Source organism: Heterocephalus glaber, unplaced genomic scaffold (assembly GCF_053883595.1).
Source record: "Heterocephalus glaber isolate CG9 unplaced genomic scaffold, H.glaber_assembly_v1.0 deba00000281, whole genome shotgun sequence".
NCBI classification, from domain to species: Eukaryota; Metazoa; Chordata; class Mammalia; order Rodentia; family Bathyergidae; genus Heterocephalus; species Heterocephalus glaber.
In genome coordinates, this window is record NW_028258139.1 from 31,815,826 (window position 1) to 31,887,914 (window position 72,089).

The 72,089-nt window shown below is 36.8% G+C and overlaps 1 protein-coding gene across 1 annotated transcript; it reads left to right on the forward strand.

The window, feature by feature from the left end:
• Positions 1–27,892: 27,892 nt before the first annotated feature.
• Positions 27,893–41,762, forward strand: LOC147830267 (solute carrier family 22 member 22-like). The gene is made up of 7 exons (XM_087185269.1): positions 27,893–28,016; positions 31,752–31,940; positions 31,989–32,077; positions 36,449–36,524; positions 38,826–38,976; positions 39,772–39,894; positions 41,738–41,762. The coding sequence occupies exons 1-7, from the start codon at positions 27,893–27,895 to the stop codon at positions 41,760–41,762; spliced, it is 777 nt and encodes a 258-aa protein (XP_087041395.1).
• The last annotated feature ends 30,327 nt before the right edge of the window (positions 41,763–72,089 follow it).

The following is a 72,089-nucleotide window of genomic DNA, read 5'->3' on the forward strand; positions in this document are numbered from 1 at the left end:
TTAATCTCTATTATAATATGAGTATTAGCTATAGTACCAACCAATTATGTGTTCCCAGATTCTAGTCTGGTCCTTAGACTTGATATTGTTGTCAATATTAAGCATGACCAACTCTTTCTGTAAGCACATGTTTTCAGTATATCATGCATACACTCCTTGTGGGGAGTTGGTACAAATACACAAAACATCTTAGTTCTTTTTCCATCCCTTTGCCCACCCTTCCCTCACTCTCCCTATCTCTGATCCCTTTCCCACTTGAGAAAAAAATCTATCTCATTTCTTATTATATCTTTCATTTTGCTCTTTATTAATAATTTAGGTTTCTCTTATGAATGAAACCATGTGATATCTAAGTTGTGTGTCTGATTTATTTCATTTATATTATGGACTCAAGGTGCACACATTTTCCTACAAATAACTGAAGCTTATTCTTATGTTAGAGTAGTACTCTATTGTTTTCTGTTGTGTGTAGATGCCACATTTCCTTTACTGATCCATCTGCTGATGGACGTACAAGCTGGTTTCAACATTTAGCTCTTATGAATTGTGCTGCTGTAAACATGGGTGCTCTTTCTTTCTCATAAAATCATCCAGTCTATTCACTGGTTTTATTTAAGTTTCTGTCAATTACTATTTTTCATCATTTAATCTATTTAGCCTTTTCCAGTGGGACTTAGTATGCAATTATCAGTCATTCAAATATTTTTCCCAGGCTATCTCCATATCTCCTCCATAGCTGCATGTTGCTATACCCTACATCCTTTTTGAGAGGCAAGTTTCATTTTCTGAACAAGGGCTCCTCTAACCCAAACACATATTTAGTGAGAATCATGCACATGCAGAGTCCAGGTATGAAGAGAACACAAGGCAAATGATAGGTAGATTTCGTTCCAGGAAATGAGAAGTATTTGAAGATTGAAATCAACCATGCAGACTAGTAATAAAAGTGAAGTGTGAGCTAATCCATAAAGAATCAGATTCCCAAGTGGGAGGCAGGTGCCAAAACAGGTAGGGATGCAAAATGTTCAAGAAATTGTAACAGATATGATTGACCAGAAAAGCTTACAAAATGCATTCATGAGAGATAAAATGAAGAATCTGTTTTTTATGGGAACCGAACACCCATTTTCTTCTTAATTTGTAGTGGGCATAACCAGAAAATTCTGGTAATTGGAAACACTGTTCAGAACATTATGTATCCACTATTCTTAACATAGTGATTTCAGAAGATTTATTTGTGGGCAGATTTTAAGAAATTTTATGATAGGAGGAAAAATTGTGATTGGTCAGGCAAGTACTCAGAAAGTTTCTAGAAAGATTAGAGAGAAAAGAGTAGCTAACAAAAGGATACAGGCCAATAATAAGCAGATTTAAAATAAAGATATTATGATTAGAGATTACGATTATGATTAGTATTAATTATAATAAGTATGACAATAATTCAATTGGTATATATAGAGAGAGCCACTGAAAGAGAGATAAAACAGGTAGTGGCATTAAAAGTTGGATGGTACTGACTTTGGTGGATCAGATATAGAGAAGTTATCTAATTTGGGTTCCAATACACTAAAAAAAATGCTTATCCATAATACATTTCATGGGTATTAACATGATGAAGAAAATGGATAAATTGCAGGACTGTAGACAAATTAGTTGCCCATTGTGGTGAGTGTGACATGAATGCAAAAGGACTACTAGGATTTCCTACAAGCAATAGTGAGAAACTTGCATTCAGTTTTCATATATGACATTTTATCACTCTTCGTGTAAATGGAGATAGTGAATTTCAAGTATTTATAACTTTCTATTTTCTTTATGGGAATTAATCACAATAATGTTTGTGAAGCATTTAGGTTGGATATGGTAGTTAGTTTGACAGTCATCACTATTTTTATTAACAATGAAGATGACAGGGTAAGTATATGCTGAGGGCTTAGGAAGGGACCACAGCTGGGAGAATGGTTTGTGTGCTGGTGTCCGTGCATTCTGCCTCTCAATAGACAAACACAGCAAAGCGTTGTCTCACTAAAGAATAAAGTTCTAAAATAGGCTTGTACATTTACGGTTTCATTTTGTCCTTTTTTGCTAAAATTCCTTCATGAGCCATATTTTTGAAACCAATATATATTATTTTTCAGAAAGTACTAACCAAACTTCCCTTCTCCCCTCAGTTTGCTGATGTTTGGGATGAGAACTATAAAATAGCCTGAATTTTATATCTTGTTTTAAAATATAAAATGTATTAGAAAAGTAGAATCTATGCTTCTAAACAAGATGCTCAAAAGGCTTTGAGTGGACTGAAATATCACATGACAATATCCACACCTTTATATGCCTTTTTGTCTTAAAAATTATCACTACAATTATTTTGAAACACAATGTTTTAAAGATTTGTGATTAATGACATGACCATAATCACTGAAAAATCTCAGTTTAATGATGATTTCCAGTGTGACTACTTGAGGAATGACACTGGTGTAGGATTTCAAGAAAAAAGAAACCAAGAGCATGATGAGAGCCCTTCCGAAACATTGCCATGTGCTCTTGCTGTCGGTTTGGATGGAGCCACCTCTGCTGGGGCCCGGCCACATTGTCCCTGCTGCATTTTGGGATTCCTGTCATCTGTCTGCCTGAGTGCTGTTCAGAACAATGGCATTACACTTTGTGAATCAGCCTTGACCTGTACATGTGTTCATATGTTCTATAACATTTTTACAATCATCTTCCTTAAATGATGTTGAATATGTTAATTTTTCTTTTCCTTTCTTTTTCTTTAGTTTTAGATGTGACCTCACCAAAATAGCAATCTGCAGTAATTCCAGTACACTCACACTGAGTGCTAGACAGATATTCCTTGGAGGAATAGCTTATGTTTCCTTGACTGGCTCATGGTCCAATTGGCCATTGTTTGGCCTTCTTCCTTAATCATTCCCTTGTCTGGTGTATGAAATTTATTATATATGAAGCCATTTTTCCTAAATAATTGTGACAGATGAAGTTTTAGTTATCATTACTGAGGTGCACTTTGCCATTTTTTCCCTGCATTCAGAGACTTTTGAATTAAATACTTGGAACTTTTATTCTTTCCAGTTTAGTACTGAAATTTAAATGTCATCTATAAAGCCTTGTAATTGCTTAATCATATTTAATCTTTCCTAAGTATCTGTCACATATATTTTTATATGACAGAAACTGAGAGGAATATCTGGTTATTTGTATTTATATCTAAATTTAAGTGATTGATTTTATGAGAATTACTGAACCTTCAAAACTTTTAATACAATGTCTTAATTGTGGATGTCTTAGAGCCAGAAAACTATGCAAGTAGTATTTCACAGAGGTATGCATGAAGAGATCTGTTATTACCTAAAACATCAAGTGTAATTATTGGTTTGGTGGTCTCTGAGGAAATACTAAATGATCATCCCTTTGATGGATCAAAATCACTCACTGGTGTAAACTTACAGAGCACTCTTACTTTCTACCACTGCATAAAGAACTCATAACATTAAACTAGAAAACCCAACAGTTTACGTTTCCTCAGTTTCCCAGTGGAAAGTCTCAAAGTTTCAGCCTCAAACTTTGATTTCCTAGATACATAGTGAGGAAACTTTATCTACAATAAAGATAAGGACATAGACTCAGCTTCAAACTTTGGAATACATATTGTAATTTATCCATTCAGTGCCAATGCAAATATCCCAATTATTCCTTAAGATAAATGTATTTGCAGACAGTTGATAGGAATAAGTATGTTATTAGTACTATCAAATTATAAATCTGTTTCCCCAAACATTTATTTCATTCTTGTTCTGTTTAGAATATTGCTATTAAATTATTACTTTTCTTTTCTGTCCCATGTTTTCACTTTTTAAGTCTTGTGGCTGATCTTAGAAGACTGTTGTAACCTCATCTTTGGAAAGTAGCTTGGTTTCACCTAATTCAAACTATAAAGAGACTTACTCTATCGGAACTCTCTAAAGAAGAAGCTGGCATCCCACATGGTCCCTTCGGAAAACACGACCGTATTGGATCAGGGGAGAACTGTTGCCAGATCTGGCGACTACCGCAGTAGTCCCACCATTCCACTCAGTTTCAGCTTTGTGTTCCATTGGTTATTTCGTGGACCAGATAGAATTAGAAGCAAAGAGCTCTCAGATTCCACTCCCAAACCTGCTTTTAAGTAACTTTGTAAATTGGGTAAGTTGCAGTAGATCTCAGGGCTGCACCTGGGTCATTTCTAACCTAGTAATGTTAGTTCAGGTCTTCTTCCTCAAGAGGACACTGGGAATATTAGTGCACATGTAAGAGATATATAAACTGTGCTGCAGCACAAATCAGATTTGAGTTTTTAAATGTTTCTTCCGGACATGTTATGGCCACTCATCTGTTTATCTTTTGCTTTTTTCTTTTTGCACTTTATTAAATTCTTTTATTGGTACATTGTAGGTATACAATAAAATCACATTTCTCATTGGGAATTGTACCTTTACATCATGCATCTTGGTTCTTATTTTTTTCCCCATTCCTAGCCCTCCCTTCACCCCCTCCACCCTTCCCTATTTACAAAGACTTTATTTCCATTCTTTCCATTTCTCATCATTTTTCCTTTCCCTTCTTTCCTTTCCCCTGCACCTCCCACTAACCCTACCCCTTTGGACCTTTTTTTCCTATTTTACATTTTCGATTATTCATTGTAATCATTGGTACATTTTAGGTATACAATATAATCACATTCATCATTGGAAATTTGCACCTTTACATAATCTCTCTTGGTTCTTATTTTTCACCCTTGCCCAGCCCTCCCTTCAACCCCTCCAGTCCTCCCTATTTACAAAGATTTTGTTCCTATTTTTCCATTTTCTCATATTAGTCCCATTTCCTTCTATCCTTTCCCCTAGCCCTCCCACTTCCTTCCCCTTTGCCCCTTTTCTTCCTGTTTCACATTACCTATTATACATTTAGTCCTTATTTACACTTTCAGTTTCTCACACCAGAGAAACTATTGGTATTTACACATGTGTGTCCTATTTATTTCACTTAAGAGTATTGCCTCAATGTGCATCCACTTAGCTATAAATGTCTCTAATTTCCCATTTTTTATGGCTGAGTAGTACTCCATTTTATTAAAAAACCACATTTTCTTTATCCAATCTCCAGTTGATGGGCATTTGGGCTGTTTCCAAGTTTTAGCTATCATAAACTGTGCTACTATGAACATGGGTGCACATATATCACTGTGGTATGATTCTTTTAATTCTTTGGGGAAGATCTCCAGCAGTGGAATAGCGGGGTCAAATGGGACCTGTAGTCCTAGTTGTTTGAGGTATCTCCATACTGATTTCCACAGTGCTTGCACCAGTCTACACTCCCACCAGCAGTGGAGCAGGGTTCCTCTTTCCCCATAGCCCTGCCAGCATTTGTTATTGGTTGATTTCATGATAGCAGCCATTCTTTCTGGAGTGAAGTGGAATCTCAGCATTGTTTTCATTTGCATCTCTTGAATGACCAGTGATGTTGAACATTTTTTCATGTATTTATTTGCCATTTCTACTTCTTTGTGTGAGAAATGTCTGTTCATTTCAGATGGCCATTTTCAGATTGGGTCTTTAAATTTGGGAGGTCTGATCTTTTAAAGTTCTTTATAGATTCTAGACAGTAGACCTTTGTCTGAGGAAGAGCAGGTGAAAATTTTTTCCCACATTGTGGGTTGTCTTTTCACACTGCTGGTGGTTTCTCTTGCTGTGCAGAAGTCCTTTTAATAAGAAGAGATCCCACTTGTTGATTGTTTGTGCTAGTTCATGGGCAACTGAGGTTTTGTTCATAAAATCTTTTCCTACACCGATGTCTTCAAGGGTTCTACCTAACCTCTGTTCCAACTGGTTCAGAGTTTCTATTTTAATATTTAGATCTTTAATCCATTTTGATTTTAGTTTAGTGCATGCTGAGAGATATAGGTCTAGTTTTAATCTTTGGCAAGTTGAAGCCCAATTTTTCCAGCACCACTTATTAAAGAGGCTATCTTTCCTCCAGTGAGGGTGTTTGGCTCCTTTGTTGAAGATGAGATGGCTGAGTGTGTCTGGCGTTGTTTCTGCATCTTCTAAACTGTTCCACTGGTCCTCAGGTCTGTTTCTTTGCCAGTACCATGCAGTTTTTATCACAGTAACTTTGTAGTATAGTTGCAGGTTGGGGATTGTGATACCCCTTGCCATGTCTCTGTTACCTAGAATTGCTTTTGGTATTCTGGGTCTGTTCTTGTTCCAAATGAATTTTTGGATTGTTTTCTCAAGGTCCATGTAGTATGCTGCTGGGATCTCAATTGGAATTGCATTAAATCTATACAGCAGTTTTGGAAGTATGGCCATTTTCACTATATTAATTCTTCCTACCCAGGAGCAGGGGATGTCTGTCCATTTTCTGATATCATCTTCAATCTCTCTTTTCAGAGTGCTATAGTTTTCAGAGAAGATGTCTTTGATTTCTTTCGTTAGGTTGATTCCTAAGTATTTCAGTTTTTTGGATGCTATTGTGAAAGGAATTATTTGCCTTATTTCTCTCTCAGTGAGTCTGTCATTTGTGTAGAGGAAAGCTATTGATTTTTGTGTGTTGACCTTGTAACCAGCTACTTGACTGAATTTGGTTATTAAGTCTAGAAGACTTTTGGTGGAGTTCTTGGGGACTTCTATATAGGATATCATGTCATCTGTAAATAATGACAATTTGACTTCTTCATTTCCTATCTTTATTCCTTTTATTTCTTTCTCTTGTCTAATTGCCGTGGCTAATGTTTCCAGAACTATATTGAACAAGACTGGTGATAGTGGCCATCCTTGTCTTGTTCTTGATTTTAGTGTGAAGGATTTCAGTTTTTGACCATTTAGTATGATATTGGCTGTTGGTTTTTCATAGATGGCTTCTATCAGTTTGAGGTAGAGACCATCTATTCCAATTTTTTGTAGGGTTTTTATCATAAATGCATGTTGGATTTTGTCAAATGCTTTTTCTGCATCTATGGAGATAATCATATGGTTTTTGTCCTTGGCTCTATTGATATAGTGTATTACATTGATTGATTTTCATATATTGAACCATCCCTGCATCCCTGGGATGAATCCCACTTGATCAGGGTGTATGATCTTCTTGATGATCTTCTGCATTCTGTTTGCCATTATCTTATTAAGGATTTTTGCATCTATGTTCATTAGTGAGATTGACCTGTAGTTTTCGTTTTCAGTTGCATTTTTCTCTGCTTTGGGGATCAAGGTGATGCTTGCTTCCAGGAATGAATTTGGGAGTATTGCTTCCCTTTCAATTTCATTGACGAGTTTCAACAGTAGTGGCAGCAATTCAGCAGTGAAGCCATCAGGCCCGGGCTTTTCTTAGTTGATAAGTTTTTAATTACATTTTCCATTTCATTGGTTGATATTGGGTTGTTCAGAATTTTTAGGTCTTCTTTGTTCAACTTTGGTAATTCATATGTATCTAGGAATCTATCCATTTCTTCTGTGTTGTCCATCTTATTGGCGTATAGGTTCTGGAAGTAGGTATTGATGATCCTCTGGATTTCTGCTGGGTCCATTGTAATTTCACCCTTTTCATTTCTAATTGCATGGATTTGGGCCTTTTCTTTCCTTTTTCTGACAAGGTTGGCTAAGGGCTTGTCAATTTTGTTGATTCTTTCAAAGAACCAACTCTTGGCTTCATTGCTTTTTTTGTATCATTCTCTTAGTCTCCATTGAATTGATTTCTCCTCTGATCTTTATAATTTCCTCCCTTGTATGAGCTTTGGGGTTGTCCTGCTCTTCTTTATCTAGAAGCTTGAGGTTCAGCATCAGGGTGTTTAATTGGGATCGTTCTGTTTTCCTAATATGCGTATTCACTGCTATGAATTTCCCTTGTAAGACAGCTTTCATTGTGTCCCATAGATTCTGATATGTTGTATTGTCATTGTCATTTAATTGAAGGAACTGTCTGATTTCTTCTTTAATTTCCTCTGTGACCCATTGGTTATTCAGAAGTGTGCTGTTCAATTTCCAAGTGTTTATGAAATTTTTTGAGTTTCTTTTGCTATGGATCTCCAATTTCATCGCACTATGATCTGATAATGTACAGGGGATAACTTGAATTCCTTTGCACTTACTTAAACATGTTCTATGTGTGAGTATGTGGTCTATTTTAGAGGATGACCCATGTGCAGCTGAGAAGAATGTGTATTCTGATTTTGTGGGGTGGAAGACTCTGTAAACATCTGTTAAGTTCATTTGTTCAAGAGTTCTATTGCGTTGTAGTATTTCATTACTTATTTTTAGTCTAGTTGATCTATCTATTTGTGTCAGTGGGTTGCTGAGGTCCCCCACTACTATTGTATTAGTGCATATATGAGTTTTCATGTCCGTTAGTATTTATTTTACATAGTTGGGTGCACTAGTGTTTGGTGCATAGATATTTATGATTGTCATCTCTTCCTCTTGGATTCTTCCCTTTACAAGGATGTAGTGTCCTTCTTCATCTCTCTTAATCAGTGTTAGTTTGAAATCTACTTGATCTGCAAAGAGTATAGCTACTCCTGCTTTTTTTTGGGTTCCTGTCACATGGAGTATTGTTTTCCACCCTTTAACTTTCAGTCTATGAGTTTCTTTTTGAATTAAGTGTGTTTCTTGTATGGAGCATATTGTTGGATTTTGCTTCTTGACCCATTCTGCCAGTCTATTTCTTTTGATTGGTGAATTGAGACCATTAACATTGATGGTTATAACTGAAACATATTGACTTGTCATTGCCATGACTTTTTCTTTTTGTTGGGTTCTCCCACTTTACATTTAATTTCTTGTTGTGCCAGATGGGTTCATTCTGCTTTGCTTCCTGGGGTTGTGATCCTCAATGTCTGTTCCTAGGATATTGTGTAAAATTCTTTGGAGTGCTGGTTTGGTATTCATGAAGTTCCTAAGGTGCTCTTTGTCATGAAAGTATCTTATTTCTCCATCAATTTTGAAAGATAGTTTTACATGGTACATCAATCTGGGTTGGAGGCTGTTTTCTTTTAGGGCTTGGAATATGTCCCTCCAAACTCTTCTTGCCCTGATGGTTTGTGTTGAGAAGTCAGCTGTGATTCTGATGGGCTTTCCTTTGTATGTGATTTGTTTCTTTTCTCTGACTGCTTGGAGAACTTTGTTCTTTTGTTGAGTTTCTGGAATCTTAACAATTATATGCCTATGTCTAGATTTTTTTTGATCAAGGCTATTTGGAGTCCTATATGCCTCACTTATCTGTATGTCAAGCTCTTTTCCCCTGCTTGGGAAGTTTTCTGCCATTATTTCTGTGAAGAGATTTTTTATGTCATCTGCACTCTCTCTTGTTTCTTCATTGAGCCCAATCAGTCTTATGTTATTCTTCTTTGCATCATCTAGCAGCTCCTGCATTGATTTCTCATGTTCCCTGATAATTTTGAAGCAATTTTTCTTTTCCTGGTCACTAATGGCAATCTTATCTTCTATACCTGAAATTCTGTCCTCGCATTGGCTCATTCTGCTGTGTAGACTTTCAGTGGAGTTTTTCATGTCCTGGAAATCTATTTGCATCTGTTTTATGGATTCCATTTGTTTCCTATGTTGGGATTCCATCATGTCCCTGAGCTCCTCTCTAGATTTATTAATTATGTCTTGCACTAGGGGTACAATTTCTCCTGTTATCTGAGCAATTATTTCTGATTTCATTTTTTCCAGATCCCCTTTTGTTGCCAGTTCAGTGGGTCCAGGTGGTTGAGTATCAGAATGTTCCATCTCATTTCCCTTTGGGCTTGCTGTAGGTGATCTGGAAGTCTGGTTTTGAGACTTATTTATGTGTTTTCTCATTTCAACTTGGGGGGGGTGCTGTTGGCACCTGCACGGATTACCTCCTCTGAGCTAGGAGAGGTGTGACTGGGGCCAGGTGCAGCAGTAGGGATGGTGGCCCCAAAGCTCTTTCCTGTGGGCTGGGAGCAGTGGGAGGGATGGAACCCAGGATTCCCCTTCCTCTGGTCCAGGAGCAGTGAGACAGTGGCTCAGAAGCCCCTACCTCTGGGCCAGGAGCAGTGGGACTCAGTACCATGGTCTGCTGGTCCGGTGTCCTCTGCATCTTTGTAGTGTGGAACCAGGTGGCTGTATAGAGGAGTGGGGTCGGGGGGGGGGGTCCAGTGGATTGTTGCCGGCCTGCGGGCTGATTGGCCATGTTCCCTGCTACTTGGGACCTCGGTAGGGCCTGCACAGACCTGCCTGTCTGCAGCTGGGTTCGTCTCTCTTGTGACAAAAGATGGGGAGTTAACAGAAAAATTTTACTTCTATAGTCTTTTAGTTAAAGCTGCAGACATTCTTGAGTAAAATCCCAGTCTCCTGTCTTCCTAAGAGCTTGGAAAGTATTACTAGCATGTGTTACTGCCATGAATTTAAATGAGACACAGAGACAATATAGATTTAATGTGGGAAGGAAATCTCTAAGACATTAATACAACAAGGTGATGTTTTATTTGGAACCACTTTTGGAACCAGATGCCTATAACCCAATATGGACAAATGACTTGAGCAGGTCTTTCACAAAAGAATGAATGAAGATGATCTATATGCACATAAAATATTGTTTAGCATCATTAGTTTTTGGGACAGAACACACTGAAACTAAAATAATATTATTGAGGACCCCTAGAATGATTTAAACAATATCAATTAATGGTAAGAATGTGAAATAGTTGCAGCAGTCACATACAGCTTCTAGAAGTTTAAAGTAGTATAAATGTGTTGGAAAAAATTTTGGCATTTTCTTAAATAGATTTCTATATACAGCTACCAGTTCCAATCTCAATTTACCTGTTAGAAAAAAAATATACATTTAATGAAAAGATTTTTGGAAATATGTTTGTAACACTTTTATTTATAATAGTCAAAATCTGTAACTATCCAGGAATGATGAGTAGATAGATAAACCATGACGTAATTAAAACATGGAAATCTACTTAGAAATAAAAAGCTAAAAAGAAACTACACATAGCTCACAACAAGATGGAGAATGCCAACACGCTGTGTTGAGTGGAGGAATCTGAACCCAAAAGAATACACACTGAATGGTTTCATTCATATAAGTCCTACAATAACAAAAGTGAGTTGGAGGGTTTGAAGCTACATCAGAGGCTGACTGGGGGGAGAGAGCCATGGATTGATAGCAGCAACACAAGACACATCATTGAGGTGGCAGCATTGGTCACCATTTCACATGTACATTTTAAATCTTATTAGGATGACACACATTTAGCAGAACTTAACATAAATTCACTTAATTAATTAGTTTATTGATTTATATTTGGTGCCAAGGATTGGACACAGGGACTTACACATACTAGGTAAGAGCTCTATTGGTAAGGTAAAACCCTATACCTATTTCTTGTATAGTGTTCTATATGTGTAAAGTTGATCTTAATCCTTGAAATGTTACTTCTAGCAGACATTAGAATTTGTACTATTCATATAATTTCTTTGTACTTTAATTTTCTCTTCCCACATGTATACATAATAATCACAAATCTCAAAGTGTTTTTATTCAAGTAAAATGTGTAACATGATAAGGCTAGTACTGAGCATAGGACAAAATCTATAAAAATGTAATTATTATCAGATTTAATAATCAATGTGCTACACTCCTACTCTGTGTTCATAATAAAGTCTATATGGATTACACTTCCTTGGGAAGGCTGGGGGACTCACAACTCATTGAACTATATTAGGGTGATTCTGATACTGTTTTAGAAGATTTCATTTCTGAATTCCTGAGAGTTTGGAATAGAAGCCACGTTAAAGTTATCTAAATTGCTACTGTAAATAGCTAAAAAATTTTTTCATGTAATTTGATTATAACTGAAGGCCTACACTTTCTAAGAAATAAAAATGCTCTCTGAACATACTGTAATAGTACATACGTGCATAGTACATACATAGTGTAATAGGTACAAGAATTTTTGCACTGTGCCTCACATTATCTAGGACTGTTCTCTTAGAGAGTTTAAGTTGAATATTAAAAGCTTCCACAATTATCATGCATCAAAAATATCCTCCAAATTCACTGGTATTTCCAAAGCAAATGGCATGAAGGATTAAGCAGTTCCTATGTTTAGTGAAAATATAGTCATCTTCTCAAAGGTTTGAGAAAATTAGGCACTCATATTAGATTTTTAAACATATTTTTGTTAGTATTTATTAATTTTACAAAATATTGAGTTTCAATATGATATTTATACATGTCTACAATATGTTTAGATTGTATCAATCCCTTCACCCTCCTAACATCACACTTCTCCTTCCTATTTTATGATAATCATCTTTATATTTCTTGTCATTTTTAAAAGATTCTAATAGTATTAAGGAAAACATGTTATACATGTCTATCTAAGTCTGTTTTTTTTCACTTAATGTAATAATATCCAGTTCCATCCTTTTTTCCTGCAAATGACATTTTATTCTTCTTTACAGCTGAATAATACTCAATTGTGTATATTTACAATATTTTCTTTATTTGTTCATCTGTTGATGAGCACCTAAATTGGTTTCTTATCATGGATGTTGTGAATTTTGCTCTAATATCCAAAAACATTTGCAGATATCCTTATAGTCTGCTGACTTTCTATCATGCTTGCATACATACCAAGGAGTGGTGTAGCTGGGTCATATGGTAATTCTATTTTTAATCTTTTTGAGGATCCTCCATTCTGATTTTCATAGTAGCTATATTATGAAGGCTTCTTTCTTTTGTGCATCCTCACTAACATTTATTGCTTTTGTATTCTTGTGATAGCTATTCTGGCTGGGGTGAATTCAATTCTCCATGTAGTTTTTTTTTTTTCTCCATGTAGTTTTGATTTACATTTCTCTGTGAAATGTATCAAACATTTTTCATATAAATATATTGGCTATTTGGACTTCTTTTGAGAGTGATTTTTCTATTTATTTCCCATTAATTCTGGATATTAATTTTCTGTCAAATGAAAAGCTGGCAAATTTTCTCTCCCACTCTATAAGCAGTTCTTTCACAGCAGTAGTTGTTTACATGCTATTATTTCCTGTGTGCCAGGGTTTTCTTGAGGAAGTCCTTTCCCTTATTATTTTAGTTATTTTTCTATCTCTGGATGCAGTGAAAACCCACAACTCAAAGAAGAGATATTTATTTCACCTCACATTTCAGTCCTGTTGGCTGGCTTCCAGGCAGAAAGAGCTTGCTGGAGGGGCCTGTGTGGAGGGCAGCCACTCGCCCCATGGCAGTTAGAAAGCAGAGAGCAAAGGGAGAGGCCTAAGATTCACATTCCCAGTGACACAGCTTCAGCCAGGCTCCAACTCCTACCAGCACGTTCAGGTGCTCGACTCAACAATGGCGGGATCTGCTGATGAGCACAGCACCCCACGATCCCATCACTTCCCACACATCAGGCTTTTGGGGGCACATTTTAGATCTAAATTATAACATTCCTTTTCTGACCATGAAAATGCTCATGTCTATCTTGTGCAAAATGCATTTAGTTCATTGCTAAGGGTAACAAAAAAATTTAACAGTGCTAGCATTTCTGAAAGGTCCAAGTCCAAAGTTTCCGCTGAGACTCAATGCAACCATTTAGCTTTGAGTCCCCATAAAATTCAAAGAGAAAATCAAATACTTCCAATGTAAAACAGCACGGTGAACATTCCCATTCCAAAAAGGACAAAGAGGGGTATAGAAAGCAAAGAGACCATAGTAACACTGGAGAACAGCAGAGAAAACATTAAATCCTATAGTTCTGTGTCACTCACTTGAAGCAAGTTGTCATGAAATGTGAACTTCAGAGGACTTGGGCAGCCCTGCCCCTATTACTTGGCTGGTTGCAAGCCTCATAGCCTCTCTCTTGGGCTGGCTCCATTCACTGTCTATGACTTTTCTCTACAGACACTTTGCATTCCTCGTGTCTCCTACATTCTGGGGTCTCCACTGCACTTTCAGCTTCAAACAGTGCCTTCTCAAAGACATACTTCCTGGCTTCCAAGGCCTTCTTCTGAAATCTTGGTGGAAGCCTCCATAACCCCATAACTTTTGCTTTCTGCATGCCTGAAAAAACAGCACCATGTAGATGACACTAAGTTCTGCTGCCAGCAGGGGCAATATTTAGGCCCCCTTAGATCATGGTTGCAACTCCCGTTGAGTACCTGGATGGCTGAACTCTGAGAAAAGCTTTCCTAGACAGCCCTGAATAAACTGGTCTTCCTGGGGGCTCTTCTCCAGGCAGATGTTTACACTTTTGCACCTTTAAGTCTGTGATGGATGAGTCTGCTGATTCCTGAATGCCTTGAAGCCATGTTTCCTATTGTGTTGATGCAAAATATATAGGTTTTTTTAAAAATGCCAATCTTTCAGCAACTATACTCTGTGTTGCCCAATTTTGCAGGCATTTCCTTTCTGATGAAGCTGAAGAGTTTTCACATGAGTTTTTGCTCCTGATTTTTACTGTAGATCTGGCTAAAATCTTCCTGTAATACCAATGACACAGCCTGATTGTTAGGCTGCTTTGAAATTTTCTCTGTCAGAGTGATTAGTCTACTGACCTTCATCTCAGTCTCTTTCAAAGTCTCAGGATATGGGCATAAACTCTGCCAGGGTGTGACAAACTGTCCTCTATCCTAACTACCACTGGATTCCTTGTTTCCAGCTAAAACTTCCTGAGCATAGATTTTACTGTCTCCATTCCTACCAGCATTCTGGTATTCAGAGCTCTGACCAGTTTTGCATATCAATCACTGCTCTCCACATTCTAGGGTTGCTCTAGCCCACTTCTCAAACTTCCAAAATGCCCCCCCTCCAACTAGTTCCAAAAGCTTCTAAACTACCTGATTGTGTATTGTCACAGCAATGGCCCTGCTGCCCGTACTAAAATCTGTCTTACCTGCTCTCCCACTGGACATGATACCAGACATCCACTACTTAAAGGTGAAGTTTATTTTGGTTCAAGTTTTCTGTTTTATAGTTTTGCCAGAATTTTTTTCATTACATCATGTCATCCATTTATTTCCTTATTACTTTTCCTTCTAGAAAGTGTGTTCACTGATAACTAAGCTTTATCTGTATTGTGCATTTTTGTAAATACAGTAACTATGAGAATGATGGACAGATGCCAAATAAATATTGTTGAAAGTTGCAAATTTAAAACAGAAAACAACGTTTTGAAATGCTATCATAATTTCATAACTAGAGAGGATAAGCAAATTATTTTGTATCACATACTTAATGAATATTATAGCAAGAATTTTAACAAAATCCTGTCACTCTAAACATGATACATTGTGTATTGTGAAATAGTGCTCTCTGATGTGAATAATTGGTCTTTGTTGAAATGTTTTACCAAGTTCTCTTATTCCATATAATTCTGCTATCAAACTTTTACTTAGCTTTCTATAATTTATTTCTCTACAAATCTTAAATATATATACATAAAATATATATACTTTCAAAAATCATCTATACTTTATTTTTTAGATTATATACATCTTTGCTTCACTTCTCCAGTAAAATTTGAAATGTATGAGCTAGCATGCTCTACATGGTTGATATGGTTCTTATAATTTTATCCAAAGGTTTTGGGATAAACATTGAACACAAACTTTAGGAAATGCAGGGAAAAGGTTATCTTGGGCATTATATGATTGGCAATGATCTTTATTTTCTTGGAACTTTCAGAAAACTGAGTTCTTTCAGTATAGATTGCAAAATTTTCAAAGTAAAAGTAATGTGAAACATATTTATTGAAAAACAATAAAGAAAAAAATATCACCCAAAGCTCTAATATTTATTTACCTAGGTTGCTTCAGGATAATTTAAAATCCTTCTATACATTATTTCACAATTCTACTCATAAATAGGATAACTACACATTCTTGTTAAAATATTTTAATACAGTATTAAATGGGTATGGTTCTTTACACATTATAAATGATTTTCAACTTTTTGTTACTCAAGTAATGTGCAAGGACTATGCAACAGTTGTGAAATTATTAATTGCTATGGTTTATGTTCTGCATCTGCCAAGAGCCTTTGAGCTTGAGCCATGGGTGGGCTTCTGGAGGGTGACTGGACTATGGGTATACCACAGCAGACTTGCTGTTGGGAGGCGGGGCTGGCTTTTGGGAGGAAGGTCCTGGGGGCACGACCTGCAAGGGCCTATCTTCCTCCCCAGCTCCCTCGTTTGCTCTCTGCTTCTTGGCCACCAGGACCTGGGCAGGTTTCTTCCACTCAGGCCCTTCTGCCCTGTCATTTCTATATTTGAGCCACCTGAACATAGTCTAAACTTCTAAATATGATGCAAAATCAACATCTCTTCTCCTCCTTCAAATAGCGCGTCAGGTTTTTTATCCTAGCAATGAGGACAGTAGCTAAGACATTAATAGTATCCCAACTTTACAGGGAGGAATACAAGACTAAATGAGATTAAATAGAAAGTATAAATTAAATGTTATACAATAAAAGTATCTTCCAACAACTAATTTCTCAAAAGTATTCACTTTCCCTGTCCTCACATTGTTTCTTTTGTATATCTTCATTCTATCACTGTGTGTTCTATTCTTTCATATACACGTGAGTTTGTGAGGAGAATTGGCCACAGCTTTCTACTTGTTCTCTGACACAACATTTAAACTCTAGGACTGTTTTTATGAATTAGGAATATTTCCATGTCTTAACTCACTGTTTCCACTTTATTCTATTTATTTTCTTATAAATATTCAGAAAATATTCTATTATACTGGGAAGAGGAAGAAAACCGAAACTTTTTATGATGGAACCAACACCAGCTATGATGTGAAAGCAGCAGAATAAACATCATGGAGATTGCTTAAAGTTTAAGGGTTTGAAATACGATGTACCTTGAATAAGCTAATCATGTGTTGCATTGAAACTTACATTATTTTTGGAATAATGACTTTCAACCATTATCTTCTAATCACAGTTAAGCAGTCATCAGTCTACTGTCAAAATGGATTACCAGATTATTTCTTTCAGTAATGAGAATTATTTCATGGCCACAGGAACTCAACACTTCCATGTTTTTGATTACCATGCATATGCTTTGATTTTGGCATGATGCTTTAATTTTTATTGATTTTTCTTTGGTAATGAAGAAATTCTCAGACATTACTATGCTTTTCCTTTCCTATAGTATCTTTTCTTTCATTTGATTGGTCTATTTTCATTTTTTAAATGCTTTATCTTCTCACTGGTTATAATTAGCCACAGTCAGATGTTTATGGAAATAGCCAATTCTAGCTGTATTAGTCATTTGCCTGTCACCAGGACAAAATACTCAACACCTACAACTTAATACAGGAGAGGTTTATTCTAACCCATGATTTTAGTGGGTTCAGTCCATGGGTAGTTGGCTACAAGGTAGAAAGGGCTTGGTGGAAAGGTGCTCAACTAATGACAACAAGGAAGCAGGGAGATGGAAGGACAGTGGTGATGACAAGAATATTTCCATCCAGGGAACACCTCCAGGGACCCACTAACTTCATCTAGGCCCCACCTCCTAGTAGCAATTTTAGCTATGAACCTATCAAGGTATTAATCCATGGATGAATATAGCACTCCCACAATTAAATCATCTCCCCAAAACTCCATTTTTAAATCCATGAGACCTTTGGTGGACATTTTCTATCTAAGCCATAACATTCTGATCTTGGTCCCAAAAAGTGTGTGTTCATCTTATTATGGGAAATGTAGTCAGTCCATCTGTAAGTGTCACCAAAGCCTTGATAGTGGTAGGAGTCTTCTCTGAGACTCTAGGAAACTCTGACCTGTGAGACCTTGTGAAATTTTAAAAAGTAAATGAAATATTATAAAGTAAATATTTCTAACTTACAATGGTACAGGGTAAACACGTCCATTTCAATGGGGAGAAACACTTCCCTCAAGAGCCCCGAATGAGCACGGTGCCCTGGACTCTCTTATGAAAACAAAAGCTTTCAAGGGAGTTTACCCTTTTATGTTCTCTTATTTTATTCATTTTTATTGGAACATTTTAGATATACAATATGACGACATTCATCATTGGGAGTCTGTACGTTTACACCGTATATCTTGGGCCGTGGTGGGTGTGGTTTGGCCTTTTCCTGTAGTGCCCTCAAAGCATCTGTCTTATTGTCCATATGCAAAGTATTTGACATCTTTTTTTTTTTTTTGGACCAGGGATCAAACTTAGGACCTTGCGCTTGTGAGGCAGGCTATGGAACCACTGAGCTAAATCCCTGGCCCTGACATCTTTTAAATGTTAATCTTTTCAGCCACCAGATAGATAATCTGGCCCCAGTTTTACACAGGCTTCCTTTCTGGGTAACTTGCAAAAGATTCATGTGTTGGGCTCTGCTTTTTGCCATAGATCTGTGTATAAGCAGCCAGCAGCACCAATGCCATAACCTAAATGTTGCCTTACCTTAAACTTTCCTCCTCCAGATCAATTAGTCTGCCTTCTCTAAATCCTCAGGGAAAGTAATAAGAAATAGGCAAAATGAAGACTATTATTTTTTGCTCGAATATAATATGCATGGTATCAATTAGGTTTCCAATAGTGTCCTCTTTTTCATCTGAGTCCTCCCGAGCCTGGCCTTTACAAGCTGTGTTCATATCAATATTCTGACCTTCTGAACTCCAACAAGAATTGGCCATCAAGCTCTGCTTACAGAAGTCTCCTCTAGCCCACATCTTCAAACTCCCCCAAATTTCTCTTACAGAAATGCTCCAAAGGATATTAAGCCACAGTCAGGTATAATAAAAAAATGCCAATTTTCTGTAGTAGTTAGTTTTTATCTTTGGGACAAAATACCCAACCCTCACACTTAAAGACAGAAAGGTTTATTTGGACTCAGGCTTTTACTGGGTGCCTGACTGGTTAGCCAGGAGGGAGAGACAGCCAGGTAGAGGTACATAGTAGAGAAAAGCATCTCAATCCAGGAAGCAGAGAAAAAGAAGCCTGGAGCCAGGAGTAAGAATATATTTATACCCTTCCACATGACACTTTTAGGGCCACTTCCTTTAACCAGATCCCACCTCCTAACAATGAATTCATCAATTTATCCATCCACTGATGAGTCTAGCACCCCATGTTTCAATAACCAAAATCCCTACCTGTGAACAGCTGAGACATTTTTATTCTATAAAAAATAACGAAAATTCATAACACAATATTAAGAGAATAACAATAGTTAATAGATTATGTGCTGTTATCTTCAAAGTAGTTACTCAAAATACAAGACATAAACCAAATACATTCTCACACAAAAGTAACAAACAGATAATAACACAAAATTTTCTTTTCAACAATCTAGATAAACTAGTATTATAAATAAAACATGTTAGCATATAAATTAAAAATATTTTTGAAATAATAAAATACATAATTTGGGGAAGTATTTAACTTCTCCCTACTTTGCATTTTTTCCTCTTCTATTTTGTTCTTCATTTGTATATTTATATATATTTTGTTTTTCATATAAGAAAAACCATGCAATAATTAAGTGTCTAACTTGTTTCATTTAATATTATGTTCTCAAATTGCATCCATTTACCTATGAATGCCTCATATTTATCTTTCTTTATGGCAGTGTAGTACTCCACTGTATATAAATACTACATTTTCCTTATGTCTTCATCTGTTGGTGGACAAGATCGAGCTATTGTAAATTGTGCTGCTATAAACATATAATTGTGTATGTATGTATCCTTGTATTATGAGGATTTTAAATCTTTGGGAAAGATACCTAGAAGGGGAATAGCTATGTAAAATGGAGTTTCTATTTTTAGTTTTTTGAAGACTCTCCACATTGATTTCCATAGTGTTTGTATTAGTTTATATTCCCATCAACAATGTAGAAGAGTTCATTATATCCCACATTCTCACCAGAATTTGTTATTATTACATTTTTTGATGATAGTCACTTTTCCTGGGGTAAGATGATATCTCAGTGTAGTTTTAATTTGCATTTCTCTAATGGCCAGTGATGAGCATTTTTTCAAGTATTTATTTGCCATCTGTACTTTCTCTGAGAAGTGCCTATGCATTTTGGTTGCCCTTTCTTTGATTGAGTCTTTTATTTTGAAGTCTAATTTTTTTGAGTTCTTTATTTTTTTTGGTATTAGTCCTCTGTCCATGGAATAGCTGGCAATTTTTTTCTTCATTTTGTAGATTGTCTCTTCACTCTGTTGGTTGTTTCCTTTGCTGTGAGGAAGCTTTTTAATTTGCTGCCATCCCATTTGTTGGTGCTTGGTTTTCACTGTGCCATTGGAGTTCTGTTCAGAAAGTCCTTAACTACGCTTATGTCTTTAAGAGTTGAACCTATTTTACTTCCAGTAGATTGTTTCTGTTTTAGCATTTAGCCTTTTGATAGATTTTGATTTTAGTTTATGACATGATGAGATATATGTGTCTGGATTCAGTCTTCAGAATGTGGATAGCCAATTTTCCTTGCACCACTTATTAAAGAAGCAATCTTTTCCCCAATGTATGTTTTTGGCACATTACATACTTGCATGAAAATGTTATAATGAAATACATTATTTTGTAAAATTAATATGCATTAAAGAAAAAATTTAAAGCCCTTTAAATACCTATTTATAAAAGCAGAACTGGACAATTTTAGGTGTAATAGGTGAGGTAGTTTTATTATTTTAGGTGTAATAGATGAGGTAGTTTTTATTATTTCCCTATAGATGTTATGTACTGCATTTTTGTTTTCAGTAATTGTGAACCAAATTACCCATGTTAGCCATCATTTGGGAGAACACAAAACACTTGTACATATATGCATACAATGGACACATTTAGCAGCTTTGAGGCAAAAATGATCTTTTAAGTAATTATTAGAGAAAAGTGAAGACAACATAATTTTTTTGAGGTAAGTAAACTTCAAAATTACATTTATTTTGAGTACATGACATAAATGAATAACATCACTTGAAACATTTACAAAGCAAAAGGAGAAAAGAATGGGAGCTCAGTGTCTAAATAGTACTTATGTCCTAAAATGAAGTACTCTCTACAACAACAACGACTAGAAATAACTACACCTTTACAAGAATTAACTTAAAGTATTTGTTAAAGCCTGGGTCTGGATGTGCCCCCAAAGCCTCATTTTTGGTCAGAAGTGCTGAATCTGGAATGTGTGATGCTGGGATTAAGGGCGTGTGATGACTAAACCACTGCATCTGAGGGACTGGTTGGGCACCGCCCTCTTCCCTGCAGTCTGGATGGGATAAAAGAGGCACGAAGACAAGGTGGAGCTAGCTCCCTTGTTGCCTTTGCTACCTTGTGCGCACCATGTTGCTTCTCCCTGGGATGAGAATGTCTGCCATCCTCTCTGTCTTGGAGCCAACTGAGTATGGACTGAAACTTCTATAAACTTTAAGCCAAATAAGCCCCTTCCCCGTCTACTTTGGGTGTCCGGTATTTTGTCTCAGCAATGAGAGAAAAGTAACTAACACAGTATTTCAATTCTGTACTGTAATTATATAGTTTAAACACTGTGGTTTTAGAATTTTAAGCATGAAGTTTAGATTACACTTTCATAGATAAGAATTTTTCTGTAGTAAGTAAAAATAAAAGTTCTCTCTGAAGAAAAGAACAGTAACATTATTAAGTCAATTAATCTCATCAATTAAAATGTGCTTAAAGAAAGACAACCAAATAATTAAGAAAATTGTAGGAATATTTAAAATATACAGAATAGTAAGAATATTTATCACAGCTTATGCATTACCTGACCTAGAAATATTCAAACGTTGTTAGTACCAAATGTTGAGAAACATGGAGGATTTTGTATACATTGTCAAAATATGATTTGTAAATAATGAACAGATAAAGTTGAAGAAAACTAAAAAGATGAAAAATAGACTAGAGAAAGATCAAAGCACAGCTTCAAATCTTAATATTAAATAACTATAATTACATATGTGATGGACAGATATAATAATAAATGCAATTAAATCAATGTATGAAAAATTTCTGTTTTCCAACCAAGAGATGGAAAAAGATGGAATAGGATAAAATATGAGAAGAAAGATATATAGAAAGGATTAATATCTATGATGCATTGCACTGTAGTCACAAAATTAATGGGAAAGAAAGAAGACTAGACTAGATAAAGGCTAATTTTTGTTTTGAGAATAGATTACAGGTACCAGAAAATGAGGAACAGCACTTTACCCTCAGCTTGTTTGCAGTTAACTTTTTAGGCCACACGCTGGGTGAGGTCGTGCAGTGTGGCAGTTCCATACCTGGCTAATTCCACCTAACATCGTGGCTCCAGCTCCATCCAGGTCACAAGCACGTGATGAGACGCCATGCGTTTAATGGCAGAGCAGCATTCCCTGGTGTCAGTTTTCTGTTCCACAGCGTCCAGTGACTCCAACTCTCCGAAGAAAATCTAAAGTCCCTATCTCTACAAAGCAATTACTGACTTGAACCCTGCTGCTTTAACATTTCCCTCCTGTTCCCTCACAGCATCCCCACTGGCCTTCTGAGCATTCTTTGATCATGCTACTTCCGGGATTCTTTTCCTCTGTCTTCTTCCTTTTTGAAATAAGTCATAAAATAGAACATAAGCTTTCTAAATTCACACAGATACTGATCAGGAGCTAAATCCTTGCTTTCTGACTTCAGAACTTAAAATCTTAAGCAGGGTGCTATTTATATCATGTATTTTATAATCAAATACATAATTGTATTCTTTCAGGTTTTTGCTAAATGTCACCTCATTAAGCATGACATCATTTGCTAGACTATGCCACGACTTCCTGATCTGCCTCTCACAGACACACGTTTGTTGACTTACATCTACTTTCACCTCTTAGAATCTAGCGCTCAGTGAAGATATACTTTATTTATTTGCAAATAGTTTCAACGTTAGAAAAGTGCTAGAGAAATCATGAATATAGAATCAATATTGATGAGTATTGAATTAATATATCCAGATTAGCTACATGAGAATTTGTTATTGTCTTAATTTCCCAGCAATAATATATTAATAAAGAGTACAATCTTTTTTTCCCCAGTACCGGGGATTTGAACTCAGGACCTTGCGATTGCACTGCAGGTGCTGTTGTGCCACTGAGCTAAATTCCTGGCCCAGCAAAGAGTATAATCTGAATTTCCAGAAAAGTATATTGAGAATTTCATAGTACAAGAAATTTGTCCTAAGTTTTAAGTCATTACTGATTGTATGAAGAGATTATATAAAAGATATAATTCTTTGTGAGTTAAAATGCCACACCTGTAGCCACTCTAAACCATTCTTTTAAAAAATAAATAGAATTTCTCTCCTTGGCTTGTGCTAACATAAGTTCTAAGTTTACATTGATAATGTCTAGGAATTTCTGGAAATTAAAGGTAATGTATGTTTAATGAAAACATATAAAAATGCAGTATCTCTAATTTTCAGAAAATTTTCTGTAACAGTTTAGTTTTTACTAAGCATAAGCTTTTGATTTTATTTAGCTGCACTGTGGCTTCTGCCTTTACTACATATAGCTGTTTCATTCCGAAGGCCTCCAATGCCAAGAAAGAGGGAGTGGAGAAGAAGAGAAAGAAGAGGAAGAGGAGAAGAAACAGAGGCATATTTACTATTAGGGACACAGGGAAAACCCAATAACAATGATGTGCTCGATAATCTTTAACAATTCTTTTATACAGAAACACTTTCCATTTCATCCTGAATCTTCACATGTCCTATTCAAATAGCAATTGTGATGTGATATCTTCTCTTAAATTTTGTTAATATTTCAAAATATTTCCATTGAATTTCCTATTTTTGTTGATACATATGGAGTGTTACTAAGTGAAATAGTTTCACAAGATTAATTAACAAATGACTTTTTCCCTATTACTAAAAGGATCCTCTACTATGTTAACCAAAGAAAGGTCTTTAATATTCAGTGATTATTTTTGTCTGATGGCACATTTTACAGTATGCTTTTTGGTATGTTGCATCCAGGGAATGCCTACCTCACCTATGGCATTATTACTTTCTTAAAGTAGAATTAGTCACATTTCTACTCCCAGCATATTATGGCACACAACTCCAGGACTGTTGTGGGTGTAAGGTTGAGTCTCTTTCAGGTACCATCACACCACTGACATCATTTCATTTGAAACACTCATCCAGTGATATACAGAACAGACATGGACTAATGGTGGAACAACAAGTGAGAAAATCCTGCCTTTTCTTAATTTTTACTCCGTTTGTTTCTCTGTCAAGACTTGTAAAATACTATCAAATTGCTCTGTGCTGTTGAAGAGAAAAGCGAAACCTTATTTTAAATATGGCCTGGTTTATTAACCTTCCATTCATATTGTACTTTGAAAGCTTCTTATAAACACAACTTATATTCTATGGTATTTATTAGAGTATCTGTTTTTAGATATGAATCATTAATTCATGGTTTATAATTCCCATTACATAAGGTTCAATGATAACCTTTTGTCCCTTAGTATCATGCAATGCATATCTCATGATGAAATTTTTCAACTGGAGAAAGCAAGCCAAACAAGAAGATTCTTCAACTAAAAACTTTCAGAAATGATGTAGTTAAAAAAATTAAGTACACTGCCAGAAGATAGCAGTTCTGCACATAATTTTCCTAATTCTTATTTTTTATATATTTGTGTGTGTATATATGTTTTTGCATGCATATATGATGTATGTAGTTTGGTCAGAATAATGTGTGCTATTCTAGTCAGTTTTCATGATGAACCAAGTGTAATAGTTTGTAAATTATTTTCTAAAGAGGAAAATTGTTTGCCAGAAGTGAAGACTGTCATTTACTACATTTGCTTTAATGATTTAAGGATGGTGTGCTACCAGCATTATTTTTAGTTTTGTGATGTTTTTCAGGGTTGGAAAATAAACTTCATGATACAACTACTATGTTTTTCTCTTGTCTCGATAGAATTTGAAAAATCATCATGCTTATACTATTATTTCATAAAATAATCAAAATTTTCTTTTCAACATGTCCACTATTTTATTCTTTGGGAGGTGCTTTTAAAATATTTTCTAATAGCCAACTCTCTTTTCATATATATGTATACCTCTGTGTGTGTGTGTGTGTGTGTGTGTATACAGAATAATAAAAAATAAATAGAAGGCATAAAAATCTACAAATTATGAAAAAGTAAATGTAAAAAATAAAAATTATCAAAATTTTGAGAATAAGCTTCACATTTTTGGACTGTATTTCTGGAAGAGAATCCAAGGTATGGACTTCTAGGAAGATAGCAGAGCAGTAAGCAGCAACAAATCTCTCCAAGATTCAGAGTTCAGACCCTGGAAAGTAACAACATGGGGGAGAAAAGAAGAGGGGAGGTGAATCCCAGGGCCCAGGAATGATCTGAAGAGAAAATTGGAGCCCACAGAGAAAGAGAAAAGACAGACCACAATGCAGAAAAAAGAAAGGGCAAGCTGCAGTTGCTCCCCACTCCTGGCTCATAGTGTGAGAGAAGTGATCACATGTATGGAGACATAGTTGGAGCAGGCGACTCCGAGGCCTCCGGGGAGAAGTACACCAGTGGAAGGGAGCAGTGGATGTTACACACTACAATAGCTGGTGAGGGGCTGCAGCCCAAGAGACTTCCAGGTCCCCTGGAGAAGGTGCCTAGCTAGATGCCATTTTAGGGAGGCCAACGAAACACAGGACATGGAGCAGCCACGGTTGGCTTCATCTCTGGGACCCAGTGTTGGAATCTCACAGTGCCTGGGTGAGGGACAGCCACAGGACACGTCCTGGGTCTGGGAGTCATGGTCTGGCCAGCAGAAGGTGCCCAGAGTGTTGTAGGCTGAGTGACTCAGGCCCCAGCCCATGACCAGAGGCCTGGGTCAGCCTGACCTTCTGTGGAGTTGGAGGCACCAGGATCAGCGCTGTGCTCTAATACCACTGTGGGCTTGCTGGGATTGCCCAGCATGGATCTCAGATTGGACTTCAGCACTACCGCAAAACTGTAGACCCCAGAAGATAACCATGGGCTTGAAATCACAGAGAAACAATTTCCCCTTTCTTTCATGTTTCTTTTGCTTTGCTTTTGTTTTTCTTTTCTGTTACTCTTGTTCATTTGCTTTTTTGTTTGTTTGTTTTTTTATATTGCTTTTAGTTTTTTGTTTTGTTTTGGTCTTGTTTTTGTTTTTCCCTGCTTGCTTTCCCTCCTGTCTTCTTTACCAGTTTCCTGACGCTTGGGCAATCTTCCTTTGTCCTTCAACCTTGTTTCTAATCTCTTTTGCTTTATTTCCATATTTTTTCCCTCTTTTCTCTTTTAAAATTTCTCCACTGAGGGCAAAATCACTCAATTGAATGGACATTCAATGTACATAATTTTCTGATTTGTTTTACGTCTTGTTATGTAGCTATAAATCTGGTACCTGTGGTTAAGGTGACAAATCAACAGTTCTCACAGTGTGTAATTTTCTGGACTGTGCTTGGTGTCATTGTTATTACTGAGTGTGTTACTTTAACCAAGATGAAATAGTTGTTGTGCTCAGTTGTTCTTCCGTGTATGCTCTGGGGAGCATAATACCATAATCCAGTATTAAAGAAAGGGGTGCTAGGCCGAACAGCAACTCTTATCTCAATAAATTGAAGAGGTGAGATCTTGGGATAGACTCAAAAGCCAAAATCCAGCTTTACCTAGAAGACATCTCTGAAGAGTTGTCTTTTCTTAAAGAGGTCTCCATGCTAGTCCTAAAGATATCTACCATAAGCAATTTAAAAGCTCCAACATGGAAAACAAATAAAAAATAGAAAATGAGAAAACGCAGAAGCAAGATGCAACCCCAGACCTCCAGTTTGCCCAAGTCAAATCCAATGAGCATTTAGGTGGAAGAATTCAAAAGCCATTGAGCTGAACTTTCTGAAATGGTAACAGTCAAAGTAACAAAGCAGATGAATGAGTCTCCAGAAAAACTTAATCAGAAATAATTACACAGATAACTAAAGAGATGATGACCATAATAAAGGACATGGTTAGTGAATCTAGAGAAGACACAGATAAAAAAAATTAGAGAAGCTTAGGGAATTGATAGAAACCATAAATGCTTCATCCCAGGGTGGTTGAACATATTCAAAATCAATAAATGTAATACATAACATAAACAGAAGCAAAGACAAAAATCACATGATCACCTCAGCAGATAGAGAAAAACCCTTTGACAAAATCCAAAATCTAATCATGACAAAAACCCTGAAGAAAATATATATAGAAGGATCTTATCTCAATCTGATAAAAGCCATTTATGACAAACCTACCACCCACATCATATTAAATGGAGAAAACCGAAAAGCTCCCTCTCTAAAATCAGGAATAAGACAAGGATGTTCAATATCTCCACTCTTGTTCAATTCAGTACTTGAAATATTAGTCAGAGCATCAGGAAAGAGGAAGAAATAAAAGGGATATGTAAAGAAAAGGAAGTCAAATTATCATTATTCATAAATAAATGATCTTCTACATAGGAGACCAAAAAAATTCCACTAAAAGACTCCTACACTTAACCATTAAATTCAGCAATGTAGCAGGATACAAAATTACCACACACACAAGAATCATTGGCATTCTTGTATCCCAAAAATGAACTCACCAAGTGAGAAATTAGGAAAATAATACCATTGACAATAGGATCAAGAAAAATTGGGAATATTTGCCCTCTGCTTGTCTCACCATGTTATTTGGGAAGTATGCAACTCACTTTTTAACTTTCATGGAGGCTCATAGCTATGAGCTGCCTTGTGACTCAGAAGAGACTTTGGACTTTGCCTCTTGAGCAGTGTGAAACCTTTGACAATTCTTGGTATTGGTCTGAATGCATACCACACTGTGAGCAGAGCAGGGATGGAGCATTATAGTTTGGATCTGAAATATCCCACAAAGGCTTGGTCCACAGCTGGTGGTGTGCTGGAAGCTGATGGAAACTTGGTGCTGGATTTTGTTGCAGAGAGCCCCCCATGGAGTCTCGGTACTAGGAAGTGTATCTTGTCCTTGGTGCCCACTTCCCAGCTTGAAGCTCCCAGCTCCCAGCAAGTGAGCAGCTCTGCTCTGCCAACTCCCTCTGCCACAACACTGTACCTCCTCAGGCTTAAAAGCAATGCACACAGCAGCTTCCAGAGACTGTGACCTCTGAAATTGTGACCCAGAACAAACCTTTAGGTTGCTCTGCTCACGGTATTAGTAACCATGATGGAAAGCTGACTAACATTTCATAACTTTTGCCTTATGACTTTGCAGTTTCTTTTTCCAAGGATGCAGAGATTATATCTATGCTCTTTGATTTTAATTTTGCCATCTGATCAATAGAGTAATAGCGCATGTGCACACACCAAGCCAGGGAACATTTTTTCCAAATTTCTGCTGCTCCTCCTCCTACTCATCCCCATGGCCATGAGTTTATATATAAGCTAACCAGATGGAGAGTGGTATCTAATTTACATGTGTGATAACTTGTGTCTAGATGTTCCCTCAGTAGCCTCATTCAATCATAGGTGGGCCTTTGTCAGAGGTGGCGAGATCTAGGGTGTGTGATGCTGGGATTAAGGGCATCTGATTACTAAATTAGTCCACTGATTGGTTTGGCACTACCATAATCCCAGTAGCCTAGATAGAATATAACAGTCAGCAGAAAGACCCTATTAAGGTTCCTTGTTTGCTTACTTTTGCTACCTTCTGCCTGCCATGAACTGTTTCTCCTCTGTGATGCCCCTCTGCCATGCCACTCTGCCTTAGAGCCTGCTGATTATGGATTTAAACCTCTACAAACTATGAGCCAAATAAATCTTTCTTTACTTTGGGTGTTGGATATTTTGACTCAGCAATGAGAAAAGTAACTAAGACAACACTCAATGTTCACTTATTGAATTTGTTGAATTTTGAACAACTTTAATATCAAAAGATTATTAATTTATTGGGTACATTATGTCCTAGTATAATTTAATAATTAAAATATATCATGATTGAGTTGGAATTTAATGCTGCTTTTTCCTTTTCTAAATTTTAATTGTCTTGTACAAACATTCTCTAAAAGTTTTACTTTTAGTAGGGCATGATGACCAAGCACTCTTGGAGGCTGGGGCAGGAGGATGTAAAGTTGGAGCCCAGCCCGGGCAACGTAGTTACTTAGTGAGACCCTTGATAAAAGTCTGGGGAGGTATCTGATTATGAAGTCCCTTGTTTTCATCTCCAGTACTGAAAAACAAGTTTTTCTGGTAAAAATTATATAGTTTGAGCTAGAGCTGCAGAATGTAGAGGGAAATTCATACTGTGAGCTCTGTGTCCATAGAAAAGCAAAGAACAGAGTGGGGGAGAACTTGGCAGCCTGTGTGCAGCTGTGGTCACCTGCCGAAAGCCATGTGGATCCCTCCTTTGTCAGTTCCCACAGTGGTGCCTGAACATCATAATATTTCTGTCTTATGGCATACATCATCATCAAAAAGATAAACACAAATAGCTCAGTGCAGTGAAACTACGTTTTCGATGGAGTCATTTCAATTATTTGAACTTTCAGTGGGTGGAGTTGGGGGTCAGAAGTAAAGCATTAACTTCATTGTTTTTATACTGCATGTTATTTCTTCAGGCCAGACAAATCTGTCTTGTGTATGCTTCAGAGTATATTAAATAGAAGTCTTATGAAGGTAGGTTTCAATTCTATTTTTCGTTGTAATAACATAGGTACTAACAGTTATTATAAGAATATTGAATTGATTCCTCAATGAAAACTTTGATTTTTGACATAGAGACAAAAAATGAGAAAATTAAATGTTGCTTTTATGCCCCTTTCATTGTAGGGAATGAGGAACAGATAACAGAGATACAAGATTTTAATAAGTCCTGTTGATATTTTATTATAGAGTACATGATCACATGTGTGAGTTTCTTATTGAACCTCAATAGCTTTTTTGTACTTCCATATTTTAAAAATTTTAAAATTGTAACTTGACACATGGTTTTTACATATATTTGTTGTAATATTCAAACTAATGTTTAGCTTTTGAATATTATGTGGGATAATTCAATCAATTTAATTAACATACCAGCTATCTCAAATACTTAGAAGTTTCAGCAACGCAGTATTCTGCACAATCTCAAATGATACAGTGAAGTGTAATAAATAAATAAATTCATCTGTTAGATGCCATGAGCCCATTTCGAAACTGTGTCATTTGCACTGCTGCATGATTTTTTTCTGGCCCTTCTTCCTAGCCATCTTTATTACAGGCAAGGGGAAGGACTGTTAGGCATTTTCTCAGCTGAATAGCTTCAGACCTCATGGTTGTTTCTGAGAATTCTTCTACCTTTTACCGTATGTGACAAGGCTGTTATAGCTCTCTAAAGATTACTCCCTTCAACTAGTGAATTAATTCCACCCTTATAATGTTTAGGAAACACTTTTTCTTTTAGACACTGTATAAGTGTGTTATTTATTTGTATTTGTGTAATTTCTATCACACATATACATATATATATATATGTATCATTTATGGACATAGATAGCTTTAAGAAGGCAAGACTTAGCATTCCTCATCAAAATTATTTCCTGAGGATGGATGCTTAGTAGTTTCTATGTCTTGACTCTTGTGAATAATCTTGCAATGAACTTGGGAGTACAAGTATCTCTTCAACTTGCTGATTTCATTTTCTTTAGACTTACAGTCAGAAGTGGAATTGCTGGGTTGTGTGGGAGTTTGATTTTTATTTCCTTTTTGAAGAATCTCCATATTTTTTCACAGTAGCTATTCTGTTTTGCATTCCATCTAACAGTGGAGGGACTCCTCTTTCTCCACATATTCATCAACAGATGTTATCACTTAATGTTTTCACACTAGCCATGCTACAAGGTGTAAAGTGATATACTATTGCAGTTTTGACGTGAACTTGTCTGATGATTAGTGATGCTGAACACTTTTAATGTACATGGTTTTGTAAGTGGTTGAAGAATGTAGAATATTATTCACCAATAGAAAAGAAGGATATCCTGCCATTGTAATGACCCATAAGAGCTGAAGTATGTTGTTCTACATGAAATAAAAGAGCACAAAAAGATGAATGTTGTCTGATGTAACTGATATGTTGCCAAGTGCTGGGATCAGATGAGATGGGAAGATGTAGGTCACAGGGAATAAATTTAATTATAAAAAAAATAAGCTTGGGGAATGTAAGGCTCATCATAAATAGTGATGTGTGTGTTAACTTAGTTTGATCATGGTAATTATATACAATCATAAATAATTATCACCTTGAATAATACAATCTTTCTCCTTTAATACTATTTTAAAAATTGGTTTCCTGAGAGCCTGCTAGAAGATTTTACACTGTCGTAAAGTGTAATTTCTGTATATGCAATGAAATTTCCTTCTCAGGGACAATTCTTCCCCCAAGTCTCTCTTATCATGGAAGATAACATGTTACCCTAAGTGTAGTGAAAATAATCCAACTGGTTCACAGAGCTTTATTAAGAAGTAAAAGAAAGTAAATTTGCTGCTCAAAATTAATACCCAAATACTTCAAATGTCTAGCTTTCTCGTGGAGGAACATATTATCTTAATCCATTAACTCACGAAGTTGTAACCTGTAATTGCAGTTCTGGAAAATGCGTTGCTCTGCAGCTGGCTGCTTCAGACCTCAGCCATGGCCTTTGAGGATGTTCTCCAGTGGGCTGGAGGTGGACGGTATTAGACTTTGACTATTTCTCTTCGTGTAGTCGTAAATGTCCTGGGCTCCTGTCAGGATTTAATAGAAAACTTCATGGCAGGCATCCCCGATCGCCACTGCTGCGTCCACTTCCTGGACAGTCCCAGCCCTGAAGCCAACAGGACCACAAATCTGACCGCCGAAGCGCTGCTCAGGGTCTGCACCCCAATGGCTCTAAACCGGAAGCCCGAACAATGCCGTAGTTTCCGCCAGACCCCGAGGCAGTTTTTAGAGTCCAGTGTGTAAGCCGTTGGTAGTGCTGAGCTGGAGACAGAGCCATGTCTGGATGGGTGGACGCATGACCAAAGTGTTTCCACTTCTACCATCATTACTGAGGTAACGTGCTTGGGGTAGGTGACAGGGAGCTAAGGGTGTGTGGTCTATGGCATTGAGGTGCAACAGTTTGCAGCTTCACAAAATATCCAGGACTAAGGAGAGGAAAGTAAAAGATTGCACCTTTATTTGTGTGTGTGTGTGTGTGTGTGTGTGTGTGCATGTGTGTACACATACGTACATGTATGTATATTTTCCAAATAGATGTGTCTGTAAAGTTAGGAAATATGGCTTCATATTTTCAACTTTGGCTCTACAGATCTCCAGAGTCATAGTTTGTATATTTAAAAAGAGAATAAAAGCCACATTTTTATAAAACTTCTAATTGAATGTGGAGGTATTCAAGTGTTATGAGTAAGAGTGAGTTCTCAGGTCCAAAGTGATCTGGGTGAAAATTTTAAATCTGCCACTCAAACTTCAGCATTGTTCTGTTTTAGTTTATGAATTAGTAAGGTGGGATTATTCTACATCTTGGTTTTTAGGGCGATTCCAGGCTATTGTTATATCATGGGACAATTATTAAGACTTCAATTTTATGCTTAATATGATAATAACTGATACAGAGTTGTAAGGATGGAATGAACAATATGCATAAAATATTAAAAAACTGTCACATAGAAGTCATCAAACCAGTTATTTATATGTGTATTAAATTATTGTTTATGTATTCAGAATTTGTGTATGGGATATGTTAATTATTGCATATAATGCAAAGTTTAATTATGTCTTCAATGAAAATAGAAATGAGAGAAAACTGTTTATCCCTCGATTATAATCATATGCCCAATAAATGATGTAGAATAAGTACTTTCATTTTAGAATTATTTCAAGCCTTTCTTATTCCAAGTATACTTGCCAAAGTTCTCCTAGAGTGTACCTTAATTATTATAAATGAAATATAAGAAACTACTAATGAGTAAAAAAAAGTTATACAAAGAAAAAAAGATGTAGGTTAAACCAAAAATTTCTCTATGATATGTGTTTTGACAAACACTTTCTGAATACCAACTTAACTCAATCCCAATACAGCCCTGAGTTTGTAATGTAATTATTATATAGCTACAATTCTCAGGATCACATAGGTTTTATAATTTGTTAATTTTCATATTTAAAATGTAATATAAAGGACATATAATATGCACCTGTAGAGTCTATAAAAAAACCTCATAATATCATTGTTGTATATAGTCACAAAAATAGTTTCCTCTTTTCATGGTGAAAGATTAATATTTTATTTTATTGTTATTATTATTTTTTAAGATTAATATTTTAAACAGCTCAGACAATTTAGGTAGGGATTTGTCCCAAATAAGTTCAGAACAGGCCAGGTTTTATTGATAAGTAACATAGGTAAAATTTACATAATTTCAGATCTTTTTGTGTTTTGTGATTTAGGAAAATGTACTAAATTTATACCCTGTGAGAAGAAGAAATTACACACCATTTTCATGAGGGCTTTTAATGAAAAGTATGCATATAAACTTTGAAAGTTTATATTTAGTCATTCAGGTTTTCATTGTTTTCACTGTTCTTGTTCTTGCTTCTCCTTTTGTCTCCTTGGTTGCCTTCAAATTATTTTTGGTGTAATCATAAAACTGTCAATAAATTATATTCAATTAAAGAAATTTCCTGTATTAGTTTAAATAATCCCATGTTTATACACTGTAACAGTTAGTAGCATAGCATATATTTGATATATTCTATTAAAATATTTAATTCCATTATAATTATTAGCAAGTACAGTTTTAAAATGAAATAATTTTCATCTTTATATTAGCCTACTTTTCATAAAACTTTTAATTAATTTGTAGAAATTTTTTTAAAGTATTCATCACTTCATGGTGGACATATTTATTATAGATATGACAAATGAAGGTTTGGTATTCAAACATCAATGTATACTGTGTTAATTTTTTATGTGTATGTACACAAAATATATGTATGTATAATTATATTAATTTTAAATTTTAGCATGGTCATATTTCCCATACATTTAAATGTATAAGAACACTTCTCAACATTTTAGATGAAAATGTATCAACAATTTTTTAAAAATAACTCTTTCAACTGACTCATTCTGTTGTCAAGTGATGGAGAAGTGGCTAGGGGAGATCAGCTATACAGCATCACGGGATGAACTAAGAAACTGCAGTTTTAATACTTTCTCTACCTTTGACTTTTACTTAGGTTCCTTCATGAATCAAGATCAGAATTTGCATTTAGTGAAAGCTACCAGATCATGGTCCAAACTTGGGACATTAGTTACCAATTCAACAAAGGCCAAGTATCTGCTCTTTGTTGAGAAGGCTTTTATAGTACTATAAATATCAGACATAATCAAGTGCTTCTCCTTAGTGGTCCTCCACAGCACCACTTGGACATCTCATAATTGTTTTAGTGGCCACTTATTCACACTGATTTTACCTTCATCTGCCTCAAACTCTGCTCAGTCACTCAAGCTTTAGAGTTAGGAGTCATCCTGAGATCTCTTTCTCACCTACCACACTGGATTAGATACAGTTGAGGTCATTTTTCATCTTCAAAATCTCATAAATAAGCTTTGTTTCTGTTTCATAAATGCCACCCAAGTGTGTAGTACTACCACCTGTCCTTTGACCTCGGGAGCAATCTCTTCATTTCCTGAATTCTGCCATTTAGATTTGCCATAAATCCAAACATATTAAGGTATCTTGCTCAAATTCCTTCAATGAATTCCTATAAATTTTAGAAAAACACAGAAAATGTTTAATTCGTCATTATATGCCCCATTTCTATATTTTAATATCATGTAATTTCTACTTTTTATTTTATTGCCTTTTGAGTACAGGAGACTTTCTCTACCATCTACTGCAACACTTCACCTACTGTAGTTACTATCCTTTTTGAAACTTTGTGTCTACTTGGTATGTGTTTTCTGGTGAAAAAAAAAAAAAAGTTTCTTAGTCAAGCTCTAGGAAATGCTAATTCAGGTCTCTCTCAGTTTAAAGGCCTTCCTTAGTCCAGGGTAAGTGCTTCTTTGTGGTACATATTTCTTTCTGGCACTTAGCTCACCTTGTGTGACAGCAGAACTTTCAGAGTATATTTAATTAAGTTTATCCATGTGGAAATTATTTTTCTGTGGATAAGATTACCTAATTTTTCCTTTTTTTTTTTTTTGTACTGGGAATCAAACTCGGGACCTTGAGCTTGTGAAGCAGGCAGTGCAAACACTGGGCTAAATCCCCGGCCCAAGGTCACCTAATTTTTTCAATTTAGCTTTCTAAGCAGAAAATAAATTCTATCACACTATCACCTGTTTTATAATTCAATAACTTTAATGTTATTTTTCTTCATTATAATATGTTCTTAGTGAACTATATTAATTTGTGGATGCTTCTGGTTCTTTCTATTCTTTGTATTATCAATTCTGAGTTTTATTACTCTTTGCATTTTTAAGAGTCTATCACACTCACTCCAACATCCTAGATTTGAAGGCTTTTTTTTTTCAACTTTGAAGACTTCTGATTCACTTGACTTCTCGGTAATTTATCAGATCTATTCATGGGACATAGTAATTTTCTAAGTTATTTTGGCCATTGAAGGCCTGTACAGACTTCCACAAGGACTGTTTTTCTCTCCTGGGGGATGAACCCAGGATCTTGTGCATGCGAGGCAGTTGCCTTCCCTGAGTTTCACTGCCTGCCCCATAAGGGCTCACTCTGAACTTACTTGTACTAATACCTATGCCCCCATGACAACCCTCTCTATGTCATAGGTGAGAGTGGGTCTTTAGGAAGCTTACCGTCTCTGGGAGCTGCACTGTATTGGGTTTGTGCTTTAGGCTTCCATTTCATCCTCCATTGAGAGCAAACTTCACCATGGAACAGGACAGGATAAAAGGGTTGCAAAATGTTGGTTGGAAATACTATGCTAGCACTCTCTTCTCTTGTAGTCCCTTCCCAAGTTGTTTTTCAACTTCCCCTGCTTTCTAACTCATTATTATTTTTTTAAATTTTGCATGGTAGGAAACCACATTTAAATATCTTTTTTATAGTCTTCCCCAGACTATCTATTATGCTATACAGTCTGTTTACTGGGTCCTTTTGATCTCTTCAAATTTTAAAGAAGACTCATGTTTCCCTAGGCTGCAAAAATCAAAAGTGATTCTATTGCAATTACATCTTTTTCTCTGTATTTGAAATAGTAACTTAAATAATATAAATAATATAGGGAGAAATCAGAAGGAGAAAACTCTTGCTAATACTGAACAGTGAGGGAAGGGTAAGTTTTCACTCTCTTTCTCACTGTACCGATCTCTTCCATAGTTACATTTATGCCTCCTCTAGACTGCCATTTTAATTACCCAATATATATTATGTGTTCAATATTTTTCAGCGGGACTTAGTATGCCATTCTCAATCACTCAAGTGCTGGGTGCAGTTCATCACGCAGACAGGGTTTGTGTGGGGAGGTGCTGCGTCTGCCCCCTTCCGACAGGTAAAGGGATCTTTCATAAACACACATTTGAAGACGGTAGACATTTTGGTAAGAATTATGTACATGAAAAAGCAGAGCGCAGAGGACAGAAGCCAAATGATAGGGTTCCTGGTTCAAGGAAATAGGAAACTTCAGAGGGTTAGAGTCAAGATAGTGAAGATAACCAGAAAACTGTGGTAGTGAAGATAACCAGAAAATTGTGGTAACTGAAAACATTGCTTTGTGTGTTCTCTTTTAAAATGTGTATAGAATTCTTTGTTGATTTAGGAGGATTCATTTATGAACAAATTAAGAAATTGTACTGAAGGAAGGAAATGCATAGAAATGTGGTAATCGATCATGTACACATTGAGAAAGAGTCCAGAAACAAAATTAGGAAGATAAGACTAGATAAAGAAAAGATTCAGGTTAATAATGTGGCAGAAATTAAATAAAGGACTAAGATTTAAATTATTACTTTATTTTATTAGCATTTGTTTGTGGTACATCATGAATACATTCCTTGTGGGTAGTATTACTCTTAATAAGAAAGACAATAATCCAGCTAGTCTATCTGGATATCAGTTGAAGGAGAGAGATAAGATAAGATAAGGTAACATTGAAATATGAATGCACTGTCTTTGATGAATCAAAAATACAGGAATTATGTAATTTTAATTCCAATATTTCCAAAATAAACAAATATGCAAATCAGCAGTAATTCTCATGTATCTTAATATTATAAATAAGACAGACAGAGTTTCAGGTCCGCAAACACATGAAATGCATGTTGCTGGAAGAGTTAGGACAGAAATGCAAAATGGTGAGGGCTCTCGCAAAGCAATAATGAGAAGCCTGTGCTGCTGCCAAGTGCTTCAGACATTTCACCACTACCAGACACAGTGAGGATGCATTTCAAATAGCAATAACTTCATTTTTCTTTACATGAATTTCATATGATATATTTGTAAAGAACTTACTATGGCACTCAATAAATTTATTTAGAATTCAGTAAATAAAGTATGTCACTATTGTCTTTATTAACGACAAAGAGAAGCAGACAAATACATTCTGTGGGAGTGGGTAGAGGAGACTGTAGTTGGAGAAAGGCCAGCTTGTCAAGAGTGCCAACCTGTTCTGCTGCTCTATGGACAGAGACAATGATGTGCTATCTCAGGAGATTTCTTGTATTAGCTCATATAGTTAAGGTTTACTTGGGATTTTATGTTTAAACTCTTTTATGAACCACATTTTAAAATTCAATATATTTTTCACACTCAGCAGTCTTTCCATTCCCCCTTCAAAGTGGGTTTGCTGATGTTTGGCCTGAGAACCAGAAAAATAGCCTGAAATTTTATGCCTTGTTTTAAAAAATGGATCAAGTGTATTTGGGTAGTAAGATCTCTGCATCTTAAGGAGATACTCCTAGAACAAAGTTCTTTGGAGATTCAATTTTTAAGTCAAATGTTTATTCTGTAGGTTTCAATGGAATAGGATGTCACATGGCCCTGTATACACAGTTTTTGGCATTAGCTGTTTTTTCCCATTAAGTTTATTGGTACATTTTAGTATACAATATGATCACATTCATCATTGGGAATTTGTACCTTTACATGATATATCTTGGCTCTTACATTTTTCCCATTCCCTTGCCCTCCCTTCAACCCCTCCACCCCTCCCTATTTGCAAAGACTTTGTTTCTGTTTTTTCCTTTTCTCATATTTTCTCCGTTCCCTTCTTTTCTTTCCCCTACCCCTCCCACTTTCCCTTCCCCTTCCCCTTTGGACTTTTTCTTCCTATTTCACAAAAAATTACCAATATAATTATTTTTGTAAACATATTGTGGTGTTTCATAGGCATGTGATTAGTGACTGGACTATAATATTTAAGTAAAAATATCTCAAGTTTAATAATCACTTCTAATGGGGAACTTGGAAAACTGGACTCTAAGAGTTATGAGAGATTTTAGGGAATGTTCTAATGATGTACAGCCATTCACTACATTTTCCACTAAGCTGACTCTGTTACCATAGATTCGGAGGGAAGACATTGCTGGTCTTGTGCTGCCTAGCCCATGCGGTCCTGAGCATCTGATGTGCATTTGCCCCAATCTTCTCTATTTACTATATTTTGAGATTCCTCTCCTCTGCCTGCATGAGTGCTGTTCAAAGCAATGCCTTCATCCTAGGTGGGCCTTGGTCTGTATAAAATATGTTCATATATTGGATTACATTTTTGCAATCATCTTTCCTAAATAGTGTTGAATATCTTATTATTATTATTTTTTTGGTTTTAGAAGGGACCATACTGAATTGGAAACCCACATTTATTATATCTCAGAGTTTGGGACAAATAATCCTTGGAGGAATAGCTTATGCTTTCCAAGATTGGCACATGCTTCAAATGGCCACTGGCTTGCCCTTCTTCATTTTTTTTCTCTTTGCCTGGTATGTGAAATTTGTTATATACTTTCACTGTGATATATGAGGGCTTGGTTATGAATATTGGATGTCACTTTTTCTGGTATTCAAGGAAATTTTTAATGAAATAGTCAGAAAAAGGTTTATAAAGCTGAAGAGAAAAATCCTCAATTATGGCAGAATAAGCTCTCTAGAAAATTATAAAATTTGATGAATTTGTAGCTCAAAATTTTTACTTTACCTATTATTTTTTTCACTTGGTTGCTGAAGTCCTTCTCAGATCAACCCACAGAAAAACATTTCTAAATGATAGTCAATAGATGAATTTTTTTCCTGATTTCTGTTTGCACTTATCCTAGTCTTCATAAAGTTTAATTAATCTTCTCAGGGATAAAATACTGAGTATCATTTAAAATTGACAATACAAAAGTTTTATAATAATTAAAACTTCCACTAACACAAGAAGGTTCACCTGTAAAAACTGAATTCCAAACTGGAGTTACATATGGAGGTGGCAGTCACTTCTGATATAAGGAAAGGAAGGGGAGAAGGAACAGAACCTGTTCAGGTTCTGGATCAGGGAATCTGTGTTCCTCAGGAGGCAGTCTTCCTGTTGCCAAAGTGTATGGTGGCTGGAAACAAGATATGATGGTGTGGTTGAAGACTAGGGAGGGGTAGTCAAATCCAGGAGTGCTTTTCCTCAATGAGAGGGATTATATGTACATACTGGCAAAATCATAATGAGAGGACCTGCATCTTCCTCTCTCTCGACTGGAAGGTATTACCTCTCATCAGTAAGTCTGCCTGTCTCCTTTTAAATAGTTGCATCTCAGAGTCAGTTCGCTGGCTTATGGTTACTGGAAAAGCACAACAAGCATTAAAAGAACTGCAAAGAATTGCCTGTGTCAATGGGGAAACGGATGTTGCACAAAGTTTGACTAAGAGGTAAGTGAAAATAGTTATCCTTTCTCTAAATGTGTTCCTCATTATCATCACTAGATGCAGTAATTGAGAAAAATTATTTTTATATATAGCAAGAAATTTAAGGTGTCAGGAAAGACTGGACGTCTGTTATTATTACTGATATTTGTATGTACTAGTACTTGTGGCTTTACAAAAATTATTTTGGAAATTTAGAAGGAATTGACTAGGGCTGGTGTAAGTGCTTCAAAAGTTCGTGCTGTGTTCATTTTACTGGGCATTGAAGGAAATGGGAAGGAAGACATTCCCTTATTTTTTGGATTGTCTATATGCCAGCTCTGTCGTTTTCATTCTTCTGACCTGATGTCCCTATTGATTAGCTGTTCTAGAACATTCTAGAATTTCTGCCCATACTGCTCTTTTGCAGAAATTATCTACTTATCCATGTGTCCATTGCATCTAAAGTGAGTTGGTTCCCTTTGAAGGACATGACTGATTTCTCAGCAAAGTGATTCTGAATATAATATTTTCATTTACATTGATTATTTACCATCACTATTTTGTAGATGGGAAATTATGATCAAAGAAAACACATCATTGGCATTGTTTTTTTGTGTTAGTTCTTTAATTTACATTTTAAATGCACCATCAGTGTTTTCTAGATGGGAAATTATTACCATGAGCATCTTCCTTAGTGTTCTCTACTTTCATATGTCTGCTACAAGCTAGGTTTTGTTACATGTCTAAGGAGATTTGGTTGTCTTAATAGATTTATGTGAATGGCAGGTCAATTACAGTCATCATATTGCTTTAGATCAAAAGAAAGTGAAGACCAAGACAGTTAATTGATTTCCTGCAGGTAATATTATATATAACATATTCACTGGAAAATGATCTAATATAATATCTTGGACATTTAAGATTCAATATGCTTCAGTGTATGATATCTGTAAGAGCAGAGTAGATTAAAAACTTAGATATCAATATCCCTGATCTTTGTTACATTATAATGTTTAACAGTTTAAAAGAGTGTTGCATCATCTGGGAATCTGGGGGGCTGGGGATCATCCTGTGAAGTATCCTCAAGTTGAGGATAGGCCTGTTAGGTCTAATAATAGTTTAGAAGAGTTTAGAGGTTTTTGCTCCAGAAACACTTGGCTAGGAGCTTTTGTCTCTTGAAGTTGTAACATTGAGAGTCAGGAAGCAGTCGTGGGCCCCCAAAAACATATTCAATAGTTAAGATATACCCCTGTCAATGCTTCAGAAAGTTGGACCATGGAGTTATTTTTCCAGGAAGTTGAGGTCTCAAGACTACAGGCTGGTAATGGATGGCCAGGACACATAGATAGTATCCCATTTGGAGCAATGGAAGGAGTTCCACCCCTTGGGCAGGAAACATTTATTTTGAAGAAATATGGCTTCTGTGAGTAGCAGCCACAGTCAAAAGCACCCAATGAACAAGGGGTGCCTTACCATGTCTTGATCAGGGGCCACATAGCATGAAAGTACAAAACATGAGACTGTAAAAGTACAGCTATGCAGGTGTAAAATCAAAGAGCACTGTAACCATACATCTAGAAACAAGTCAAGCAATTGGTCAAATGTCATTGGGCATAGGGGAGCTCTGGGAGAAAGATTGAAAGAAAGTCCAGAAAACTTTCAAGGCAGAACTGTTCTGAAAGAGATGATATGTAGGTCTGACATACTGTTAGAAACAGGGGCATTTATAAATTATCAAGACAGTACTTATCTTGGGTCTTTTTGAAGAGGAGTTTGAGATCGTCCACAGGCTCACAGATATAGGTCAAATCAGAGTGTCTGGTCAGGCATGATGGAGCTGGTTTATCTGCTGTTGTTGTTCCTCCAGGTATAGTCTGTGGATTTACTTGTGAGTGATGGATCCAGAAATCATCTCTGGTCACCTTGACTGCAGTGGGAGTTGAAAGGATCACCATGTAGGGGCCGTTGTGGCTTGCTCATGTCCTGAGAATCTAAGGTTTTGATTAATACTAAAGTTCCAAGACAAAAGAGGCTCACTGTTTGGAGTGGGTCTGGAGTTCATCTGTCTCAAGGCTGACAGGATTTGTTGGAACTGGATCAGGGGTCTCATTTGCCACAAGGCTCCCTTGGTTTCCTCATCTATCAGGATGTCATTCCTGAGGAAGGTTCTCCCACATAAAAGCTCAAAAGGAGATAGCCCCTGAAACCTGGGCATATTTCTGCCCTGTATAAGGGTCATGAGTAGGGGCTGGTTCCAAGAGGCCTTACATTTCTATGCCACCTTGAGCAAGTGCATTTTGAGTATCCCATTGGCCTGCACCATCTGTCCAGATAACTGAGGTCTCCAGGCATAGTGAAGATGGTAGTCAATACCAAGAGCCTTGGGAATGCCTTGAGTTCAGAGTAAAAAGCTGGGGGCATTGCCACTCTGGAGATTATGAGGGACCCCAAACATAGGAATTATCTCATTCAGGAGGACCTTCATTACCTTTCTTGCCTTTTCAGAATTAGTAGATAGGCCTCTATCCATTCTCTGTGTGTGTTTACCCAGACCAGAAGGAGTTGACAGTTTTTATCTCCTGGTAGATGGGTAAAGTTAAGTTGCCAGCCCACCTCAAGGTATGAGCCTCTGTACTGTTCTCTTGGAGGATGAAGCTGAATGTTCTGAGGATTTGTTTTTAGACAAATTTCATATGTTTTTACTACATGTTATACTACCAAATCCAGATATTTTCCCTGGAAGGTCTTCTTTTTTTTTTTTTTTTACCAGGATAAGTATTCTTCTGCCTTAGGTGACAGGAGTCACAGACTACCCCAATCATTTTCCAGGCCAAGCAGACCTACCATCCATCAGAATTGAGAGTCCATTCCTGGCTCTGGGCATTTTTTATCTCTTGTTCTGAGTAAGTGGGTAAAATTATGGACAGAAGACTAGCTGACCACAGGAGGGGACATTCTAAAGGCTAGGGGCTGCTAGTTTTGCTTCCCTATTGGCCCTTCTATTACCCACAGCAATAGAATCTTCCCCTTTATGATGACAGGGGCAGTGGACCACATCTAACTCAAGAGGCAAATGTACAGCCTCAATCAGTTGTAAAATCTCAGGATCATGTTTTATAGGGGCTTCCTTTGAAATCAGCAAGCCACACTCTTTCCAAATGGCAGCATAAGTATGTATCACATGGGAGGCATACTTGGAATCAGTATATATGTTTTACCCTCATCTTTACCCAGGTTGAGAGCATGAATGAGTGCCTTAAATTCTGCCTTCTGGGGACTTGTGCTTGGAGACAGTGACCTCTGAATGTCCCACTACAGTATAGCCAGCCTTCCCAATCCTTTCTTGGACAAAAGAATTCTATCAGTAAAGATCTCTTCCTCAAACTCCTTAAGGGGCTGGCCAAAGAGTCCTCATCTTAGTTGCTGGATTTGGATCAAGACTTCAATACAGTCATATCCAGGGGATTCTTTAGGATCAGGTAGACATGTGGCTAGATTTAGGGTTTGGTAGGTTTCTATAGTAACATCAAGTCCCTGTAGCAGAAGTACTTGATATTTTAAGACTCTGGCATCTTACACCTAAGGGTGAACTTGTTCCCAGAGGAGTCATCCAATGTCATGTGGGGATTTAATGATTAGCATTCATCCTGGGGTGAGCTTGTGAGCTAAAGGAACTAAGGTACCTGAAGCTGCCTGGGTGCACAAGGACCCAGTCCAGTCTTTAGATACAGAATCTAACTCTTTACTTAAATAAGGCACAGGTTGGTCACCCAGCCCCAAAAGGTAGGTGAGGACCCCAGAGCTATTCCTTGTCTTCCAGTAAGGAAGAGATCATATTTTTTTTCTTGATTAGGGAGACCCAATGTTGGAGCTCTCAATAGAGCTTGTTTTACATCTTCAAAAGCCTGGTTAGTCTCTGGGCCCAGGTGAGTAAGTGAGTTTGTCTCCTGTGTCTCCTTGAGCTGATAAAGGGGCTTGGCTTTCTCAGCACACCCAGGGATCCATATTCTGCAGAATTCTACAGCACCCACAAAGGCTCTTAGTTGTTTAATATGTTTAGGCTGGCAAAATCTTAAATAGGTTGTATCCTCTCAGGACTTAGAGCTTATTTGCCTGATGCAATAAGGAGCCCTAAATAAATTATTTGGGTCTGGCAGATTTGTGCCTTTACATGGGACAGCTTGTATCCTCTAGAGTTCAGAAAATTAAGAAGAAACTTAATGCCTTTTTGCACCAACATCTCAGTTTCCCCACAGATCATTAAAACATCAACATATTACAAAAGGTTGATTTCCTTTTGTTTGCAACCAGTGAAGTCTCATGCTAAAGCCAATCTGAGCAAGCAAGGGCTATCATAAGAGCCTTGGGGAAGGGCTGTCCAAGTTAGTTGCCCTATCCCAGTGAGAGTATTTTCAAAAGCAAATAGATTTTGACTTTTGGATGCCAAGAGGATGCAGAAGAAGACATCATTAAGACAGGACAGAGAACTATTTGGCTGAAGTTGGAATTTGGGTCAGTAAGGTATAGGGGTTAGGAACTACTGGGTGAAGTGGCACTGCTGTCTCATCGATGAGCTGTACATCTTGGAGTAATCTCCATTTATTTGGGCCTTTCCTAACCCTGGTTATAGGACTGTTTTAAGGACAGACTGTTTCTTTAAGGAGTCTTTGTTTTAGGAGTTCCTGGATAATAGGCCTTAGCCCGTCTGGTACCTCTTGTCCTAGGTGATATTGTTTCTCTTATTGGTAAGAAGTAGGGTTCCTTATGTGGATCAAGACAGAGGTAGCTGTAAATGCCTTTCCTGCTATTTGTCCATTGTCCAGATGAATGGGTCCACTTGTAATTCTAGTAAAGGAAACACATTAGAGGGGATTGATCTTGGTGGGAGTAGGAGATGTACCTAGGCCTTGGACAAGAAATCTTTCCCTAGAAGAAGAGTGGGGGTTTCTGCCATTATAAAGAATAAATGAGTGAAATGAAATTATCCCAAGAGCAGGTTATGGGTTCAGAGAAGAAGCCACAGTTCCATGGGGTGTCCTGAGACCTTTCAACAATAACAAAGTGATTAGAATGTGGCCCAGGGAAGGAAATAAGGACTGAACAAGAAGGTGGTGCTCATGTCTGCTGGGATGTTTATGGTTTGGCCTCCTGTCAGCAGGGTAGGGGCCAGTAGGTGGAGCCCCGGGGATCCTCACTTGGTTTTGGAAAACATCTAGGGGCATTCATCAGACCAGTGGTGTTCTTGGTAATAGTGACAGGGAGTATAGGGAATTTTATTTTTCCTCTCCTTCCATGCCTTGAATTTGGGGTAGTCCTTTCTGAAATGTCCCATTTCTGTACGGTAACTACATCTCTTGGGAGAGTCCTCTTTTTCTTAGTGGATTGTCCCATAAAGGCTGCTATCAGTTGTTTGTGTCAAATCCACTTTTCCTGTTGAACTTCTTGATCCCTTTGATGAAAGGTTTTGGTGGCTTTTGTTAATATGATGTCTGCAACAAGTCTTTCCTGTTCTGGGTTAACCAAAAGTTTATAAAGCTTTCTTCTGATATATGGGATGGAATGGATCAAAAGTTTATTCTTCAAGACTATCTTGTCTTCAATACTCTCAGGGTCCATCAGGGTGTATCTAATCATTTACTCCTTAAGCCTTTCCATTAACAATATTAGAGTCTCCTCCTTCTAGTAATTAATTGGTTCAACCCTTGCATTCTTAAGCCCTTCCCTGGTGCAAAAGATGAAGTGCAATCTGGCTTCATATCATCTGGGCTCATCAAGTGACTAATGAGGATTGTCAGAGGGGCTGCATCCTTCCCTATGGGAGCAAACAACTTTTGGTCAGCTGGATTATTTCTATAAGACTCATAGTGGGAGTTGCCCATTTCAATTGCTGCTCTTGAATGTATAGGGGAAGCAGGTTTAATTGAATGTATAGGGGAAGCAGGTTTTCAGGGGGTGTATTGGGCTGGGTGGAGTTTGTCTCTGAATAAAGTGGAGCTGGGTCTCAGTTCTTTCCCTCTGAGGGGATGAATTTCTCTGAGGGAACAGGACTGGACAACTGCTAAAAGAATGGACTCCACCAAGCAAGCTGCAGTCTATTCTGGATGGTCTTGAGGAACAAAGGAAAGCTGCACACAAGGGACTTCATTCCATCTCCCCTCTCACTTACAAAACAGATCTAATTGGAGGATAGTATTGCAATTTAGAGAGCCCTGGATAACCATTTTTCCCTTTCCTCAGGGGACAGAGGATCCATGCCTCTGTAAAATAAAAGATGAGAGACTTTTTCCTTGGTCTGAGGTTCTAGTTCTTCCCAATGTTTAGGTAGGCATTCCAAAGGTGACCACGGAGCTATGGTGGATTTTCTAGCCCTCATCTTTGTTGAAAACATAAAAAGGGAAAATGGAAACCTGTCAGGTTCTAGCCCTCTATGTCTTAGAAAGCTGGTTCTGAGTATCCAGGTGTGACAAGAGGTTAGTGGTTTGGGTGGTGAGGCCCTTTTTACTCATCAAGATGTGGCCTCAGTTGCCCAGGAGGAAGCATCCTTCACCCCCGGTGCTCATCCCTCCATGGTCTAGGAGTTCTGTCATGGGAACTTGGCACTGAGGCATGAGGTCTGGAACCTGGCCCACAGAGGCGGTCCCAGTCCATATTAGTTTTGCCTATGATTCTGCCAGATTTATTTAATCCATTGGTGCTATACAAAACATTCCCTAAAAGCTCTCTCTTTAAGAGGTTTAAGGAAAGACAAAATGTTAATTGCTAGAGAATCAAGAATTTTCTCTGTTGGAAAGTGTATAGCCTGGGGCCTTGAAATCCAAGGCCACGGGGGACTAATATAGGGTGGTGACAGAAGGGAGAATGAGGTGATTCCCATTTTGGCCTTTCAAAAATTCCTTGTATTTCATGTGATAACTTAAGGGGAACACAGACTAATTCTGAGATCAGATACCAAGGCCAGAGAGTGTCAATTGGTGATTCTCCTTCATGACAGAAAGGGTGAATTGACATTGGGATATAATTTTCAGGTCACTACCAAAAAGAAATAGGAATTCTATAATACCAATGAAAAGTTTTGCTTTTTTCAAACTTGCAAAAAACCCAGCTCTGAAGCAGGCAGCCAATCTTAGAAATTAATCACAGTTCCTTATCTGTAAGAAATAAAGTGGCAGCCACAGGAAAGAAACTATAATCTAGGGCTTCTGGACAAAGCAGTTGTCCAGAGAGATGCCAGGACTCCTGATTCCCCTTCCCCTCCCTGTATTCATGGGCCTAAAGTTGGGTCTAACCCTTCCTCATGACCAAGGTAATACTTCTGGGCAACAGTGTCTCAGCAGTCACATGAGCTTGTCACCACATAACACAGTGAGGTGAAAGTACGAATCACCTCCATCTCGGTCAGCATTGGTACTCATTGTCTTGGTTTTGAAGTTTCCCTATACCTCATGAGGGGCACAGACAAGAAAATTTCACTTGAATGGTTTTGTAAAATAGAAGTAAAATATTTTTAAATGTTTATGTTTTTAATGATGTAAATTACTGTGGCAGTTCTTTGACACTTTGAATATCATCCATTTCAGGATAGATTTATAAGATTGTCATTTATTTTGTGGTTCCAGGATAGAGTGGTGGCATTTGGGGAGAACAGAAGATACAGTTTTGTAAGCAAAGTTTACTTTTGCTGAATCTAAATTTTTTGCTCTTTGTCTTTTTTTTCTTTCTTTCTTTCTTTTTTTTTTTTTTAAAAGAGTTTGAGTTCTAAAATGGAAGAAGAATTGCCTACAACCAGAAAACGTTTCAGAATAAAACAGATCATTGTTAACCCAGCAATGTGCAGGGTCTTATTCTGTGGGGCCACTCTATGGTAAGTAGTTGGCTTTTCATCTTCTGACACACATTTAGCAGTTTCGGGATCATGGTAAACTCTTTGGGGACTGCCTGGCTTAAGGGAACAGTTCTTTTCTCCTTGTATTCAAGACAACAGAAAGAGAATACAAAGAAAGTAGGAAAAAACAAAACAACCTAAGTGAAACCAAGATTTTGAAAATGGGCTCATGGGATAGTTAAACCCAAATAGCCAAAGTAATCCTGAGAAATACTGGAGACATCAGAATACCCATTTTCAAAATATATAGTGAGCCACTAGGATGCCTGTTATTGTCACTTCTGTTTGATATAATTCTTGAAGCACTAGCTAGAGAATAAGACAAGACAAGTGGGAAGAAGATATATATATAGGGAAGGAACAAATTAAACTATCATTATTTGCTGAGGACATTATCCTCTACATAGAAGACCCAAAAATTTCCTCCCAAAGCCTTCTAGAACTAAAATCCTTATTTGGTAGAGTAGCAGAATACAAAGTCAACACTCAAAAATCAATAGCATTCCTGTGGATCAATAACAAACTCACTAAGGAGAGAAATTAGGAAAAATATCTTTCACAATAGCATCAAGAAAGAATGAAATCTTAAGAATTAACCTAACCAAGGAAGTGAAAGACCTCTACAATGAAAACTATAGAACTCTGAAAAGGAGATTGACGAGGATAAGAAAAAATAGAAAGATATCCCCTGTGCCTGGATAGGCAGAGCCAATATAGTCTAAGTGGCCATATTTCTAAAACTGTTACATAGATGAAATTGCTATAGAAATATTAATAACATTCCTTACCGAATGGAGAAGGTAGTCCTAAAATTGATGCAGAACCACAAGAGCCCTAGAATAGCAAGAACAATTCTGGGAAAAAAGGGGAGGGAAGGGTATCACAATCCTGGACTTCAAGTTATACTGCAAAGTTACAGTGGTCAAAACAGCATGCTATTGGCCAAAGGGAAAAAAAACCAGACTCATGGATCAGTGAACAGAATAAAAGATATAGAAACAACTCCAGGCACACTCAGCTATGTTATTATTATTATTTTTTTTACAAAGTGTCCAAATCCCTTTGCTGGAAGAAAGATATACAGAAACAATCTGCTGGAAGACAAAATAGATAAAAGCCTTGAATACATAGGTGTAGGCAAATACCTTCTGAACAAAATCCCAGTTGTGTAAGAAATAATACCAAGAATCAATAAATGTGATCACATCAAATTGGAAAAGTTTCTGCACAGCAACAAACAAACAAATACCACAAAAAAAAACTAACAGTAAAGAGACAACCTACACAATGGGAATAAAATTTGCTAGCTAATATTTAGAATATATAAAGAACTCCAAAAAATTAGAACCCCCAAATTTAAAGACTCAATTAAAAATGGGTATCTGAAATGAATAGACATTTCTCAGATGAAGAAATACAAACAGCTGATAAATATACGAGAAAAAAAGTTCACCATTGCTAGCCATTCAAGAAATGCAGATTAAAAGAGAACTGAGATTTTTATCTCACTCCAGAAAGAATGGCTATCATAGAAAATCAACCCATAACAAATGCTGATGTGGCTGTGAGGAGAAAGAAGACCTTCTCCATTGTGGGTGGGAATGCAGACTGGTGCAACCACTACCAAAAATAGTATGGAGATTCTCAAAAAGCTAAAAGCAGAAATTCCATCTGGCCAGTTATTCCCCTTCTAAGTATCTCCCCAAAAGAGTTAAAGACATCATATAACAGTGAGGTATGCATAACCATGTAGATAGCAGCTCAATTTATAATGTCTAAAGCTTGGAAACAGCGTATACGTCCATCAGCCGATAAATGGTTGAAAACATTGTGATATACACAATGTAGTACTACTCTGCCATAAAGAAGGGTAAACTTGGGGTTGGGGATTTAGCTCAGTGGTTCTGCCAACCTTCCTTGCAACCGCAAGGACCCAAGTTCGATCCCTGGCACCCCACCCTCCCTCCAAAAGAAGGGTAAACTTGAGTCATTTGCAGGAAAATGGATGTACTTTGAGATCTTAATGTTAAATGAAGTAATTCAGATGCACAAGCTTAAATATAGCATGTTTTCTCCTACATGAAAAACTCCCTCTCTCCAAATATATATATATATATATATATATATATATATATATATATATAATCAATAAAAGACATAATAGAAAAAAGAAAAACAAATAAACAAATGAAGGATTGTAATCTAGCATGGACAATATATTTAAAAGTACACCTTGGGCCGGGTATTTAGCTCAGTGGTTCCGCTGCCTGCCTCCCAAATGCAAGGGCCCAAGTTTGATCCCTGGTACCAAAAAAGAGAAAAGTATACCTTGACTTAGTACAATGGTCCTGCGGGTTTTATATGTTCTTTGGCCTATTAGTCTCATTTTCAGTCTGTACCTTTGTAATGTCTTATAAGATAAATAAATGAATCTGATGCTGGAAAAATAAAAGGAGGATGGAGGCAGGAGGAAAAAGAAGCATTGAAATGTGTTATGTACATGTACCAATACTCTAAAGTGATTAGAATCATTATACACTGCAAGCATGTACTACAAAAAGTAAAAAAAAAAATATGTACAGTATATCCTATAGAGCCACTGTAACAAAATAGCATGTTATTGGCATAAAAATAGACACATAGATCAATTGTGTGGAATAGAGAACTCAGAAATAAACCAGGGAAAATACAGCTATGCTATTTTCAACAAAGGTATCAAAAGCATACTTTGGAGAAAAGATAGCCTCTTTAGCAAGTGGTGTTGGGAAAACTAGATATCGATATTTAGAAGTTTGAAGCTAGATAGCTGATGATTACTCTGCACAAAAAGTTAACTCAAAATGGATCCAAGGTCTGAATATAGCACCTGGCACTGTGAAAATACTAGAGGAAGAAATAAGGGAAACACTTCAAGATAGAAGCATTAGCAGCAACTTTCTGAATAAGACTCCAACAGTTTTGGAAATAATCACAAGAATCAATAGATGGGATTGCATAAAGTTTAAAAGCTTTTACACAGCAAAGAAAGCTATCAGTAGAGTGAAGAGACAGAATGCAAAATTGGAGAAAATCTGTGAGCTGTTCTTCTAGGAGGATTAATAAATATAATATAAAAAGAAGTTTAAAAATGCCATTCCAAGTAATCTATCAACAGATGGGCAAATCTACCGAACAGATACTTCTCAAAAGGAGCACAAATAGTAATTATATAAATAAATTTCATCATCTGTAGCCAAAATGTAAATATCAATAAAAACTGCATTGAGATTCCATCTCATGCCAGTCAGAATGACCACTATCAATAATTCAAAATATGATAAATGTTGGGAAAGGGGAAAAGAGAACTTGTTTGCAGTACACTCTTGGTTACAGCGTACACCTACTACAGACACAAATATAGAAGTTTTTCAAAATCTAAAAATAGGATAACTCCTCAGGATATCCACAGGACTCAAAGTCAGCATGTTCTAGAGATAGCCACATGCCCATAGAGCCAAGTAACACAATCAGCCTAGTTGTCTGTCCACAGAATAATGAATTAAGAGTGGTACATACACACAATGAAATATTATGCTGCCATAAAGAAGAACAAAATCAAGTCTGTTGTAGAAAAAATGAATGGAAGTGATCATCCATGATGTGCAATAATCCATTCTCTGAAACACAGATACACCATTCCACCTCCCAAGTGGAATCTAGGGAAAAAGGATACACGAGAGTAGAAGGAACTATTGTGAAGAGCAAAGGAGTCAGGAGAAAAAGGAGAGGAAGGCAACAGCAGGCATTGGCAGGGCGTGTGTGGTCAGAGACGCCTTGTGTGGTGTGTGAGAACGTCGCGAGAAACCCATCGCTTACATAACTAATGTGCACTCTATGCAGCACACTGAAATGTGAAGGAAGATAATTTAAAGTTCACCTTCATTTTTAAAGGTCATTTTACAGAGAATCCATGGTCTCTTACAAAGTATGGGCAACTGGAGAAACAGCAGTACTTTCTCTTTGGAGTAGCCATTTTAAGCATTTGGCAAAAATTAAATAATCAACTCAAAAATTATCCCATAGATTATTTTGAATTATCTCTTTGTTCTCAGGCTGTGAGTAATGCCTCTTTCTCCTCTCATTTTTTCAATTGTTCACATGAATATACAGATTAATTTTTAAAATTGCAACAAATTTTATGTTAACACTAGTGTTTTTCAAGAGATACAAAAACTACATATATATAATGACCCATGAAATTGTAAAGTAAAAGATTTGTCTTCTCTCTCTTGAAATACAATATTTAAAAATTTCACTTTGGATCCTGAAACACTCATGTCCAGAATTTAGACACCAGTATATTTGTAGACCAAAGGGATATTGCCATTGGTAAATTTATGTATTTAATCTGTACCTCAATTTGCTACTGAGAATTTGTTCCATTATTCATATTTTCAAGTTTTTTAAATAAACAACATGTATTGCATTGTAAATCCTTTCACTTCACTGTGCACTTGGAATATTTTTGTCTTAAGCATGAGTTTGAAGGAAACAAAGACACCACAATACACACACACACACACACACACACACTGTAATAAAATATACATTCATTACTGAGTTTATTGAATGCCTCTGTACCTTCTCTCCTATGTTTTCATTAGTTTTAAGCTCTTTTGGAGTCATGTTAGATATCCAAAATTTGGAAGAGAACATATTCAGGAGCCAGCTGCTACTGGGAACAGTAGATTTTTTTCAGCAAATTTCCTCCATCTTTTATAATAAAACATGTGAATCATTGGCCTTCACTATTTTTTTTTTAGTCCTTGCATGTAGAAGCTCTTTCATGGCCACCATATTTGTTCCCAAAGGTGAGATTTTTTTTTTCAGTCTTTAGAATTTCATTAGGAATGTACGCATTTGAACAGAGATTTTTCAAATAGAAAATAGAACTCATGCACTAATCCCCCACAAGAGCAGTGGAGTTTAATTTTAAAATCCAGGTGCTTTGAAGGAAGCATATTTCACAGTAAACAGAACTCTGCTTTTATCACTTCCTTGAAGCAGGAACTATTGACACAGCATTTGAGGAAAGTCGTGTCTGGGACTCCTGCTTTAGCACTTTGTGCTTGGCAACAAGGCTTCACAGAGGAAGGGAACTAACTAAAATTTGTTAGTTTGCAATCTCTCTAGATGGCTTTTGCCACACACCACTGCAGATGAGCAGGAGTTTACAAAGTGAAGAACACAGAAAGAGTATAACAGATAGTGGGAGGAAAAAATGTGGATGAAAGGTATTTTGGAAACACCCAGGTCTTTGAGACTAAATTTTGTGGAGATGTATTGTGAACATGTATCAACTCCCTACAATAAACATAACCATTATGTACTGTGAACATGTAGTAAAAACAGAGACAGCAAGGGACTTGGATAGAGAATATTTCATTTATCTTTAGTTAACAATATACCATTAAAGTTCTTCACTAATCATCTGGGGGTTTCTATGTGGACAATATAAATTTGGCTGCATTTCAGTGTTTTTAGAAGGAATTTTAGTCTGAAGTCATGGGCTACTGTCAGTCTGTATGCTGGGAGCATTTAGGAACTGAAGAGGGGCAGGGTCTTAATAGAAGAGAGGTTTGCATTCAAGAAATATTCTAAGATAAATCCAAAATCTTGAGAATTCCCTGGAAATAAAACATGAGAAGAAAGATGCCAACCATGGTGGCTTTTATTTTCTGACAAAGGTACTTGGGAAGAATGCATTTAAAAAGTGGTGGACAGGACTGTACTTTGGTGGCAAGTATGAATCAGAGTTTATAAATTTGTAACAAGTTTTGTTTCTGCTAATAATTTCAGTAAATAGAGGGTATAAATAATAGACAAACAGAGGACATTGTTCCTCATGCTGCAGGCTGGCAGGAAAATATAGACTCATGAGCTAAAAATATCACTTTGAATCTCCTTTTGTAAATCCAGAATATATTGTCCAATTTTTACTCTGCTATTTCTTTAGATCAATGTCCACTAACTCTCACCTGTAGAGAAACTCCCCTCACCCTGAGTTGTCTCCAACAAAGAATTGGATGAGATAAGCCAAAAATGGTCCAAATGTTTATTTGAGGGGTAAAGGGGTAATCAAAGAACAAAAAAATTCATAAAAGCAAAAATAAAAGTGAACCTTGCTTCTAGGAGATGCATGGTGGACTAATATGAAGAACCATGATACGGGCTCCTCATGGCATCTGCATCCTTATATGTAGTCCATGTCTCCCAGAAATCCAGGACAAGGTCTACATATGGGGTCCTGGTATTGTCCTGGGATCTTGCAATTGACAAATCATACCCTCTTGTCCAGCCAGCTCTGCCTATCTCCTGTATCATTTCCTGCTGAGAGACATAAATCGCATAAATATTTATGGGGTGCTAAAAGAGTGCTAGTCTCTGTCTTCTATATCTTCTTCAAGCTGGAGGGGCTATAAACCCTATTTATTAGGGATTATGTGCTCTCCAACTACCTTGGGCTGTTCTGGCTTGTTGGCTGGACTGAGGGAAAAAAACTGTCAGAAAATAATGAGAAAAGAGTAGCCTGGAGCCTTGGTTATTGAAATCTCAAGTCTTCCAGAGGCTCACAGGAGTAGCTCTTTCCTTTTGGGTAATCTTGTTCTTTAGACAGTTCAGGAGAAGCTAGCTTTAGTTTAGAAAGATGAACTTAGTTATCTATCTCTGCTACCTTTACTGCAGTGGGTGTTGCAAGGATCACTGAAAGGGGGCCCTTCCATTTTGGCTTTAATTGGTCTGTGGGTGTTCCCTCTTTCCAAATTTTTATGAGGACTTGATCTCCAGGGTGGACACAAAACTATTTATATCAGTGAGTCACACCTTTTCAGGGTTTTGGAGGTGCAGGTCACTGATATCCTCCCTGCTTGCATAGATCGGGGACCTTACTTGTTTACCAGAGTAGCTAACTTTTGGGCAGAGGACAAATAAAGAATCTCTAATTAGGGGTCCCCTTGACTCCAATAATGGCTATAAGACTTAAAGGAGAGTTTTCCAGAGAAAGAAATCAAAATAGAGTGAATTGTCCCTCTATCTATAAGAAATTGAATTGTCTGACCCATGAAATCTAAGATTAGCCAGGTTTCCTCACAGGAGATGATGATGTCCATGGACAGGGGCATTGCAGGTTCCCCTGGGCCTCTTTAGTAGATGAGAGTTTGGGCTAGCCTCGCCCCTCTCTGGGAGTAGGGACAGTAAGACCTCCAGTGCTAAAAGTGAGATGTATTAGCTATCTCATATATGGAGTAGGGCCCAGCTAGCAGCTTGGTGCAATCTTGTGCCCAGTGCCTAGTTCTTTTGCACATGAGATGGTAACCCTTTGCTTCTTGGTCCCTGTTTTATTTTTCCCCCAAGTGACCAGGGTGCATTTAAAGTATTATCTATTTGTGAAATTTTTGTAGTCTATGCCAAATATCTAGGATATAAAGTAAAATATCATCCCATTTAAATGCAAACAGAAATTGAGAGTCTGACTGTATGGGGATGGAAAATATTACATCAGTTAAGTTTAGACTGAGAAGCAATTAGTGTCCCCCAGAATTTGGGAGAGAAATGTATATTTATCTGCTAATAGAGGATAGATTAGAATTACAGCCTCATTAATGAGGCATAGGTCCTGTGCTATCCCACACTCTACTGATCAGTATATTTACAAAAGACTCAATATACTTCTTCATCTCCCCATTAAAAGTAGCTATCATATCAGATATCATTTTTAGTCCCTCACCAGTATTACAGTCTCAGTTTGGTTTTATTGGAGGGGGAATAACCTTTTCAGGGTGTTTTTCATTTGCATAGTTTTTAGCTTTTTGTAGGACTCTTTGTCTTTCTGCTTTGCACTGTTGGGCATCTGTAACTGAAAAAGGGGCCTGATTTATTGGCCTGGGGGTTGTAATGAGAAGATGTAAGAGACCTCTCAGTATCATCAGGCTTGTCAGAGAAACACATATGCCCCTGAGAGACAAATGGGGGTTTTCTTACAGGGTCCTTCTCTTAGTTTTTGAGCATTTCCTGTGAGACAGAATCACATAAGATTGATTATAAAGCATTTCATGACAGCTTTTATGTTTCAAACAGAAACACTGTACCTGGAGAATAAGTCTTAAAGTACCATCCTGTACTGATATTTTATTATCTCCAAGTTTGTATTGAACCCAGACAATGTTACAATAGTAGACAGGCTGTACTTGTTTTAAATTATCAGGATCAAACCTGTTCTGTATCAAGGATAGAGACTAGGCGAAGTCAGTGGAATCTGTGTGGTATCAAGACAAAGCAGTTTCCCATTGGCTCAGTTTGAGGACATTAGAGAGGAGACAGCTTGGTCTGTACTCCTTCAGGTAGCATCCCACACATAAGGAAGAGGCCCAAAGTCCACAAGGTAACCCTTGTGATACTTTACAAAACCTAGATCGACATCTCTATCTGCCTCAGAGTGATGCCAACATCATTTCCCACAGGAGAAAATCTTTGTCTCCTTATTGGTACCCATTAAGTCCTTAGGGACAAGGCAGCTGGGCCATCCATTTGCCTGCCTTTACTCTGATGGCAAAAGTAATTAAGAACTGGGATGGCTCTGTTTTTATATACTCAGAGTTACTTTAGTTTTTAAAATATTAAATATTGTTCTGTTCAGGCATGGGGCATAGGTCTTTAACTTATCTGCATTTAAAGAGGGAAACCCAGCATACAGGCAGGTCTGTGGATGCTGTAGCAATGTCCCGAGTTGCAATCCACTGGACACCTCCCCTCCCCCCACTCCTCTGTACATCCACCTGCTTCCACACAACAAAGACACAGAGGACACCGGACCAACAGACCACTGTACTGGGTAAGTTGGAGTCATCTTCATCTCCCATCAGGTTTGGGACTATCTTCAGGGGAAGGGCAGCTGGAACCTGCAATAAAACTCTGCAGAGTTCAACCATACAGGAGGACAGGGAGCTCAAGTTGGGACTTGCAGCCAAAAATCTGCCTGAATCTCATGGGTCTGCAACTAGCTTGCTGAGACTCATTGACTTATATCTGCACACTGCAACCCATGTTGTCTATTGTGACAGCAGAGACATACCCTGAAAGAGGCCCTTCATCTTCATGGTTATTTTTTTATTCCCCAAATTAGTTTTATTATTTTGTTGATTTTCTCTTTACTTTTCTCTTGCTCCTCTTATCTTTAATTTTTTTCCTACTCTTTGCAAATATTTGTTTTTCTCTCCTTTTTTTCCTTTTCTTCTTTCTTTTCTCTTTCCTTTCTCTCTTACATTCACTCTTTTGCTCTCACACATTGTTCATCTTCCCTTTTTGTCCCTGTTTTGGTCCTCAGTTGGAGTTCTTCTTTATTTTACTATTATTCTCCTTTTCCTTCTCACCTGTGTCCTCTGACCACACTGCTAACCTTCCCCTATCCTTCTTTCCATCTATCCCTCCCTCCACAACCCCTTCTAACTCCCCATCCCAAAGGACAAAGTTGTTATACTGAAGAGTTTATTCACAATATGTTGGGTTGGTCCTCGATCTTGATTTAATTCACACAGCTAAAGGTGATAGATTAATAACTACCACAAAATGTCATTTTCAAAGATGTATTTAATGCAATGGTATTGCTGATTGTATCACTTGGGCTGAGGTGTTGGTATTGATCTAGTCAATGAGCCTTCCTAGTATAAGGAAAATGAGATAGCCTTAGTCATTAGAGACTCAAAACTTAAAGACCTGCTATATCTGGAAGACACCTCTGAGAAGCAATCATTCCATAAGGGTTCTAATTACAAGCAACAAAGATACCTATAATAAGCAATTTCAAACTATCAACCCAGAAGTTAAACCAAGGACAGTACCAGAAACAAAAATGAGAAGACATTTAAGCAAGGCATAAACTCGGACTTCCACCCCACCAAGGGTAAATCCTGGGGGAAATGAGATGGAAAAGTCCCATAACCAACCACCTGGATACCCTGAACTGATAGCACAGAAAATAACAGATGAATGAGGCTCTAGAAAAATTCAAAGCAGAAATAATCTCCCAGATATCCACAGAGATGGTGAGCAGAGTGAAAGACATGATTAGAGGATCTAGAACAGTAACAGATAAAAAAATAGATGAGCTCAGAAACATGCTAGAAGCTATGAATACCCAGCATAAGAAAGAAATGGAAACCATGATCGCCCAACATAAGAAAGAAATGGAATCCATGAAACAGATTCAAACAGATATTCAGGAGATCAAAAGCTCCATTGAAAGTATCCACAGCAGATTAAGGAAATCTGAAGATAGAATATCAGATATGGAAGACAGGATTGTGGTTAGAGACCATGAAAACAGAGATTTCTTAAAAATAGTAAGGGACCATGAGAAATCAATCCAACAATTGCTAGACAATGCAAAGAAGACTAACATAAGACTGATAGGAGTCCATGAAAAAACAGGAGAAAGCAAAATTGACATAAAAAAACAGTTCACAGAAGTAATAGTGGAAAACTTCCCAGACAGAGGTAGAGAATTGGACATTCAGACAAGTGAGGCATCTAGAACTCCAACTAGCCATGATCAAAAAAAAATCTACATCTAAAAAAAAAAAATCTGTATCTAGACATATAATAGTCAAGATCCCAGAAACCCAACAGAAAAACAAAATCCTACAAGCAGTTAGAGAAAAGAAACAAATCACCTACGAAGGAAAGCCCATCTGAATCACAACAGACTTCTCAACACAAACCCTGAAATCAAGGAGGGCCTGGAGTGAAGTATTTCAATCCCTAAAAGAAAATAACTTCCAACCTAGACTGTTGTATCCTGCAAAATTATCTTTCAAAATCGATGGGGAAATTAGATACTTCAACGACAAAGAACACCTGAGAAATTTCATGAACACCAAACCAGCACTACAAGCAATTCTAAACACTATCCTAGAAAAAGGCAATGCAGGTCACAACTTCATGAGGCCCAATAGAGGGAAGCCACCAGGCAAGGTAAGACACTAAAGGGAAAGGGGAAAAATGAGAAATAAAAGAGCCAACAAAAGTAAAACATCATGACAAGGATAAATCAATATCTATCAATTATAACCCTCAATGTTAATGGCCTCAATTCACCAATCAAAAGAAATAGACTGGCAGAAAGGATTAAAAAGGAAAATGCAACAATATGCTGTATACAAGAAACACACCTAACTCAAACAGAAACTCATAGACTGAAAGTAAAAGGATGCAAAACAGTTCTCCATGCCACAGGAACCCAGAAGAAAGCAGGGGTAGCAATCTTATTTGTACACAAAGTAGATTTCAAATCAAAACTAATTAAGAGAGACAAAGATGGTCATTACATCCTTGTGAAGGGAACAATCCAAGAGGAAGAAATGACAATGTTAAATATATATGCACCAAATATAAATGCCCCCAACTATACAAAACAAATATTAATAGACCAAATAAACACTAACACAATTGTAGTGGGGAACCTCAATACCCCACTATCACAAATAGACAGATCATCTAGACAAAAAGTTAACAAGGAAATTCTGGAACTGAACCAAGTCATTGAATAAATGGACTTAATAGATGTTTACAGAGTGTTCCACCCCACAAAATCAGAATACACATTCTTTTCGGCTGCACATGGGTCATTTTCCAGAACAGACCACATGCTAGCTCATTGGACATATCTAAGTAAATGTAAAAGGATTGAAGTTACCCCCCTGTATATTATCAGACCATAGTGCAATAAAATTGGAGATCAATAACATAAGAAACTGCAAAACCCCAACAAACACATGGAAACTGAATTACACCCTCTTGAACAACCAATGGGTCACAGAAGTAATTAAAGAAGAAATTAAACAGTTTCTACAAGTAAATGAAAATGCCAGTACAACATACAGGAATCTATGGGACACAATGAAAGCAGTTCTACATGGGAAATTCATAGCAGTGAATGCCCATATTAGGCAAACAGAAAACTCAGGTAAATAACCTAATGCAGAACCTCAAGCTCCTAGAAAAAGAAGAGCATAACGAATCCAAAGCTCATACAAGAGAGGAAATTATAAAGATTAGGGCAGAAATTAATGCAATGGAGACTAAGAGAACAATACAAAAAATCAATGAATCAAAGAGTTGGTTTTTTGAATGAATAAATAAAATTGATAAACCTTTAGCCAACCTTATCAAAAAAAGGAAAGAAAAGGCACAAATACATGCAAGAATGAAAAAGATGAAGTCACAACAGATCCAACAGAAATCCAGAGGATCATCAATACCTACTTCAAGAATCTCTACTCCAATAAAATGGAAAACACAGAGGAAATGGGCAGATTCCTAGATGCATACGAATTACCAAAGTTAAATGAAAAAGATATAGAAATTGTAAACACTTCAATTACAATGAGTGAAATTGAAAATGTAATAAAATATTTATCAACAGAGAAAACCCAGGTCCGGATGGCTTCACTGCTGAATTTTACAAGACATTTAAAGAAGAACTAATGCCATTACTCTTTAAACTCATCAAGGAAATTGAAAGGGAAGCAAAACTTCCAAATTCATTCCTGGAAACAAGTGTGACTTTGATTCCAAAACCAGGGAAAGACCCAACCCAAAAAGAGAACTACAGACCAATCTCCCTAATGAACATAGATGCAAAAATTCTGAAAGAGATACTGGCAAGCAGAATACAGAGGGTCATCAAGAAGATCATATACCCTGACCAAGTCGGATTTATCCCAGGAATGTAAGGATGGTTCAACATTCATAAATCAATAAATGTAATACACCATATTAACAGAGTCAAGGACAAAAACCATATGATCATCTCAATAGATGCAGAAAAAGCATTCGACAAAATCCAGCACCTATTCATGATAAAAACCCTACAGATTATTTGAATAGAAGCTCTTTATCTTAACCTGATTAAGGCTATCTATGAAAAACCAACAGCCAACATCATACTAAATGGTCAAAAATTGAAAACTTTCACACTAAAATCAGCGACAAGACAAGGATGCCCACTATCACCACTCCTGTTCAATATAGTTCTGGAAACATTAGCCACAACAATTAGACAAGAGAAAGAAATAAAAGGAATAAAGATAGGAAAAGAAGAAGTGAAACCATCATTATTTGCTGATGATATGATACTTTGCATGGAAGACCCAAAAAACTCTGCCAGAAGACTTCTAGACTTAATTGACAGATTCAGTAGAGTAGCTGGATACAAGGTCAACACTCAAAAAACAATAGCCTTCTTATACACAAATAGCAGACTCACTGAGAGAAAAATTTGGGAAACAATTCCTTTTACAATAGCATGCAAAAAATTGAAATATCCAAGAATCAATCTAACAAAGGAAGCAAAAGACCTCTGCACTGAAAACTATAGCACTCTGAAAAAAGAGATTGAAGAGGTTACAAGAAAATGGAAAGACATCCTTTGCTCCTGGGTAGGAAGAATCAATATAGTGAAAATGGCCATACTTCCAAAACTACTATATAGATTCAATGCAATGTCAATTGAAATTCCAACAATATACTTCACAGAACTAGAGAAAACAATCCAAAAATTCATTTGGAACCATAAGAGACCTAGAATAGCTAAAGCAATTCTAAACAACAGAGACATGGCTGGGGGTATCACAATCCCCAACTTGATACTATACTACAAAGCTACTGTGATAAAATCAGCATGGTACTGGCAAAGGAACAGACTTGAGGATCAGTGGAATAGATTAGAAGATGCAGAAACAACTCCAGACATGCTCAGCCACCTCATCTTTAACAAAGTAGCCAATCACCATCATTGGAGGAAAGATAGCCTATTTAATAAATGGTGTTGGAAAAACTGGATTTCAAACCTGCCAAAGATTGAAACTAGATCCATACCTATCACCATGCACTAAACTAAGATTGAAGTGGATTAAAGATCTAAATATTAAGACAGAAACACTAAACTTGCTGGAAGATAAGTTAGGCAGAACTCCTGAAGACATTGGCATAGGAAAAGACTTCATGAACAAAACCTCAGCAGCACAGAAACTAGCAGAAAGAATCAACAACTGGGATCTCATCTTATTAAAAAGCTTCTGCACTGCAAAAGAAACTACCAACAGAGCTAACAGACAACCTACAATATGGGAAAAAATTTTTAGCAGCTGTACCTCAGACAAAGGACTACTATCTAGAATATATAAAGAATTGAAAAAAATCAGACCCTCCAAATTCAAAGACCCAATTCAAAAATGGGCATCTGAAATGAACAGACATTTCTCAGACAAGGAAGTAAAAACAGCAAACAAATACGTGAAAAAATGTTCAACATCACTCGTCATTTGAGAGATGCAGATGAAAACAACACTGAGATTCCACCTCACCCCAGAAAGAAAGGCTGCTATCAAGAAATCAACAAATAACAAATGCTGGCGCTGTTGTGGGGAGAAAGGAACCCTTCTCCATTGCTGGTGGGAGTGCAGACTGGTGCAACCACTGTGGAAGTCAGTATGGAGATTCCTCAAAAAACTAGGACTAGAGGTCCCATTTGACCCAGCTATTCCCTTGCAGGGTATCTTCCCCAAAGAATTAAAAGAATCATACCACAGTGATATATGTGCACCCATGTTCATAGCGGCATAGTTTGTAATAGCTAAAGCTTGGAAGCGGCCCAAGTGCCCATCAATTGGAAACTGGATAAAGAAAATGTGATTTTTTAATAAAATGGAGTACTACTCAGCCATAAAGAATGAGAAACTAGAGTCATTTATAGCTAAATGGATGCATATTGAGGCCATACTCTTAAGTGAAATAAATAGGACATAAGTGTAAATACCAAATACTTTTACTAGTGTGAGAAACTGATAGTGTAAACAAGGGTTAAAATGATTAAAATGAATAATTGATAATTTGAAATAGGAAAGAAAGGTCCAAAGATGAAGGAGTGAAGGGAGGGGAAGGGGAAAGGAAAAGAGGGAAAGGAAAAGCTATGAGAAAAGAAAAAAAAGGAAATGAAATCTATGTAAATAGGTTAGGGCGGAGGGGGTGAAGGGTTCACAGTTAATGGGGGGGAAAAAAAAATAAGAACCAATATACATCATGTACAGGTGCAAACACCCAATGACAAATGTAAACGTATTGTATACCTAAAATATACCAATATGAGAACTTAAAAAAAAAAAAAAAAGGAAACACAAAAGCCAGGTGCTGATGGCCTCAGGAAAACTCTTGGACCAGAGAGCAGTGTTGCTAGTGCTGTGTTCTGGCTAAAAGCCCTGGGATTTCAAAATGGATAAGATTTTTTTCTTGAGTTTTCACTTTCCCCCCTTGGAGCCAGGTAAGATGGTCATGGCTTGCCCTGGGTGGGAGCAGACCTCTGGTGTCACCCCCAGGCCTGCATTCACACTGCCCTATGTACCTATGTTTGCCTGCAGCCACAGTCCTCAGGTTGTAGCTCTGTCCCCTAAAGGTTTCCCAATTTTTGTCGGGGTAGTAAACAGTTTTTCTTTTTGTGCAAGAAGAAACAAAAGTTTCCTCTTGTGTTCTTACAAGCCCATATGTGGTTAAAAATCAGACTTGGCTTGTAAGGCCAATTATTTAAAAGAAAATAAAGAGGAAATAGAAGAAAAAGATGGTGGTGGCCACTGGTTCCTTTAAAAATGACTTACGAAGCAAAATATTTATTTATGCAGAGGTGGGTCAGAGCTGTGTGCATTTCCACAAGGCCTTTCCTGAGGTGTGGCTGGGTAGTGGACATGCAATACATATATATCATATCTCCTTGGGTTCTAATTTGAATTAGAATAAATGATTGAATTAATTTGAATGATGAGTAATTGTGAGCATGTAATGTATTCATTATAACTATTATCCTTTTGTATGTGCCCTTTGGAAAAATGTTTATAAAAGATTCTTTGCCTATTTCTTAACCAGGTTAATTTGGCTTTCTTTGTTATTCAGTTTGAGTATATGTTTTGCAAATATTTTATCCCATTCTGTAGACTACCTTTTCATGCTGTTAGACGTTCCCTTATTCTGAAGAAGTTTTTTGTTTTTTTAAGTATGGTATAATCCCACTTGTTTATTATTCCTTATGCCACCTGTGCTATGGGCGACATATTAAAAAACTATCTGAGACCAATATTAAGGAGATTTTTGCCCATGTTTCCTTACAGTAGCTTTATAGTTTCAGGTCTAAATTTAAGTATTTATTTAAAACTTAAAATTTGAGCTGATTTTTGTGCATAATATGAGAGAAGTCTCAATGACATTTTTCTGTCCATGGATGTTGAATTTTCTCAACATTGTTAATGGAAGAAGCTTCATTTTGCATCATGTATTCTTGACACTTTTGTCAAAGTTTAATTGAAGCTGCATAAATGTGTGGATTTACTACTTGGCTGTCTTTTCTACTGTATTTTACTATATACAATATTTTGCTAGTATCATATTTTTGATTTTAGTTTTGAAATGTGGATGTATCATGCTTACAGCTTTATTATTCTTGCTTCAGATTGCATTTAATGTGTTGGTTCTATAGTGGTTTCCTATGAAGGTTAATTTTTTTTTAGTAAAACAGCTCTTGAGATTTTGAGAGGGGTTGGCACTGAATGTAGAAATTTCTCTGAGTAATACAGGCATTTGAATATTATTTTATCCCAATCCATGAATGCAGGATGTTTTTTTAACTTCCTTGTGCCTCTAATTTCTTTCTCAGGTGTTTAATCACTTTTATTTTATTTTATTGTTTTGTTAAATTTATTTGTAAGCATTTTGTTTATTGATGCTACTGTAATTGGAATTTGGAGTTGTTTTATACATTCTCTTTTTGGTGGTTATTTTGTTAAGTGTGTAGAAACACAACTTAATTTTATATGTTGATTTTGTGTTCTACAAATATACAAAGTTTATTTTATTGGTTCTAAAAGGTTGGAGGTTTTTTGTAGAGTGTTAAGTGTGTTCTCCATATAAAATCATGTTATCTGCAAAGAGAGATAGTTTAATTCTTCCTTTTTCATTTGTATTAGAGGTTTAATTTCTGTCTCTTGATTAATTGTCCTGCTTAGGACTTCAGTAATACCTAAACTTTACATAGTAGACATCCTTGCCTTGGTCCACATCTTAGAGGAAAACCTTCCACTTACTCTTATAATTATTAGGTTGGCTTTTCTTGAGGCATCTACCAGCTGTTGTATCCATCTTTCATGGAAAGGAAAGCTTCATAATGTCTTTTTCATTGAGTACATCAACACCTACATCAGCCTTGTCTTCAAACCCGACAGACTCTCCACTGCTCATTCTGTACTGAGATTTCATATCCAAGATTTGTGCTTTTTTCTTTTCATAATCAATAATTCTTTTCTGAAGTGGCCACTCACTTCTTGCATCATCTTCTTTATTTTCATCAACTTTGAACTTGTTGGGAATTCAATCCTTTATCTTTTTATTTACCTCCTTTTGGAGCTCACTGAACACCTTGGGCATTCATTTACTTCTTTCTTCTTTGAAATATTTGAACCATTTGGTTGTTCAGTTCTTTGTCTGAAACTTTCTCTACTTCAGTGCCTGTGACATCAGCTTTTGGGGAGCTGAGGAATTTGGAACTACTTTATTGCCTTGTTTTCTCATGCTTTGATTGATTTTGTGCTGACAGTCATGGAACAGTTAAGGTAGGAAACTCTGTTGTTGCTCTAGAGATCTCTTTGTAGTGTGGCCTTGACTTTGGACGTGTTTCGGTGTTCACATGGTGTTCACGCACCTGTTCAACCTACTCAAATGACACAATCTGGCCTGGTCACTGTGTTGGAAGGAGAGAGCAACCACTGCTTATATCAGCATATCAATCATATAAATTAAAACTTGCTTCAAAATCTCACAATTTTTTCAATAACACAGGAAAACAATATGATATAATAGTGATAAGTAGTAGCATAGGATGTAAAGGTTGAGGGAAGAAGAAAGAAAGAATGTACAGAAGTAAATAGATAAGAAAGAATAAAAGAAGAAAAAGACAACAGCTAAAAAAAGAAAGGACTGGTGAAATTTTATATCTGGAAGAGAAGGAGGATGGGGTTTTGAGAGGCATTTGCAGTGTGATGAATGAAGACGAGGACGGCAAGTGTAATGGGAGATTGCAGGAAGCTGTAAGAATGTCTGGAGCAATTAATATTCTGAGAGAAAGCTTGTGTTTGACTCTTTCATACACAAATTTTAGTGAGGGATGACCTGAATGGCCATAATACTTACAAATATACTGTATAAAATAAAGCAATGATTAAGTCTTCTTGTCCATTTCACGTGTATAATGACCTCATTTCAGGTACATAAACAGTTTGACCAGTGTGCTCCCTCCCGCTCAAGTCAAACATGGGAGACCTCATCTCTTAGCACTTGTGGGAGATGATCACCAGTTTTCTCTGTGGTGGTGACTAGGAAGTTGGCTTTGCAGCCAGAGCTTGAGCTGGCACCCGTCTAGCAACTCTTTCCCTTGCCTACTAGTGAGTGAAGGTGGTGGGGTTCAGACTGATGCCAAGCCTGCTCTCATTTTCTGTCAGGCAGCCCTCAGCAGTGCCTCAGCTGTGCTCCAGGAGAGTGTCAGTGTCCATGGTGTTTGCCTCTGGGTGGTGACTGGACACCTTCAGTTGCGTCCCAGTGGCATCTGTCAAGCACCTAGTCTTCCCTTCATCTTTGGAGGGGCTTCCTTGACCTCCATCTCCTTCTCTCGGGGATAATACCTGCAGCTCAGTGGTCTGCTTTTTCTCTGCCTCCCTGGTGACCATGCCTTACAACACCTTGTGACATGCTGCTCCTCTGTGGATTTCTGCATGCACCAGTCTCTGTCTGTACCTCACAAAGAGTCTCTGTCCAGCCTGCAAAGCCAGTGGCATTTCAGGCTGAATGGAGGCCAACATTTTACCTGGAATTCAGTAGCATTTGAGAGACAATAGGAGGGAGCTCACACAGGCAGAGCTTAGAAGATTTTAGTGGGCTGGGTGATGGATTCTGCGCAGGTGTGGGCAGGATACCACACATCACAGAACTCAGCATTGTGTGTGTGCATGCGTGTGTGATTGTTATGTGTTCTTATCAAACTATTTTATTATCTGATAACCTTTTTCTTTGTGAAATCTTGACTTAGACTGTAGCTTTTGGAATACGGTATAGCTACTTCTGCACTACATTTATTCATTTGTTTATGATTTGTATGCAATATATTTTTCCAACCCTTCATTTTATGTTTGTGTCCTTAAATTTAAGGTGAATGAATGTCTATAGTAGTTTTGTTGGACTTTTAAAAATCTCTTTTGTCACCAGTGTTCCCTGATTGATAAATTTAATCCATTTACAGCTGAAATTATTAATCGATGAGGACTTGCTACTTTGCTGTTTTTGGTGGTTTTCTTGTTCCTCTCTTCTCTTGCGGTTTCTTTATGATTTATTTTTGTTTAGTGATATGGGTTGTTTTCATTGTCTTTCGGGTATCCAATACTGATTTTTCTTTGATATATAATATAAAAAACTTTCATTGAAACTCTTGATCACAATAGTCTCTCTTAAGCTGAACAATTTAACTTCAGTGGCATATGAAACTCCTGTGTTTTACTCCCTTCCACACAGTTTATTTATTTATTTGATATCAGAGTATATTTCTCTTGAATTCAGTGTGAATTTCTTGTTATAATTCTTCCTAATACTCTTTTATAGCAATCACAGCAATTTAAAATGTGTTAAATATGTGTAACAGAAGCCACAGATAATTGAATATTGTGATATACAAATATGAACATATGTGCAATCATTTCAGCACATATTAAGGGAGTATTAAATGTTAGACTTTAATTAATTTACTTGGATTAAAGCTGTTATTTAAGTGTGCCTTTTTTTAAATGTGGGCCTTGATCCTAGGTGAATTAACTGTATATATCAATTAGGCTTTAATCACAGCTCATGAATCTAACAGCATGTGAATTCTCTACAGCATTTGGTATGCTTCTCTAGTCAACTCATTATCCAACTATATAGTCCTCATTATTCTTTGAAGGAGGTCCTTGACATCTTTTTGGTCTTTGTATACATTACATAACTTTTTATTTCTCTCATCCATGGCAGAGTCTAATCTCTGCAGTTCCTCCTTCTCTTTCCAGTTGACTTGGCTAGGGAAGCAAAGTCACAAGAGTGGAAGACAGGAAGCACGTGGAGACCAAAGCGTTCCTCCCTATTCTTGGATTTAGGTGTCTATATGGCTAGCAGAGTCTTCTGCAGCAGGCAGACTTTTCTGAGGCTTGGGCACTAGAAGAGTAGCTGTTTCTTTTGGATTGCTTTTGCTCTTGGCCAGTGATAATCCTACTTCCTCCCGCTGTCACTTCAGTTTAAGGGTTGTAGGATTTGTAAGCCTTGGATAATGTTTTGCTTTGTTTCATTTTTATTGCTGTATTATCCCCCTCTCCATTTTGTTTCTTAGTTCTTTCAGTTCAATTTTTTTTCAAATATTTCTTAGTTATATTCCCTATGGTAAATACCTACACCTCTCTCTTTAATTTGACCCTTCTTAACCAAAGATTCAGTCCACAGAATAGTTTAATGAAAATATTTGGCACATATTTGTGAAATGAATTAATGAGAAATAATTGATGACACAATTCCAATTTTTGTTCCTATAATCTTATTCACAGAGACACACGTTCTGAGACTATTTTTGTCTTGGGGAGGGTATCCTTTGTAGCCTTCATTTGCATAGATATAGCCCTCTTCAGTGAACTCTCATCAACAGTACTCAGGTATGAAAAGAAAGTACAAATGTTCTGTCTTGAGAATCCTTGCTGAACATTTTAGAACTGTCTAGAAAATTTGAATGAGTAAAATAAAATTCATTGTAAAATGTCAGTGAATTTTGAGAAATGAGTGGTTCATCCTTGGACAGTCCTTGATATTTTTTTAATGTACTTAATTATTTTGCAGTAAATTTTTTGCAGTAAATTTCTGACTCCTATGTTGCCCCACTGTCAAAACTCATGGTTATAAAAAGATTTCAGGATGAGGACTTTCTACCCTACATCTCCACTCTTAGAACAAAAAGCCATCTGAGACTGTTTCACAGCACCTGTGGTGGCTCAAGAGGGCTTCTGTACAAATTAGGAAAAGTGAAACTTTCTGCAGATATTTTCATCTGCAGAAACAAAATGTTGCACAGTAATGAATATGTAGAAGTATAACAGTGTGAATAATATTCCACAAAACATAGACTGTTTATTGTCTTACATGATTAAAATTTCATGTTCAGGAGTCTCTCCCATTTAGAAACTCAAGCATTACACTTATTTGCCAAGCTTATTATTCATCCCAGTTATCCTCGCCAGTCTATAGAGAATATTAGAATATTTTCTTAATGTGGTACATTTTAAATGTAATGGCAGAATTTCAGACCATGTGGCAAAGTAAACATGAAAAATATCAATTTCACTCATTTATTTGGAAAAGGTATTTTAAAATTTTGGATGTTTAATTATTAATTTATTTTGCTGTAAAATTTTATTCTTTTCAAATAATGTGACACTATTTCAGTTACCCCTGGAAAATTCTTCTATTACCATTACCTAATATTCCATCCTTTTAAAAAATAAAATTCTTCACTATCAGTTGCTATTTCATGCTTCTCCTTCCATCTGAGAAAAAAATTGAAGAAATATCTTTTTATATATCTTAGGGAATTTTATTCTCTCAGAAGAGGAGACATATCATGATTTGCTTTTTAGCATAAGGTTTATTAAAATTTTTAGCATGATATGTGTGTTCAAGCAATAGACAAAATATAGTGGCAAGCATAAAGCTCTGGATTTCCATATGTTGCAGTTCATAACTGTGGCACAGTGCAAAGGATGAAAGATTACTCAGAGTCAATGTCCAATTCAAACCCCAAGAAGGCCCGGAAGGACTGCCCTTAACTGAGACCCCTCACCATGAGAGAGTCTCGTAAGGACAGCCCGAAACTGAAGTTTCTGTGGCTTTTTATTAATTGAACCAGGAACAAGGATCAAAGAAAAAGGGCATCTGGGCAGACACTCATGCAGGGGACAGGAGAAGCACAGGGGAACTTCAGGGTGGTCTGCTACATGACTGAGGACCAATCTAAGTGGTAAGTCAGAGTATGGGGAGGATAAAAGCCAGAGCATTCATTCCTTAAGGAAATGCATTTTGATCCTACTGTGACTTGTGGCCTTGCAGGCTGTCTTTTAATCTCTAAGCATGCATTCCAGGGGGTTTTGAGCTTGTGGCTCCAAAAGCCTCTTACCTCTGCATATCCATCTCATACATGCCTCTGGCCAAGGCCCCCACATGCATGAAAATATTAACTTCTTAAAAGTCACTTTTTTTGTTTTTTTTTCCCCATCAAGTTTATTGGTACATTTTAGGTATACAATACAGTTACATTCATCATTGGGATCTTGTACCTTTACATGATATAAAACAATGAAAGTCACTTTGGTGAATTTGACATGTAAAAGCTGTACGTCTTTAATGTCTACAAGTTGATAAGTTCAGAAATAAGTAAACATCCATCTAAGTATCACTGTCATAAAGCCCATAGACATACCCACCACTCCCAAAGTGTCCTCTTGTCCTTCTGTCACTGCTGTTGTTGTTGTTATTATTATTATGGTGAGAACACTTAACATGAAATAAGCCTTTCTAGTAACTTTTAAGTATATGATACAATATCATTAGTGTAGGCACTGTGATCTATCATGAATCTAGCTTACAATCTTGTCTTACATAATTAAAATTTCAAGGCCTTTAGGCATTACTTCCTCATTATATAACCCTTCTATCTCTATATTGCTTTGTGTGTATTCTGTATGACATTGTGATATTGTCTAGTTGTCTTAATCTTTTTAAGGCTCAATTTATCATTTATTAAATAAAGCCCGTAAAATATGACCACTGGCCATAGTAGAGATCTTGAAAGACAAGGTCTCACTACATAGTCCAGGCTGTCCTCAAACTGATGGCCCTCCTGCCTCAGCATCCCTAGTGCTGAGATTATAGGCATGTGCCACTACTTCCTGGTCATAATATAGATTTTTGTGGATTCATATGAGAACATTCATGTGAAATGTCTATTTTTTATAGTTTTTAAAATAAAGAAATGACATATAATTGGATGAAATAGTTCAGATTGCTGAATTTTATTTGTAAAATTTAATTTCCTGTGATACATCATTCTTCAGAATTCTCAATTTCTACAAGAAAAGTTTTCACCAGTCAAATATTACAGAATTTCTAACATTTCTGAATACTTACACAGAGATTTATAATAAATATTTACATATTATATAGGGTTGCTAGATTTAGTTGATAAAGGGAACAAAAGAAAGAAAAGGAAGTAAAGAAGGGAGGGAGGAGGGACAGAAGGAAAGGACTGAGGAAGAGAGAGAGGAAGCAAGGGGAAGAAAGGAAGAAAAAGGGGAAAATAAAATACTGGAAAGTAGTTAAATTTAAAATTTAGACAAAATATCTTAGTGTCACTGAACAAGTATGTAAATGAATATTGTATGCTGACTGCTTATACTAAAACAATGTTGTTTATCTGAAATTCAAATTTAACTTATCTTGTGTTTTACCAAGTAACTCCAATATTGCAATATATAATCTTTACAGAGGAGAAAACAAACTCACATACAGGTTGAATATTATGTGTAAAACAGAAAACTATAATTTCAAACTCTCTAGAGAGTGGCTGAGAAAACGGGACAGCTCTGTGCACAGTGCAGCAGGCGATGTGCCAGTGTTCAGCATGTGTGCACAGCATTCGCAGCCTCTGCAGCAGGAAAAGACCACATGGGCCCTGGGCACTGAGCAGTACTTCATGTTGAGCTAGAATTGGAAGCAAGGACCCAACTGAAAGATTCAGACTTTTAGGGAATGTTTTCTCCTTTCCAAGGTCAACTGTACACAGCACTTTTCATATTGCTCCAAGAATAGGAGCAGTACTTTCTGCATTAGTTCTCATCACTAGACAATACTTCTTTCATCTTCGTACAGTTCTCTACGGGCTGTTCCCCTAGCCTCCTCAATGTGCCTCTTCCTTCTACCAGAGACCTTTAGTCTTCCATTCCCAACACCATCAAGGGCGTAGAGAACAGGTAAGCTGTCTGTAGCCTTTCTGCGTGAAGTGAGGCTGTGCAGTTAGGAGAGGGTACAGCAGAGCATTGGAGACTGTTGGACATTCTGATTTCACAGTTCTATAGTGTTCTGCTAAGTAGTTTTCCTTACTTCCTTTGTGGAAACATTTTATAATAAATACAGTTGTAACTGACAATTTTGT

Excerpts from the sequence above, each read along its gene's own strand:
- LOC147830267 (XM_087185269.1), top strand. The coding sequence starts at position 27,893 with ATGGAGCATTATAGTTTGGATCTGAAATATCCCACAAAGGCTTGGTCC. Across the intron at positions 31,941-31,988 it reads CCGGAAGCCCGAACAATGCC|CCGTTGGTAGTGCTGAGCTG; the intron begins GTAGTTTCCGCC and ends CCAGTGTGTAAG. Across the intron at positions 36,525-38,825 it reads GACAGGGTTTGTGTGGGGAG|AAGGGACCATACTGAATTGG; the intron begins GTGCTGCGTCTG and ends TTTTGGTTTTAG.